At 51.1% G+C, this 70,940-nt stretch overlaps 3 protein-coding genes across 9 annotated transcripts in view; 2 read left to right on the forward strand and 1 right to left on the reverse strand.

The window, feature by feature from the left end:
• The first annotated feature begins 5,890 nt into the window (after window positions 1–5,890).
• LOC122373273 lies at window positions 5,891–31,212 on the forward strand. The gene is made up of 19 exons (XM_043351179.1): window positions 5,891–5,997; window positions 6,154–6,223; window positions 14,498–14,620; window positions 15,812–15,935; window positions 16,290–16,322; window positions 16,588–16,703; window positions 18,411–18,535; window positions 18,827–18,942; window positions 19,851–23,693; window positions 24,799–25,005; window positions 25,668–25,977; window positions 26,349–26,468; window positions 26,766–26,876; window positions 27,478–27,612; window positions 28,001–28,171; window positions 28,473–28,588; window positions 28,996–29,165; window positions 29,466–29,635; window positions 30,057–31,212. Exons 1-19 carry the CDS (start codon window positions 5,891–5,893, stop codon window positions 30,193–30,195), a joined length of 6,306 nt encoding a protein of 2,101 aa, XP_043207114.1. The 3' UTR covers window positions 30,196–31,212.
• On the reverse strand, window positions 31,103–39,023 carry LOC122373275 (28S ribosomal protein S28, mitochondrial-like). Of its 7 annotated transcripts, none has more exons than XM_043351184.1 (4): window positions 38,874–39,023; window positions 32,176–32,467; window positions 31,859–31,980; window positions 31,103–31,424 (listed from the first exon to the last, which is right to left on the reverse strand). In XM_043351184.1, exons 2-4 carry the CDS (start codon window positions 32,455–32,457, stop codon window positions 31,262–31,264), a joined length of 567 nt encoding a protein of 188 aa, XP_043207119.1. In that variant the 5' UTR covers window positions 32,458–32,467; window positions 38,874–39,023; the 3' UTR covers window positions 31,103–31,261. The 7 variants fall into 7 exon arrangements, with proteins under 7 accessions (XP_043207119.1, XP_043207118.1, XP_043207120.1 ...); XM_043351183.1 differs by having other exon boundaries at window positions 38,843–39,023; XM_043351185.1 differs by lacking the exon at window positions 38,874–39,023 and adding an exon at window positions 38,820–38,848.
• Window positions 39,024–69,149: 30,126 nt separating this feature from the next.
• LOC122373274 (proteasome subunit beta type-5-like) overlaps window positions 69,150–70,940 on the forward strand; it is a 16,120-nt gene continuing 14,329 nt past the window's right edge. Inside the window, exon 1 of the mRNA XM_043351180.1 lies at window positions 69,150–69,494. Coding sequence (XP_043207115.1) covers window positions 69,231–69,494 — 264 coding nt within the window. The 5' untranslated portion in view covers window positions 69,150–69,230. The remainder of the gene's footprint in view (window positions 69,495–70,940) is intronic.

The following is a 70,940-nucleotide window of genomic DNA, read 5'->3' on the forward strand; positions in this document are numbered from 1 at the left end:
ACTGGGACACTCCCTGGAGAGGAGCGACTCTGCAACACGGGGTGCCACATTCACACGGGACTACGCTGGTGTGCTTTCGTCATTGTCGCGGCCGGCAGAGATGGCTATGAAATCAGCAGAATAAAAAGGCAGCAGCCTGCAATAGACGGCCACTTAGGAAGAACACTGGAGGTTCGCAAAATGACGATGAAAGAAGCAACTCACCAGCCCAAAATGACGTCAGATAGGAACACGTGGCTATGGAAGAGACTGACACGGTTGAAGTGGCGCCGGCCGCACCGTTTTATGAAGCCGATTGACACGGTCGAAGTGCCCTGGGTCCCACCGTCTTATGTAGAGGCGAGTTCCCGAGCGGCCCAGAGTGGGAACAGTTTGTGTTTTGCTCCGCTGACTGCCGATGGTAGACATACGTTCCGCTGGTCAGCTGAGAAGCTCCAACAAACATATCTGGGGAACCGGGACTGCTTATCATCGAGCCCAACAGCCGCATCAAAATGACAGATGAGCGCCTTTTAAATGTGTGATTTCTGAGATGGTTCGAACATTCATTGTCCAATGACAAAGATGTTTTTGTAACGGCGCGGTGTTTGCAGTGAGTGCTTTCTTATTCCTTACGAACGTGACAACAATTCTAAGCAATCGTGTTCACTCATTTTTGGCGATTCCGTTACAAATAGACATGAAAGTACCTATAGGCTTCCTATACGTGTTGAGATGCCGGTATATTTGTAACTGCGTGAGCCAGCTATTCGGTCGAGGACTCTTGAGCACACAGAACGCAGTCGTGCAGAAACCTCAGGAATGTACGAAAGAAACTGGATAAAAAGAAACACAACAAATCTGCTGTGTCACACACGCAAGCAAAGCTAATCTATAGCTAATAAAAGGTTCCACACAATAAAGCGATAAATATGTGCTTCCGAGTTTGAGATCCATTGAAGCAGAAGCCCTCGTTGGTTCTCTCACTGCGTTCCCACTCCCGCTGTGTAGTGGATGCCATTAATCACGTCACGAATACAGCTGCTTGGCTGTCACGCTACCTAAAGTTTGGTGTTCGTTCGACTCTAGCTCGGTCTCTACTTACTTACATCAAAGCCGAACTTATACATAGCAGTGACAGCAGCAGCAGCAGCAGCAGCAGCAGATATTTAGGCAGTGGCGGTTGCGGCAGCACTATCAGAGGCGTGACGGTGTGCCGATGGCGGGGCAGCGTTCATCGAACCCAGCATCTCTGCGGTGCCGGGTCTGACCGCCGACCGACCGGCCGAGCCGCGGCCTCTATGGCGACAGATGGCTGCAGTCTCGGACTCCGACACCTGATGGCTGACCGAGACTGCCGCCGCGGACCCTGTCACCTTGGTACTGCTGCATGCACTAGCGAGCAATGGTCAGCAGGAAATACATAAACAAAGAAATGTTGATAGCCAAGGGAGAGACGAAGATGAGGGAAAGATGGACGATGGTTGCATCCATGTGACGACTAGGTATAGTTAATATTATCTATCATCTTTAATGCCACTAGAAGGTGTGCAAGGAATTCTACAGTGGTCATTGTTTAGCATGGCTGAGTGCGCTCATAGGTTTGCAAATCCGTGTAGTGAAATCATGGCTGGAATGCTCGAATCATTCCGTTGGTATGACGCACAGTGAAATTCAGGTATGCCACCTGGAATGTTTGCGAATCACAAGTTGACTCTACATGCTGTCTTTTTCGCTTTCGATAACGTTTCTCAGTATGAGTCCTGCCACTGATTCATGAACTTCCTGTGATGTAAAGCTCCATATCAATATAAGAATGCCTAGTGTGAAAATAGGGTTGGTCAATGATGTGCGCATAGGTAGGTATACATAAATATATGAGAGAAAGACCCGACAATATATTTATAATGTGCATGCCTTCTATTGTTCATGATTAACCCCAGACATGTGCATGGATCCGAGAAAATGGGTCTGGGATCTGATCCCACGGATCCTGATCTCGGATCCGTCGGGATCATAGATCCAGCTCTGTAATTTATCGAGAGATCCATAGGGATCACAGATCCGAGTCTCATTTTTTGCTTGAGATCCAGTGAGATCATAAATCCTCACTTATTTTTTGTTAACACATATATCCCAAAAACACTTGTTTCAACTCACAAACGTTCTGTTTTAGTGATTTTATGTGATCGCACGTCATAATCCATAGTTTCGTGTCACTCATTGGCATAGAAACCCTTTAAAACATGGTTTCAAATGTGGTGCATGGTGGGATCCACTCAGATCATAGATCCATGTTTTTAATTTATCGTCACATCATATGAAATCATAGATCCAAGCACAGATAACAGTAGTACTACTGTTGTGTGATCCAAGATGTATTTTTCACGCCGGATCCGGTGGGATCATAGATCCCAACCTGTACTTTGCTTCGAGATCCACTGAGATCATAGATCCATCACTCGGATCCATGCGCATGTCTGATTAACCCTCAGCCTAAGCCCAATTTGGAATACCAGAGCAACAACCAGAACAATCCCCCTTCCCGAACCATGAGTTATAATTCCGCCTCCCCCCCCCCTCAAACAGTGTGGCCAAATTGGTTTAACGTTAGGGGAGGATGTATTAAAAAGTCGTACGAGGATGTCACTATTAAAAAAAATCGTCTTCAGCCTCAATTTAGGTGCAGTTTTTACAGATAATGTGGAAAACTAACCTGACGTCAAGTTCTGGTGGAAAGTACAAAAAACTCCGATATTGTCATTAAAGATGTAAAAAAAAAACATTGCAAGCGCGACAGCACGAGTACGACGGTGCGAATCGTACATTGGAACATTTTTAGTCTTTATTCCTACACTACATAGGCATGCATGCTTTCGCGACAAAAACGTCGTGATGATGTAATTTTAAAATTTCTGAGGATGTCATTATACTTTTCATTGGGGTGACTTTCCCCGCAACATCACCAATTTGGCCACACTGCCTCAGAACCGGTACATCGGTCACCGTCACGGCACCTCCTCTGTCCGTCAGACTATACGGAGTGTCAGCTATGCGCCGGCCGGGTCGTTCATTATCCCCTCCCCGCTGTCACGGCTCGCTCCGCTGCCCCGCGACCGTACGAGTGTCGTGAGAGACACACAGGACTGACCGGATGTAACGGTAAAGGAGGAGGGGGGGGGGGGGTACGGTGGTCACTGCTGCCGATGGTGACAACTGACCAATTATGTGGTAGCTGGGCGTGAGTTGTGACTTTGATATTAGAAAACAAACACGGTGTAGATCCAGGCTTGGGACGATATCGTCTATGCAAACAAAATCGTCTACAATGGCAAGCGGCGCATGTAAATATTCTAACAACGTTATGCGACGTGTCCTTTCTGACCTTAGGAAGGTCAATGCCGTATCATGTGGTATGAAAATTAGGGAGTTGAATCACCGCGTCACGTAAAAAGTTTCAACAAAACCTCATAAAATGAGCCGGCGGAACTGAGAGGAGCCGACACATCCGCACACTGTTCCATCTTTGCTTCTGCCAGAATGTCCCACAAAGTCAACATACTCGTACCTATACCCCTTTATTTGAGCAGCGCGTTTGGAGATTTGAAAATTAAATGAATTCACGCCAACCCCCTGTTATCTGCCTTTTCGGGGTCACTGACAACCACTGCTGAATTGACATAAAGGGACATTTATTCTCTATTCTCTGGCCCTAGACTCTGGTGTAATATCGCATAGACTCTTAAAAGATTGAACGTATTTTATCAACGAAATACAATGTAAATATCGGCCATGACAAATACGCATGACAAATACGAATTACGCAAGAAAGATAAAAGCACATAACCTGAGCTAAACAAAAACTGAGGATAATAATCACATCCAATGGATTCTCGAGCTCATTAGATTAGATCTCAGTCCGATCGTAAATACGGCTAGCTCGGCTCATTAGTGTAGATAGTTACAAGGCACACAGCGCTCACTCATTGTGAGTATACCATGCTCACTCGTCTGTGAATCTCTAACTCTTAGTTCTCTCAGATTCGGACCTCTCAGCTCATTCGCCCGTGGCTCTATCAGGCCTATCGGCTATGTATCTCCCATCCCTCTCATCTACGGATCTCCTTAGCTAGACCATGCATGGCTCTTCCAGCCTGCTCAGTGCCCATGCATGGAGTCCTCTCGCCAGTAGCTTGGTCAGCCCTATCTCCCATGGCCTTCTCAGCCTAATGAAACACACAGCCCTCTCCCGGTAGCTGTCCAAGCACGCCTGCTATCCCTCTCCTCCGTAGCTCTCCCAGCCCTCCCCCGTAGCTCTCCAGCTCGCTCGTCTCCTGCGCCAACCCACGGCTCCGTTCCGCTCAGCTCCGCGCCGCTGACCGAGACGGCTGACCGGGGGAGGTCGGACTCCGCCGGCCGACGCACTGTGGTGGAACGACGACCGCTGCCGTACCGCCGCTGACGCTGACGCTGTGCTGTGCCGGCGGCAGTGGTGGCCCAGCCGCGGGCCCGGCAGGAAGTCGAGAGTGGGTGGTGAGACGGGAGTGGTACGGTGTGATAGAGGCTGGTTGAGTGACGCATGTTGCGGTGCTGAAGGTGCGTGCTGATAAATAATTTCTATTTATTTAACTGCTTTTGTGTTTCTAAATAATCTGCATCTTACTTTATTGATTCGGTTCCTAGAACCAGGGTTGTGCTCGACTCAAAAAAAAAATTCCGACTCGACTCATCATTCAACCTCAGAAAGCCCTGACTCAACTCTGACTCAACAAGGAGCTGATTTTTTCCCTTGACTCGACTCATGACTCAAGCGGCTCAATGAAAATATGAGTCGACTCAAACTTCACTCAAATTTTTTGTTGAGTCAAGTGAGTTGACTCAAAATTGACTCAGATAAAAAAAGCTCTTGAGCGGGGGGAGGGGGGTGAAAAGTCCGGCAACAGGGTCAGGGAAGCGGGGGTGGGGAATGAAAAGCTTGTTTCTGGAAAGTTGAGTCAGCTGACTCATGTTCCTAAATGTTTGACTCAACTCAATGTCAAAGTTATTTTACTGACTCAACTCTGACTCAACTCAACGCCTTAATATTTTTGTCCGACTCACTCTGACTCAACTCAAACAGCTCAAAAATTTATCCGACTCGACTCAATCTGACTCATTTGAGTCAGAGTTGAGTCAAATTTTGACTCGACTCATGAGTCAAGCAAACCCTGCCTAGAACAAACGTAATTTATGCAGTATAACACTTAAATGTTTATGGCATTTAAAGAAAGCGCTACGTAGCACAACGAATTACCTAAAATAACAATAATTAATTCTTAGCAGCATAATTCAATCACTCTCTCATTACTTAAAGTGAACGTCATCGAATCTCGTCGCTGGTTCCAGCAAACGGGAGCATCGTCAAATTATTGGCCGTCCTACAAAAATACGGAGTCGGTGATAACTTGGCCTCAGTGAAGGAAATTCAAGAGTAGCGTCACAGCATCAATACCGTCTCGTCACGTCGGAGTCACGTCACGTCAGTCACATCATGTCACGGCCGTGACCGTGAGGCCAACCGCGTCACACAGGAGCGGCTACACATCAGTCGTGCAGTCGGCGAGACTCGGGTGTGGAGCTGAAACGCCCTCGCGGCGGCCGTTGAACTGTGACTGCGCCTGTGATCAGGCCAGGGACTGCGCCTGCGACTGAGGTCAAATAGCTGCTCTAGTGACTGAGTTCAAATACTGCGCTAGTGACTGCGGATAGAATCTGCTGCGCCTGTGTGACTGAGACTGTGTCAGGGAAAGCAGCATCCGACAGTGACTGATCAGTGTCGACTGCCGAACGGTGCGGACTTGGACTGTCGTCCCCCCCGCGGCCGGTGACCTATTGACTGTCCCCGCGGCCGCTAACCCTCTCTAAGGCGGCCATGCCTCGCCGCCGCGAAGAGGTGCCCGTGGACATTCCCCCAGAGGAATCCTCAGTCACCCAGTACGACTCTCCAAGTGACAGCACCCAGTCGGACCGCAGCTCTCAGTCCGGCCACACCCCACAGCACGTCTGTCCATAGTAACCGCAGCAGGCGGCTGGCCGCGCCCGTACCGGTACACGCGCAGGGCCTGTACCGCGCCGATGGCATGGGGTACGGGATTCGGACGGTGGGGCGCCGCTGCGACGCTCCAAGCTCACGAGGTGTCAGAGACATGTACGTCCCGAGCTGCATGATGACCACCGCTGCCGCCCGGCCAGAGCCAAGGAACCCGTGAGTACCGCCAGACAAAGTGTGGGATATGGAGGGAGAATGTGCGTCTTAGATGATATTGCGACTGTTGTGTGACGTATGTGGTTTGTGGGTGAAATAATTTGGAAAGAAAACATTGCCGTTCAGTACAGCATTGCAGTCGTCGAATCGTTCTGGCGTAGGCCAGTGACCCGAGTGCTAGGAGCGAAGTCAAGAAGCACTTCCCATAAAACCTTCGGAAACCCGTCTTCTGACATGTTTTTTACTTCGCTGATCCTGCCTTATAGCAGGGATTGGCTTAACAAGCTCATCACCATACATTTCTAAAACCAGCTGACCCACGTAACCCTGTCATCCGCTCCACCAAAACTCAGCCATCACCGTTCCATGCGCCCCTAACAGGCACCTGTCTTCCCGTCCCATAAAAGGCCTTCGTCCCAGTTCCTCCCAGCTCCGCCTCCTCCCACGGCGGGCTAACGTCCGGCAGGGCACGGCTAGCCGCACCGGTCCGCGAGCCCCCGGGCTATCCCACGTGACCGCCGAGCCACCGCTCCGCCGCGCCGGCCGACACGCTTACCTGAGCACGGTCTGTGGCCGCCGACCGACCGGCCAGCCCCGCGCGGAATAAACACCACTTTAACGCACAATTAAACCGGTGTCTGTACCGGTAGGGCGCTGGTTATAGACGATAAGTACTTGCTGGTATGTGTTGAGAGGGATAAGACCTGTGGTAGCTTCAAGTAAACAGAACTGGTGGGTCTTGTTTTCGTTATCTTCTTGTAGTTAAACGTTTAACGAGTTCCTAGTTAGATGATTAGGATCTTAGTTACAACTAAATTACGTTCGACGGATCAATTACTACAAGAATGAGTTGTTTCACCCTCAACCGTTAGGTATTTAGGTGGTTCTTCATATTTATCGGCATAAAAGAAATAACAAGTAAAAAGCCTAAAAAGCATGGTATAATAAAAACATAGTTTCCTGGCTCAATACGGAAGGATGCGGCACAGATAAAAGTAATTTGTGTCATACTTCAGTGAACTAACCCTGAAAACACATCCAATAATTCACTTGCGGAGCCATCCCAAACCACAATTCAACACATTCATCCAGACAACCCCACACCTGTTGTATGTGGTAAGCCAGCCGACCAAAACAGCTAGCAAAAGTCAGATATTAGCGCACTCCTTCACCCCCCGTCGCACGCCAGGCGTGCCCATGACCGACACAGGTGACCTCGCCCTCCTAGCTGACCCAACGAGCCGAAACCAGTCGCATTAGTGCAGCCGGCCGTGTAATTTTACGACATGTCGCATGCAGGAAATACGACCGTGTTTACAGTGGTATAACTATGACTGCTCACCAGAAAGGACAAGTGTGTGCCTTTGGTAACGGAATGCAGTTGAAGACGATTGCTGGGAGGACAGAACCTTCCTTTTCCGACGCATTGGTGCGCATTATTCTACCCGTGTATTTTGACATGCCTTATTTGATACACAAATATAAATCGCATGAATGAAGTAGTTTTCGGGGAAAACAAAATCTATTAACAGTATTTTGATGAGCTGTGAGCCAACAGTCATAAGATCCTGAAGTGTACAGGGTGTCTCAGAAATATCCGGACACTTTGTTTTCCTCGCATTTCTGCTCTCTCTGTCCGTCATGGAGCTGTATGAATTTAAATGTTGGGTAAATACCAGCCTGAGACCATCGTGCGCCCCACCCGTCTGCCATTCGCCGCTGATCTTGACCCGGGCGGTCAGTAGAGGTCGGGTCACAGAACAGTTCGCTGGTGTATCTGAGCGTCAGAGGGGTATGGCGAAAAACTATACAGCACCTCGTTTCGTGGCAAAGCTGTGGGGATGGTGCATGGAGGGATGAGGCCCAAGATGGGCTGCAGGCAACTCAGCATCAGCCGAAGCCAGCTTTACCTCTGCTTAAAGAGAGAGAAGCTGGACCAGGGGCTCGCCAGTCAGCCCGGTCGTGGTCGCAAGGAGCACGCTCCATCCGGGGGTGAAGAGAGTGATCAAGATGGCAACTGGTAAACGGCATCAATCGACCCGAAAACTCCCGAGACGACGCCTCACCATGCAGGCTACAAAGGTATCCCCTGCAACAGTTCACCGCTATCTCCGCGAAAATCTAGGGATGAGGCCGCTGAAGCTGAAAAAAATCGCCAAAGCTGACTGAAAAACAGCGTGCTGACCGTCTGAAGTTCGCACGGGAGCGAAAAAAACTGGTCAGTGGAAGACTGGCAGCGGGTCCTGTGGTCGGACGAGTCGCCGTACGAGCTGTACCACCCGCCAAACCGACAAAACGACCGCGTGTGGGTGGCCAGCAGCTCAGACGTGCAGACCGTCCCCACCGTCAAGCACTCTGCGAAGGTGCATGTCTGGGGTATAATGTCCCACCGTGCGCTCTCCCAGCTGCACGTGGTGCCCCCAAATGTTGTCATCAACGGAGAGTATTACCGAGAGAACATCCTCGCCAAGGATTGTCTGGACGCCATCCACCGAACGGCTGGAACAGGCGGCGTTCTGAAGCCTCTCTGATGACGGACACAAGCCGGGCCATCTTCATGCAGGACGGCGCTCCACCGCACACGGCCCAGAAAACACAGCAGTGGTGTCGCCAGCACCTGTCCGACTTCTGGGAGCGTGGCGTATGGCCCGGTAACAGCCCCGATCTCAACCCGATCGAAAACCTCTGGGCCATCGTTCAGCAAGAGGTCGACAAGATGACACCGGCTACCAGCGCCGGCGAGCTGGCAGAGCAGCTCAAAAGGCGTGGGGCCGAATCAAGCCCGATGTGCTGGAGAACCTGGTGGCAGGGATGCCCCAGCGTATGCGTGACTGTATCGCTATGAAGGGCGGCTACATCGGAAAATAAACTGAAAATGCAATCTTCTTTTTTTTCCAAATCAGAGGGGAAAACAAAGTGTCCGGATAATTCTGATACACCCTGTAGATCCAAACAAATACAGCTGCCGAATTTGGTGTGAATAAAGTAATGAGTAAAAGCAATTAGCGCCAATCTGGACGATAACAGCGGTATCAGTCCATGCTGTGGTACTGATATCAATTCCCTGCCATGCTGCTGATCTCAGAGTCCCCTGCCATGCCGTCGTAGCCTGTCCACACTGTACCGTGCCGGCGGCTGCGGCAGGCCAGCCGGCCGTCGCCCGGGGCTATCCAGCCGCTCCTCTCCGCTTCGCTCGAGCGCACCGCGCGGTCGTTGGCACCGGTCAACGTTTCGGTCGCACAGCCACCGCCGCCGCCGCTGCCAGACCGAAGCTTCGGACCGGAAACGAGCTGTCTCAGAGACCGGATGTGCGCCGGAGGATCGCGCGATGGATCTCATGGATCGTGTGGATTGCGCGGATCGCGAGTGTAGCCGGAATGATGTGTGTGACTGTAGTGGTCCTGGATACGATGGAGCGTGAGGTAAATTGTCTAATGGACCGTTTGATTGGGATGTGAAGAGAGAGAGAGAGAGAGGAGAGAGAGAGAGAGAGGAGAGAGAGAGAGAGAGAGGAGAGAGAGAGGAGAGAGAGGAGAGAGAGGAGGAGAGAGAGAGAGAGAGAGAGAGGAGAGAGAGAGAGAGAGGAAGGAGGGAGAGAGGAGAGGAGAGGAGAGGAGAGGGGAGAGAGGGAGAGGGAGAGAGAGAGGGAGAGGGAGGGGGAGGCGAGGGAGAAGGAGGAGAGGGAGAGGGAGAGGGAGAGGGAGACGGAAGGAAGGAGAGAGAGAGAGAGGAGAGGGAGAGGAGAGAGGAGAGAGAGAGAGAGGAGAGAGAGAGAGAGAGAGAGAGGAGAGAGAGCGGAGAGAGAGAGGGAGAGAGAGGAGAGAGAGAGAGAGAGATAGGATGATAGCTCTAATTTCCTGGAACCAGCAAGAGACCGGAAGAAGGAAACTCATTAGACACGATCAGCCACCACCAAACCGCTCCGGACGTTCCAGTGAGCCAGACCATAACCTCGAGGAGGGAGGATCGACATAATGGGAGGGTCACCGAACCATCCCGAAAGCACTCAGCCTTAGAGAAACGGTACTGGACGGTCGGTGGCTGGACTGTCCGTCACACAATCCGTCACACAATTCATCACGCCGTTCATCACATTATCCGTCACACTGTCCAGCCCGTCACACCATCTCAGTCATTTCGTCCGTCAAACATGAACGTACGTACTTACGTCTGTCAGCTACCCACCGAAAAGCCATCGAGTACGTTCGTCACCTTATTCAGCAATGTAGAGGGATATTCGGGAGCGCCACATAGCCGTCCTCCGTGATTTTAGAGAAGTCACACCAGTTTGGAGCTCGATGCTGTGCAAGGCAATGCGACAAAGACCGTGTGCACGATGACCGCTGTCCACCTCAGTTATCGCCTGAGAGAGGAATCAAGGCTGCTCCCACCGTTTGTCCCCCATATGCATGCCTGCATAGAGGCGCTGCTCTACCACGGTCAACAAACAGCAGCCGACCCAAATAACAGCAACAATGATATTTTACAGCAACCAAGCTGTTGGTAATTTGCGGTTCGAGCTCATTCTACCTTCGGCGAAGTGCCGGGAGGCGACTCGTGAGGGTTATATCCGTTTTAATTAGTCACGGGTTCTGCCCCACGGGCAGCGCTGTGCGGTCACGGGCATCCACGGGTCGCACATCTCAGGGCTAGACGATTGTCTCAAACACAATGCCTATATGGTAATTGGTAGGTAATCGTTACGGTGCGTTAGCGGCTTCTGGACGGATGGCCTCCCAGTAACGCATTGGGTAGTGCACCTTGACACATTGTCATTGTAAAATTATGGTTTACAGGACGGATGGCCTCCCAGTAACGCATTGGGTAGTGCACCTTGACACATTGTCATTGTAAAATTATGGTTTACAGGGTGTCTCAAAAAAAGTGTCACGGTTTTGAGCATCTCCCATTTCCTAACTACATGACCTACATCGTTCAAATTTTCCTGAATTAGTGGCAATAGTATGACATTTTGTGTGGCAGAATTTCAAGTTCTTAGGCAAAATGGTTTTTGCACCGGAACAAAAAATAAAAAAATCTCAATTTTGGGTGCTATAGGAGATGGTACTTACGTCACTGTCTGCCGACGATTTCGGTAAGACCTCGGCTTTTGCTTGTTGCACCCAGCAACGTGCTCGTCAGTAATTATCTACAACTATAAGAAACCAAAAAACGCCATGCAAAACAGACAATGGAATCGCATTCACCCATTAGTCTCAGGACAGCGCGGTTGCCATGCCAGACTCTTCCGTCAAAAGCTGCAGTCGCTGACACCATGCAAAGGACTTGTGACACACCGTACATTGCGCACACCCAGAAGTTCTGCATGTTTGAGTAGGAACTTTAAAACTGTCCATCAGCTATCCTTTCTTCTCTTTATGTGTTTCGGAACAAAACCGAGTAGAGGATTTTGCCATCAAAGATGCCGTCGACTGTCGAAGCATGGAAACTCGCGTCGTCTGAAAATCAATCAGTGTTGATCGTTGCCCATGTTTGTGGCTGTGTTTCAGCTTGCTGCTGTGCTCCAGATGGCAGTTGTACACGGTGTTCTTACCTATAAAGGTTTCAAAAATATATTGATGAGCTTGTTTCTGGATTCATCAGGCGAAAGGGGCCCAGACTCTTCAGGATCGACGGCAGGCCGTGACGTACCATCTCCTACAGCACGACAATTGAGCTTTTTATTTATTTTTTGTTCTAGTGTAAAAACCATTCTGCCTAGGAACTCGTAATTTTACCACATAAAATGCCAAAACATTGCCACTAAATCTGGAAAATTTGAATGATGTAGGCCTTATGGTTACGAAACGGGAGATGTTCAAAACCGTGACACTTTTTTGAGACACCCTGTATATCCATAATTTTACAAGGTCCATAGCAATTTATAATAGCACTTCTTAACTCCAGTGGAGCCTATCTGCTCATGGACACTTTCTTCCTCGACATCCTCAACCAAACGCACTGTTCTAAATGCGTTACCTTATATGACATTCAGAACTGCCGAAACACGTTTCCAGCCACAAGTGACTACCTGAATCCCCACGGCAATTAACTTCCAAATCCCACTGTGCCACGGTCAAAACCCCCAGGCCACCACATTATGCAACAGAATACCACACAAGCCTCAACAATTGGACCTGGCCTCCCATCGTTCACAGTTCCCAAACGCTGCAGGTGCGGTCCGACGCGACGGTCTGACAGACTACAGCCACCCTGGGTGGGCCATTGGAGTATGATTGGACGGGCCGACGAGCTACTATTGAACGGATCGCGAGCTACTATTGTTGGTTGGAGCTCGTGAGGGGAGGAGAACGAACGTGATGATAGCAGCGGATAGGTGTCAAGGGTCAGCCGCATCCTATAGTCGGACGGAGTGAGGTCAGTTCAGGGGTGGAGTGCGGTGTGGTTGGATTGTGTGCCACAGATCCACAACCAAAGGGATCTGTCGATGAAAATGATTTGCCTTTTCTAGCTGCATTCCCAATCATCGATGAGGCTATCATCAGAGCTGAAGTGGCGAGAAAGTCATATAATCGGTCATGAATGTGGATCTGATGACACTTATTTACAAACAAAACATCACAGTGCGAAAAAGCACGTCAAAGAAGCGAATCATGTCTTCATCCTCCGTGTCCAAACCACCTCTCCGAATCCATCCCCATCACGACTGTCGGCTAGTCTGGCTCTAAGTCACGGCGGCCGGCGCGTGGGACGTGTAAAAACCGGCGGACGTGCGATCACGAAACACACGACACCCACCACCACCGCCGCCGCCTCCGCAGCTGCCACAGCCGCCTCCGCAGCCGCCGCCAGCGCCGAATAGGAGTCAGTGACCAGTGATTTGCCCCGAGGCGGTACGCCAGATGGTCAGAACAGACGAAACAGCTGTTGGAGCGTTCGCCAGCGGCCTCTGCGATACACCGTGGAGCTGAGGGTAGAACTATAGGAATGTGGGAGTAAGGAGCGAAATACTGATAATCTTCCTGGACAGTTCTAACGGTGAAATATATGTACTCAGGGCATATTTTAACAAATTTTTACTGCGTCCCAAAGTTGAGCAGAGGGCACGTCCTTCGACTAAGGGCACAAGGCAAGGAACAGAGAAGGGCACTGAGGAGGACAGAAAGTATGGCACAGCAGGTTACAGGACATGGCACAGGACATTTTAGAGGGAAGGGCACACAGCAGGACACAGGTCATTTGTTTGTTTATTGGGGCTTAAGGGCGCGCCGACTACAAGGTCATTTTGCGCCCAAATAGGACACAGGTCAGGGAACCGGACAGGGCACAGGGCAGGGACGCAGTGGGTCAAATCAGCAGGGGCTACGTCCCAAGGCGAGGGGGCTGCGTCCCAAAATGGGACGCAGTAAGTGCCTTAAAATATGCCCTGTATGTACTAGTGTTCAGATACAGAGTAGAAGAAAATAGGTACTGATGATTAACATCATGCGTGCTGCAGTAATCTGACAATCACTCGTCCGCCCTCGGTCTCTTCCGTCCCTTAGACTAAGGGGCTGAACGGTATCGGCACTGATAAGTCATATGAAAAAAATGAGATGGAATTAGTATTCCAACGGTCGTCGCGAATGTTTTTTTTTTCGGTGTTCGTAGAGACTCCCGAGCCAGAATTCAACTTCCGAGATATCTCAATCCAGCTTGCGTCCAAGCCTCGAGGTATCTCAATCTCTATCTCACTGCTCAGATAGCCGGCCGATAGAGTTGGTATCGCTGAGACTACAAACGGCTGGACCGGGATGGATTTGCGGCTGACATGTCTGAGGAACCGTTGAGATCGGCGTGGGAAACGAGATAGCGAGTCGTGAGACAGACGTCGACAGCACCTGGCGCGGGTCTGTTGTCTGAAGGCAGCGTTAGCCACTTCGACATGGGGAACGGAAACTGAAAGACAATTGGATGTAGCTGGTTCACATCAGTTTCTGCGGTGGTCTCTCTGTTCGTGAGAAACATGTTACATGGAACTATTTAACCGTGAAAAGCAGTAAGAATGGCTAAGGAAATGGGCGAGGTCATCATGGAAGAAAAGCATGGGAATTCCTCTTTTGATTTTCAAGTCGTATCCCTCCCAGGTCAGCGTTTCACGTTTGTCTCCCTGAAAGATCTGACCGCTTCCTCGCACACCACAATCTGGCTCTCTCATCGGTCACCGTATGACCTCCGCGTGCATCAGTGACCTCTGTCTTTCACCCACGTCACCATCTGACCTCTGTCTCCCTCTCAGGCCTTCATCTGACCTCCGTCTCCCTCTGTCCCCAGGTCAGCGGAGACAGCCTCTCGTACGGCTCCCAGCCGGAGTACGTGCACTACGTGAACCCGCCGCCTCTGAGCGGCATCGGCCCGTACTCATGGGCCGACTCAACGTCGGGAACATCACAGGAGGTGAGCTTTACCGAAAGAAAACACCCACAATACAATACAAAACACCCGTGCTCTGCACTGCACATGTGAGCTTTACTGCAAGAAACGGAGGGCCACACCACTTCGGGGACACACAGAAGGTGAGCTCTATCGAGAGAAGAATCTCACATCGTGAACATCAGGGGTGATATTTACCGAGAAAACAGATAAGTGGAGCCACATCACACCAGAAAAATTATACGAGTTTGAGGTGAGATTTGCGGCCAGAGAGGGTTAGGAGGATCCATACGCCGTAAAAGGGTAAAAGTAACTGCAAAAACGGTCCAAGGGCCGAGGGGCACTATGGCGGAGTTCACGATCCCATCCTGAGATATAGTCTAGGTTTTGAAAGCCGAAACAGGGCAGAGATAAAACGCTGACTATGCGGAATATACGATCGATGTCTCTGAGGAGGGTGGCTTGAGGACTGAAGAGAGACATCTTGGGCGGTAGCATTGACAGGCGTCCGAGATATTCGGTAAGGAATGCAGAGCTAGACCGGCGCCGTGGCGCGATGGAAGGCGGCTTGTGTCGGCGACTTGAACCTCTCATAAACATTCTGTGAGCAGCACTGGTCTTGTCCCTGCGTCACATTTGTGACTAGCGTAGTAAGCGATGAGTCGTAGCAAAGCGAGGGAATACACGATAGATGGGTTGTGCGAGCGACGAGCGTGCGCGCCCGCTCAGTTTACAGCCGGGTCGGCGGATTTGTCAATGTTGGCTGGGAGCCTGGAAAGCTGGGAGGGTGTTGTTTGCACCCGTGTTGTTGAGATCGGCGTGCGCCGTGTCTGTGCATACGAGGCGGGCGCACCTCGCCGTATGGAAAATAGATGCGTACTTCGGCGCTGTTTGTTCGATGGTAGACGATCGCTTGCGGTGAAGAATATTCGCTGCTGGTTCACGGTGACGGGGCATTTGTTAGGAATCTATCCTGCGTTCTGTGACGCGGATGTGATACAAAACACACAAAAGGAGCCTTGGTTGGAATCAAATTAATGGGAATGCAAACACATAGGATGTGTTCCGGTGCCGCTCAGCTTTCGGTTGACGGTCGATATTCGACTTTACTCGGGCTCATTACGATGTCGTCTCTACCGAAAAGGGACGAGAGATGGCACTCTCCTCTTTACAGCGCTCATTATTCATTAATGTCATCCCCCGGTGTGATTTCAGCTGTACTTCCGGGGCCACCGGAAGTACTTCCGGCGCTCGTTCTGCAGCGTCTGCCTCAGCGTCTCCATCGTCACCGTCATCATCGCCGTCATCGGCATCGTCGCCATCGCCGCCTACCTCGGAGGTATTGGGCAACGTTCAGACGCTGGCCGTCTCACCGGGGCACTTACTTACTGAGACACTGAAACCGCTTTGTTCCTCGATTTCCATCAGCCATTTTCGAGCGATCCTAAACATATAATTTGAACATACATATGCAACTACTTGACTGAATATGGAACATTCGTAACTGATGTTTCAATCCAAGACCGTTAAAAATCAGCGAACCGTTAGAAAGCTAGAGAAATCGCGTCATGACAAACGCCTCACGATATCATTCTCTGAAGGAATACCAATCTGTTGATGCACAAGTAAACTCGCCGATGATTTCATTTTGACGTATCATGATGATTACTGAAAAATTGTTTTCCATTTGCAGTGATGACGACAGATGACAGCGAGGCCATGAAATGTGAGTCAATCTGTGCGTGCCAGACGTGCTCGTGTGAGCACCGGTGCCTTGTTGCAATAGGCAGAAGCTGCTTAAAATGACCAGAGCACTTATCCGTTTATAAAGAGAAAATGTAAGTAATTATAAAGATGCAAGAGGCCATATTGAGTCTATTGATTTCTTTATTGTGTAGCAAAAGATGGTGAAAATAAGTCGGGTAGGTGCCATTTAAAAATAAGTTGATTTGTACCACTTATATTTTCATTTGCTTGTGTGTGCCCGTCAGATGAAATGCAATATCTCGGCAAGTTCCGCGTGGCGCGAGGTGACTTTTTCCACCCGAGCCTGGCGGACACCAGCTCTGTAGACTTCCAGGACAAGGCCGAACGCTACCAGAAAATGGTGAGTCTGCCGATAGAGCATTCTACAACACGAACGACGTACTACACAACAAAGTGTCTCATTCCATTGTTTATGATAAATAATTATCGTTCGCATTAAAATATTAATATTAGACATCAATGCAGGTGAACAAAAAATCACCATAACAGAAAACAAAAATAGCATAAGAACCATCTTCCGATGCTAATGCATCCCCCACGCGGTCTCTTTGACCGCGTTCATTCCTTGTGCCTACCCGAGAATTATCTCCACTCGTCTGGCCTCTTACCCCAGTCAAGTTCACTACCCCGTCTCCCCTCACCCCACCCGGATAAGCTCCGCCATACAGTCTCTCAGTTGGTCATCACTGATTCAGCTCAGCTGCTGGATGACCCGGCGGCGGCCGCGGCGGTGCTTCGACGGGCTCTCTGCATAGTGGGTCAGCGGTTTTTTTCTCGGCGGACAGACTGTGTGCGGCTCGCAGACGGCGCGGTGTAACGGGCAGTGCCATTTCCAAGCGGGGAGAGGAGGAAAGATGCAGGAAGCGGGTCAGGGAGATGCAAAATGATCGGGAGCTCAAATGACACAGAAAAACGGCGATGTCAGTGCGAAGTTCGTCCAATTTAATTATTACTACGCATCGGATGGCTTGTTCAGTTTAACAACCATTCTCATTAGGCATAAGATCACGGTGAACAGTTTGATTCATAAGTTCACGTTCAAAAGATTGTCATCAATTACATGTCTTGGGTCTTGACTGAGAGCAGTTACCTGCAGTCCGAGAAGAAGTATTTTCAGTCCCAGCCCATTTTCGCTACGGTTCTTCCTCCCACGTCTCTGGGGTCATCCCGGACAGCTCAGGACTGCCATCCAGGCCAGGCGCCGCGCCGCATGCTGCCTACACCACCGCGCGGCCCCAAAACGGGGTCAACCGCGTGCAAAACTGGCCGGATCCGGCACCGGGCTACCGCGCGGCCGCCGCGGCGCGGCAAAACCAACAACAGTGTGGGCTTTGTCCACGGCTCTGACAGGTCGTCGGGGCTGGGAAGTTTGGACGGGATGGGTCACCCCGCCCGCGGAGACCGTCATCGCTTTGTTGTGTAGGTAATACCGGAATACTGACCTGGGTTAATATTCCGCCCCGAAGGGCGAGGTATCGGTGGGAGGGAACTCCAAAGGACGGGGAAATCCAGGTGTGGCGGCCGTCGACCCCATTTGCTCTACAGTAATTAGTTAGAGGACGGAAGTGATCTAGCGTGGAGCGACGTCTTCACACACAGACGGTGACGCAGCAGCGTGGCCTGTTTCATGGTCCCTGGAGCTCCGGTTTTTACGCACGAATGAGTAATGCGGTAGTGGAGTGAAAGGCCATGTTCCGATTAGAAACAGGCGAAGAATGTCATTTCCCCTGTGGTTCCAATGCGAGCCCGCCACAAAATGCGGTCGGGGTCGCAGTTAAGTGGTTAGTGTAAATGAGTCTAAAAGACACTCGAACCGCTAACACTCGATGTTCCTCAGTCTCGCATGCCAGTGTTTCCAAGTCTTGGCCCTTCAAATCACCTACTACAGACGTCCTGACATTGATGCTCGGCTTTCACCCAGACAAAACCACTGCGACCATTCGTTCTTACTTTCGCACATTGTGGGAGTTCGCGTAAGCGGTTTGGTTATAAGTTTGCAAAGCGCGTGCCCGAGAGTTCAATAACTTCATGACGTTGTTTCCGTCAGATTGAGACGCTGTACGGGTACAGCTACCTGTCGGACGCTTTCCGACGAGCGTCCGTGGAGCGGTTCGGCAACGACTCCCTCACGGTCTTCTTCAGGGTGCACCTGGACCGGAGGCGGATACCCACGTGAGTAGACAATGAACGGAAGGAGAATGAAATTCAACAGAAGCGACTCCAGAAAACCAGAAACCAGAAACATGTTCTGTACCAAACAATGCCTGTCACTTTGCGTGATACTAGCCACATAAACTCAGCACCGCGTCGAACACGAAAAAGGCCATGCGTAACGTGACAGCCTTGGCCAGTTGATATTTGACCTTATGTTGGTTCTGAATATGACCGTCGCTGGTCGTATGGAACGTGACCTTTACCTGCTGACCTCTGACATGACCTTGACCCCTTGACCTTTGACCCCAGGACGGTGCTGAACACGGAGGAGGCGGTGCGGGACGTGGTGACCCAAGAGGTCATGTCGCTGGAGCCCCGGGCCTTCCGCAGCATTTCCGTCGACATCGACAGCATCGAGATCAAACGTGAGTGTTTCAGTCCACTAGTCATCATATTGACGTTAGAGCTGACAATGATGTTGGTGTGTCAACTTCTTGTTGGCTCTTGGTAGCACCTGTTATGTTGGAATACACAGATGGCTTTGAATAATTTCGACCAATTAGGTAAAGGAGAATGTGGGACGTTAAATGTGTTATCACGGTAACAAAGGAAGCATGTAGTTTATCAACATGATTTGTGAAACGAAGCACCGGCACGAAATAGGCTGCTCGCTTCGTGGCTTATCTGCCCCGTTGAGTGATCAACTGCCACTACACCTTATTTTTCTAAAGTTCGGCCGTATAGAATTATCAATAGAGCTGACTCACCGAAAGATGTGCCCACTTCAGTCTGATAGCGACACGATATAAGTTCAACGAAGCGCAAGACGTGGCGAGGCATACAGAATCACCCAGCTTTAGGGCTGCTTCCGGCTGGCTCATAACGTAACTAGGCAGGCGTAACCACTCGCGACAGTTCGTGACGACTCCGTCATGGGTTGGTGACACTTTTTATAAACGTGGTCAGCCTTGCGAAACACATTTTGTCTGAGCTTCTTGACATGGCGCTAATGAGACTGAACTTCAAGGTAACAGCTCTATTACTATTGTCCTTTTGTCGTAGGGAAGGCCATTAATATGGCACGCTTGGGCGGTATAAGCAGTGAAAGCAGAAAAAAAGCCTTGGTTAGATATTAAAGCTAAATTACATTAGTCATACACCGGAAAGCTATTGAAAACGATACTCCTCCGAGTTTATACAATAATGACATATTGTCCATTTCGGAAGATGTTTAATGCTAAAAAAAAATCGGTCTTGCCCCCCCCCCCGCGTCGTAACCTATCCCAGATGACCTTTGACCCCGCTCTAACCCTGCTGTAACCTCTGTCCACAGGGGAGCAGAAGGACGGAGCCTCGAACGCCGCCTTCATCTCACGCGGAGGTGGCGGCAGCCGACGCCAGGAGACCGGACCTACCAAGGCAGTGGACCAGGAGCAGGACGAGATGTCCCCCTCTCCGGCCTCGGCGTCTCCTGAACAACCAGACTCTGCCAGCGACTCGGGGAACGCGCCGTCCGTCCCAGACTCAGCGGTTGAGCCGGCCAGGGCACAGCCGTCCACGGAAAAGGTAGCTGATGGGAAGATGACAACGAAGGAGGAAAACGAAAATGACAGAGATCCAGCACAGATACCGGAAGAGGAGGTGGTCAAAGAACAGACGAGTTCCTCTGACGACCACAAAGAAGAGCAAGGTTCCGGGGAACCTATCCAGAGGACGAACAGCGCTGAAGGAGACGAGAAGTCAAAGATGTCTGCGGAAACTGGCAGTACGGAACCAAGCACCATCAGCAACCCGAGTGCTGAAGGCAACCAGCCGGACAGTAACATCACAGAACCAGCCAGTGCCATCACTGATCAGACACAGAGGCTGGAAGACGTGCCAGCAGCGGAGACGTCGCCTAAGAGCCCAAATGAGGGAAGCACTGAGGTGTCTGAGGCCGACACTCGTCATGAAGACAGCACTTCTCCTCCGCCGGCGCCAGTCTCCGATTCAACCGACACCCAAAGCCCTCCGGTGAACGATCCTCCTGAGGACCTCACACCGAGCGACCATGTCACGGACATCCACGCTCCCGGACACCGAACCACAGAAGACGATTCACTAAGTGGCGGTTCCACCATTGATCCATCCCTGGGTGACCGTACTCCGGCTGACCTCCAGCAAGATAAGGGCCAACCGAACTCCAATGTGGCTGCAGGAGAGACTGCATTTTACAGCGATGCTGATGACAACTACTATTATGACGACTACTACGACGTTGCGACTGAGGCTTCTGTCGAGCCTTCCGACGCTGGCGAGCTACCCGTCTCGTCGGAAGCGATCGACCCACCCAGTGCGTTCGGTCCGACTGAGCCCATCCCGCTGGAAGTGGCCACCGAATTGGCCCCGTTCCTCTCAGCCGGCGTGGCACAGGGCGTCGACAGGGTCGGGTACGTCGATCCCTCTGCGCCTGCCAACTCCCAGACGGACATCGAGACCGTCCAGCCCGCGGGCTATCCGGAGTTCGCGGATGTCCAGGTCGGCACGGCGTACTTCGGTGGTCTGGCTCCTGCCCCGACTGCGGCTCCGACTGCGGCTCCGGCTCCGGCTCCGGCTCCGGCTCCCGCCTGGCCTCAGCTGGGATCTCCGGTTTCGGCTTCGGCTCCGGCCTCGGGCAGCCAGCAGGGCAACTGGCCCCAGCTGCAGACACCAGCGCCCGCCACGAACAGCCAGGAGGAAGCCCCTGTCTACGACTACAGTCCGTGGAACCCCATCATCCCGGCATTCGTGCAGGCTGGTGGCCAGCCCGGGCGGCCCGGAAGCCTGTTTACGGACGGAGGCGGCGTTCGGAGGGGTGGGGATTATCCACCGGCGGTGACCGTCCGACCGCGACCCGTAACAGACCGGACCGGACAGGGAAACGAGCCAAGCGGCGTCGAGACAGACGTAGGAAGCACACCGGCTCCTGAGGTGACCACCAGCCGTGGGCCGTTTGTAGAGGATACACAGCAACAACAGCAAACGCAGCAGCAACAGCAACAACAACAGCAGCAGCAGCAGCAGCAGACGCAGCAGCAGCAGTCGACAGGAGCAGGCTCGGTTGCGGCTCGACCCCCATACGCATCCATTCCGATCCCAGAAAGCGTATCCATACAGCAGACTCTGCGGATTCTCCCCAGGGAGGATGACGTTGACCCTGCACCGCAGAGGCAGCCGATTTCAACGTTCGCTCGCCCTTCGTCCTCAGACTTCTTCCGGTCTGGTTCGACCCCTGGCACCTCCGAAACTACCAACCGTCCGCGTCCCTCATCTCGACCAACAGCGCGACCCACCGTCGCTAACACAGAATACCACACTGAGGTCAGCACCTCTGAGGTCAGAGAGGAGAGTCAACAGGCGCCGGGTGACGCAGCTCGACCCAGACCGATCACGGACGGATTCGACCTACTGGAGCCAGCCGGAGGCGTGGACAGACTCGGAATCGCCTTCTTCACACGTCCGCCAACCCGCCGACCGGTGCCAGCACCGACAGCCACCACCACACGGCGGGTGGTGGTGGTGAACGCGGCTCCGGTCGGAGACGAGCGTCGTCCAATCAAACCTGAGAAACTCAGACCGACGAGGCCCGAACAGCCACCAGTGACATCATTCTCCGGAGTGTACCCTCCACTTCGACCCAGGCCAGTGCCGGGAGCGAACAGACCGCCACAACTCCAGCAGCAGCCTGACCAAACTGACAGCAGACCAGCGGACCGTCCTGTCGGATCTGACATCGCCCAGCCTGTGGTGGTCTCTGCCCAACCAGACGCCGCTTCGGTTCCACCGTCCGCCAGGCCTGCGATACCCTCGGGAATGGGCGGTGTGCTGGCGGGGGCGCTGGGCGGTGCGCTCAGCGGTGCTCCGGACGGACCCAGTGCACCAGACGATGTGTCCGCACCGAGCCGAGAGCAGCTGCTCAACGTGTTCCGGCTGATCGCGCTCCGCTACCCGGCGCTGGTGGCTAACATGGACCAGCAGCAGCTGCAGCTCCTGCTGAACGACGAAGAGGCTCGCCGCAAGCTGCTGGCGCCCTTCCTGGGCACCGACAAGAGCCGCACTTCTGGCGAGCCACAGCGTACCAACACCAAGCTGCTCGAGCTGGCCAACATCTCCATCAACGGCACACAGGCGGACCGGCGGGGTGCCGAGCGCGCGCTGCGCCGCGAGGTACCCAGCGGAGCGGTCGAGAACGGAGGTCCGCCGCCGCGCCGGCCCACCTTCACCCGCCTGAGCAGCTCTGTCCTGCAGGCGCTGGCCAACTTCACCCGGGTGAAGGTGGCCGGCGGCAGCGGCCCCGTGTCCAATCCGCCGGCGACGGGTTCCTCCGGCAGTCTGTCCGACCGGCTACACAAGCTGAAGGGTTTTCCGGTACACGCCGTCCCGACTCGGACGCCTCTGCACAGAGACAACTCCACCGCGAGCGGCAGCTCGCGCGACAAGCTCTCCGACAAGCTGATGAGGTTCCACGGCGAACGGACCAACGCCGACGGAGGTGAGTATGGCAGGGCGCCGTTGTTCGCAGCGCTGCAGGGCACGACGGTGGCAACGCCACTCGGCCACCGCCGCAACCAGCGGCAGCCGACCCGACTGCCCAACAGCTCCCCAGTTCACGTGATCCACTACCGCGAGGGTGAGAGCGTGAAAGACATCCTCGACAAGATCTTCGCCCGTTTCCAGCAGAAGCCTGGGCAGAACGAGCTGCGGCTCTCTGCTGAAAAGCCTTGGGCGGGAGTGGGGGCGAGTCGACCTCTGGTCACCGCCACAAGTCAGATTGTTCCTACTACCGAACGTCCGACAGCAGCGCCATCCCGGCCTGAAGTGTCGGGGTCCGAGACAGTGTCTATCGTGGTAATGCCAGGCCGGCCCGCAACCAAGCCGCCACCTTTGACCTCGGAACCCACTGAGGTCAGGCCAGAGCAGCAGGACGTTTTGGGATTGACGGAGGCCACGGCCAGCTCGTTGGAGGTTGACTCAGGCGAGGTCGACTCGGCAGAGCTCGATTCTGCAGAAGCCAGCTCTGTGGAGGTTGGCTCTCCTGAGGTGGCGGAGGAAGCTGACAATGAGGTCGGCACGTCCCAGCTGGCTGGTCCGACCGACGGGGGCCGTCCGTCGTCCCGACCCACCCTGGTCTCCCTGCTCCGGAACAAAACCGTCGCCAGTGAGTGCCCGCTCCCACTGACACCTAACTCGTCTGTGGCTGCTAACCACTATCCGCATGGCTTCCAGACATGGTAAACGTAGTTTTTTAGACGTTCAGTATAAAAGCATGGCCTCTTCCCATATCCCATTGTCCCATATGCAGCTTAACAGTCTAGAAGAGCATGCTTTCCCTATCTCATTGCTGCTTCGTTTTTTCTTCAGTTGTTCATGCGGCTTCTTGCCCTTTAGAAGTTCGATATAGTGTCTTACTTTTTCCGCATGACCATTCCAACTTTATGCTGTGAGCCCAACGTCCTTTTCCAAACAACTCCGCGAACAACATATGCCGCCCAAAGCCTACAGGTGCTGGCTTACTGTTGAGCTTAGCTATTCCCTACATCCTCATCTACTCCCTGGCTTTGCTTCAGCGGGTCTACTCTTTCCAGACTGTTCACACCAAAGTGAACTCAAGTGGCTATGACCGATACCGGACACGCATCGCCAAGCATGACGCTTCAACGTCTCACTTGTGACTTTGACTGACGACCTCTGAACGGACAAACTCTGATGAATGGACTCTGAAAAGGGGAACGCTATATCGACAATATTCTCGAACTTCGACCACATATTCAAAGTGAAGACAAGATGGTTCTGGAGCTGACATCACTACAACAGAACAGTGACATGTTTGAAGAGGTGACGGTTGCTTCCAGATGCCTAGTGGACGAGGAATGACTGAAGACAAACTTTCGGGGTCACGGGACGGTCATTTTTCTAGCAAGCTCTAGCATATGCACTTGCTTTTGTGTAGTCAGCGCTATGGTACGATGTTTAGAGACATAGCATTTGAAATGGGTTGATTTGAGCAGGGTAATTCATGTTAGACGTTTCTTATTGTAATTATTAAGACCAACAAATGCCTTTTTAACGGTAACTTCCAAACATATGTATCTTTTAGCATTTCAATGAATATTCTCGCCTCCTTGAGTTCAACAATCAACAGTAATTAAGTATTAGCCTATATATAGCCTTGATTAGCCTCATAAAAACAGCGTATTGCACAACACTCCCCTCAAAGTAGGAAACTTACCACCCCGCCCTTCTCTCCCGTACCGACCCCACAGCCTGCACAGACCCGACCGACTTCGCCTGCCGCACTCTGGGCGGGTGTGTACCGGCCACATCGCGCTGCGATCGCCTGCTCGACTGCGCTGACGGCAGTGACGAGCGCGACTGCACGTGCGCTGACCGGCTGCGCGCCCAGGCGCTGCACGCCAAACTCTGCGACGGAGTGCTCGACTGCCACGACGCCAGCGACGAACAATTCTGCGGTGAGTGGCGAAGGGATGAGTTTGTACTTTGTGGATTATGATTTCGAAGTGTCAAAATCTAGGCCCGATAAGTTGTTTTTTTGTTCCGTCGCAGCTGCCTTATGCATTGGCACACCCGCTAATATTCGGTCTGTTGAAGCTTTGGCCACTTCGTGGCCCTGAACAAGTTTGTTTGTTTTGTTGGGTTAGGCCCTTTCGGTCGACAAGACCATTGCAGAGCCGGAAGGATGATAGGAATTAGGGGGAGACATTGGTCTGGGCAGGCACCCTAGTGAGTCGCCGGGGCTGAGCCCGTCCAGAGGACAGGCAACCCAGCCCCAAGGCACTCACTGCACCCGGCTACGGGGTGCGCTCCCTCAGGAGCAGCGGTGCCGCTCCAAGGGAGCAGCCCGCATGAGATAAAGTTGCCTGTCCAGCCCGGAGGGGGGTTGCGGCTTGGAGGAGAAGGATTTAAGTATCCTGAGGATAGAAGCACGGATAGGTGACCTGAACAAGTCCTAAAACTACAAGGCCCTTCAGGTTCCGAAGGTGCTTGCTGGAAGTACAGTGAGTCCCAACATCAAGCATCAATTACGAGACCCGCTAATGTAAGACCCTGTAACCCTGACCGCCAAACAGCTCACACATACTTTTTCCTTACGATCTTTGTCGCTATCCTACAGAGTGGTGTCGACCCGACCAGTTCATCTGTCCGGAGGCCAAGCAGTGTGTCGACCGCAGCGCCCTCTGCGACGGCCGGTTCGACTGCGCAGATGGCGCTGATGAGCGGCACTGTGTGACGCTAGCCGGCTCAGCGGCGGATGCAGCGGAGGCGGACGGGCGGTACAGCTCGGCAGGGTTACTGGTGGTGCGCCGGCGTGGCGTCTGGGGACGCCTCTGCGTGGACAGTCTGGACGGAACGGTGCGGCAGAGCCGCGGGTCCTGGGGAGCGGATGAGCTCGGCAGGGCTGTCTGCAAGGCGCTTACCTATCAGTGAGTAGGAAGGGGAGCGAGGCTACAGGGAATGCCTGCAAGGCGCTTACCTACCAGTGAGTAGGAAGGGGAGCGAGGTTAGAGGGCATGCTTGCAAGGTGCTCACCTACCAGTGAGTGAGGGGAGGGTCTTGCCTGATTGTGAATAAGGATGAGGCTGAAATGGTCTCGCCTATCCACCAACTGGTGAGGGGTAAGAAGGTCTCACCGGAAAGAGACTGCCCAGTGCCCATGATCATCGTGTGCGACGTGCGTTTCATATCACCAATCTTCAGTAAGAAACCAGCATTCAGTGTGTGCTCGTATGTCTTCTGTACACCAGCAGCACCAAATCCATGAGTCTGCGACTGACATGATTGATGTGTATTTCAGAGATGCCAAGGCGGTGAAGTCGGTAGGACCACACGTGCCCGAGTCCACGGTGGAGCCAACCGACGACCCGTTCTTCAAGCTGCTCTTTTCACCGAATACCGTTCTACCGGAGGCAGAAAAGTGAGTCCACTCTTCAGCAGTCATTCACCACGGACATTCAGTCCGCCATGTCCCAGCCAACTGTCAGGCTATGCTAGCTTGTTACGTTGATCACAGGAGGGTGAAGGCTCTCTTGGGATTACTGCCCTACAGTTTTTAGGAACAATTAGTGTCCCTCAGGCTGCCCCACACAACGACGACTCTCATTATGCGACATTGTCCCACTTGTCGACCAGCATCGTCTAACAATGTCCTCTAGTGGCTTAGAGCTCCTCTATGTCCCCGGACGCCCTCTGAACACGTCCCCCTGACCCGCAGGGCCAGCCTGGTGTTCGCTGAGGATACATGCCCCCGTGAGACGGCACTGCACGTCACCTGCGGACAGCTACAGTGCGGCCTACGACCCCGGGCCAAGCAGCGGCAGGCGAGGTCAGTACTCACTACTCAGTAGTCCGACATCACTGTCCACGGCCTGAGACCTGATACCATTGTCCAACGCACGGGGTGAGACAACTATCCAATGGACGGCGATGAATGAACCTGGCGGTGGTAATCAACGGGGAAGGCTGAAAATGAAAATGGAACAAATCATGTCCTTGATTAGATTACTGGAGTCGTTTTCGGATCAAGGAAGCTTTTGTAATCAGTCTTTGTGAAACAGAGACATGCCTGCCTTGCCTGGCCAATGATATGACGAATAACGTCGTCACGAAAAACGCCATAACTCCCGTAACCTGTAGGTACCTAGCTAGACAAGTGATGTTCTCTAGCGTGACATGTGACGTATCCTCTGTAACGTGACGAGTTCTGTGATAAGTGACCCTCCCTCTGTAACGTGACGTGTTCTGTGACAAGTGACCCTCCCTCTGTAACGTGACGAGTTCTGTGACAAGTAAACTCCCTCTGTAACGTGGCGTGTTCTGTGACAAGTGACCCTCCCTCTGTAACGTGACGTATTATGTGACAAGTAACCTCCCATTGTAATGTGACATGTTCTGTGACAAGTGACGCTCCTCCTGTAACACTACAGGATCGTGGGTGGTGGCAACTCCAGTCCGGGCGCCTGGCCGTGGCAGGCGGCAATGTATAGGGACGGGGAGTACCAGTGCGGCGCCACACTCATCTCAGATCGGTGGCTGCTCTCCGCCGGTCACTGCTATCTCAGGTGAGAGGGGTGCTAAAGATGGTGAGGGGAGTGCTACAGAGTGAGGGAGTGCTACAGAGGGTGAGAAGGGGCTACCTCAGGTGAGAGGGGTGCTACAGAGGGTGAGAGGGGTGCTACTGAGGGAGGGCAGAGTGCTAAAGAGGGTGCGATGGGTGGTACAGACTACAGAGGTTGAAGGACAACTAGAGCTCGATTCAGCTACATTTTCTAACACGAACAATTTTGTACCCATTTACGGACGATCTATCGTCAATGACTTCACAATGGTCTCGGGTATATCATTGCTAATAAATTCATCTACCTGAGAGAGATGGGAGAAAACAGCAATCGATCGCCTGAGAAACACACAGAACTTAGCCCGCAGTCAATGAATAACATCTGCCCCCAGGTCGACGACACGCTACTGGCTGGCGCGGCTGGGAGCGTACCGTCGCGGTAGCAGCCTGCTCTCGCCCTATGAGCGGCTCCACGAGGTCTCTCACGTCATCATGCACCCGGACTACCAGGATGTCGGATATGTGCACGACATCGCGCTGCTCCGACTGAGAGAGCCCGTCCAGTAAGTGACCCGGGACTCCGCATCAGGGATTGGAGGGGACAGACAAAGTATACATATGTCTATGAAGTGTAAGAACTGCTCACTCCTCAGCACTCACTTTGGTAGTTTGAGTCTTGGACCGTTACCATTCAGTCGCAGACAAGCTAGAAAAGCTATTCTATTTAGCATGATTTATCAGTCATTTTCTATTTAAAAATATGCAGTCATTGCTTGGTATTTCAATCTACCGTCAATTCATCAATACCCAAACGACTGAGCGCGACTGTAATTCCACAACGTGACGCGGTTTGAACGTTCTCAGGATGAGCGACTTTGTGCGGCCGGCGTGCCTGCCGCCGCCCCAGAGCGAGATTCAGAACGGCGCCCTCTGCACAGTGGTCGGGTGGGGACAGCTCTTCGAGTCCGGCAAAATATTCCGTGAGTACAACAGAGTAACAAGAAAATACGATATGTATGGCATGATGCATTGAGGTGATTGAATGAAAATAAACATAAGATTAGGCGCGGGAGTGGTCTGCATGCATGAATAATCATAATTCATGCATACGATAGGTATGCATGATCATAAATAATCATAATCTATAACAATAGTGCTTCACAATTCAATCTTTATTAGATGGATCTTTTGTAACAAAAAAGGAACGGCTCTGTATTCCTGAAACAGAGGACACGGAGACGAACAAAGAAACACGGGACACAGGACATAGGAACCCGCTCATGTGCCAGTTTTCTATGTTGACAGTGTAGGTATGACGCCACTGTGCACTATGCAGAGGAGCCTCACATTAGTTCATTATCTGACCGTTGGTGTCTCCACCGTGCAGCGGACACCCTACAGGAGGTGCAGGTGCCTCTCATCTCCTCCCAGGAGTGCAAGAAGCGCACAGTGTTCCTGCCCCTGTACAAGATCACTGAGAACATGTTTTGCGCGGGATACGAGCGAGGCGGCCGAGACGCCTGCCTGGGCGACAGCGGCGGCCCGCTTATGTGTCAGGTCAGTGAATGGGGAATGGAGAAGTAGAGGGTGGAGAGATGAAACCACGGCGGGACATGGCCGGGGGAAATAGAGCAGCGGTAAAGCGGCCAAACCAGTTCAGCTGCAACGGCCCTGTTGACAAAATGACGAGCGGTACAATTTGAGGTAGAAACAAGGCGTTGCTAAAGCCGTAATCCTTAAAGAAGTTACCAAATAATGGAACATGCAAAATATCAGTTACGGATAGGTGTTGATTTTTGTCAAATAAACTAAAGCGACTCCACTGACCTCCGCTGACTTTGTTTAACCCCTCCACAGGAGCCGTCCGGCGAGTGGATGCTGACCGGTATCACCAGCAACGGGTACGGCTGCGCGCGAGCCGGCCGGCCCGGCGTCTACACCAAGGTGGCCAATTATGCCAGCTGGATTGATGACGTCATTGAGGGGCCATTGCCGCCGGCGGCGCGGCATGGCTGCCGCGGTCACAGGTTAGTAGGACGAGGGGTTTGTTTGTTGATTGGGGCTTTAGGGCGCGCCGACTGCTAAGGTCATTTTGCGCCCATAACAGTAGGACGAGGGGACGGCGGACAAGAGGATGGTGCCAGGCCAATGGGATGGGGACAGGGGATAGTCAGAAAGGTTTCCGACCCACAGGACGGTCAAAAGTCAATGAGACGAGAGAAGGTCGCGCAAGTATGGAGTGACCCACGGGAGTAGGGATCTGTGCAACTTGGGCCCACTTGACCTATTTTGCTCGAATGAGTACCGGTCTCCCTAGCCCTAACTTCGAGATTTGCTGGTGCACCAGACATTAAGCCATTTTGCACCACGGTGTCTCACTACATCAAGTTCTCAATACATCAAGTGTGTGTGTGTGTGACCTAACTCTCACCCCCCCCCCCCCTTCAGGTGCCGGCTAGGCCGCTGCCTCAGCCCCTCGGAGGTGTGTGATGGCATCGTCCACTGCTCCGACGGCAGCGACGAGGATCAGTGTCCCACCAAGGCGCCGTCAACCATCACTGCCTTCGAGGGCAGTCGACGGTCATAGCGGTAGGAAGTGCTTGAGCTACCCAGTCTGGTAGTTAAGATGGGGCGAGTAAGCTCCAGCATATAGGACGGGCATTAGGAATGGACCGAGGGTGGTCCGAAAGGAAGAGAGCAAAGAGAGATGGAGAAATAAAAGAGAGGCATGCAAGACGAGCCAGTGGTCGGTAAACGGTGAAATAAACAGGACTCCCAATACAGGCGCCTGATGGCAAACAGTGTAGTGTTGAGCCATAATGCAGAAACCGACAATGAAGTGGCTGATAGGCATGGACCTCTGGTGGCCTAAACTAGAGCTGAGGCGTTGTATGTTTGGTGACTCGCGCGACACCGAGATGAGTTCGGTTTGTGAAACTCTGCACAAGTGATCCCCTGTCCCCGAGCGGTTCGGATGCAGTGTATGGGAATGGGACGAAGGTCGTTTGTTAGCCTTATGCTACCCGCACGGAGCGTCTGATCGCCTGACCTCACAGACGTCAGATCGGTGACGTGTGTGACCGTGACGAGTAGCCAGTGATGTGACCATTGTGACGTGTACAAATGACGTTCGGGGAAGGGTCTGCCGCAGAGCATGTGACGATGACAGCTTGCGGGAGCAGCCGCCAAGCCGGCCTTGTCACTTGCTCGCTAAATAGCGACGACTTATGGTAGTGTTGAGATAAGCTCAGTGGTGACACTAACAAGCGTCATATTCTCAGTATGAATGTTGCCGCACTTAAATACTTTCAAGTGATGACCAAGTTTACACATTTATGGATGTGGGATCAGTGTGGTATCGATGTATCAGAAAATCGTGAGGCTTTCTCTGCAGTTTGTTGAATTTGCATATTTATACCACTCCCGCCGGTGGGCATTGTTTTATCGTTATGTGTGTTTGAAGAGTGAGCCATGATGTCCCTGTACACAGTAACTACTTTGACAGAATGTATTGCGTTACGGGCAGGGCGCGACCGACCGTCGGTCACCCTGCTCGCTTGTTTCCGCGGCATGCATACACTGTTGAATACACTGTACAGCTCTAGTGAGCACCTCTTCACGCCAGTTCGGGCTGACCTGCGCGTGGTCCCAGCTCACGTGGCTTGCTTGGCCTTGGATCGGTACGGAGACGAGATGATACCTAGGAGGGTGGCGTCGGCTTCCAACAGGCTGAGGTCGCGCTTGGCGCCGAGGAAGAGTGACGACAGCTCGAGCTGGTGCAGACGCAAGCGCACGCGCGCTCCCAGCACGTACTCTCTGGGGGAGGGAAGGGGAAAAATTGGTCAGTGGGGGAGTGGAGCAGTCACTAGGGGTGAATGGAATGGTCACTGGGGGTGTGAGGATCAGGTTCTTTGAGGGGGAGATCAGTCAATGGATCAGCAGTCATAGGTCAGGAGGATCGTGGATCACTCACTGGAAGTACATGAATGGGTCACTGTGGGCGCCGAAGATCCGTTACCGAGTGTGTGGTGAAAGCAAGTTACAAATAGCCATAACACGCCCCAAACAAAAGATATCAACGAAAAAAGGAATAGGTTGGGTGTCTTAGAAGCAAACATCAACCCGCTTCATCAAATTGTTTTAATTACTGTCTGTTGAAGACACGGTTTTACCGAGGGTTTGTATGCCTACCTGCATAAATTCTTATGAAACTGTTTGAATGACCGATAGCGCTAGCTCCGCATCCTTACTCTGAGCGTCGCGGCGGCCGGGGGCAGACGCAGTGGAACTTGCCGCCGAAGTCGATATAGAGGTCGTCGCCCACGACGTGAAACACCTCGCCTTCGACTACCTTTCCGGTCGGGTCTCCCATCTGGCAACAGACACGGTTAGGGATCATGGTCAAATGGAGTGTCCTATCGAGACTATCTCAATAACTGCTCAAGGTAAAATAGTGCCTTGAAAGGACAATGACAATAAAGATACAGCTTCAGTCTGGTGTATGTGAACCAGTCATATACACTACAGACATAAACACTGTGTCGATGAGCTAACAACTGGTCAGTACCTTTATGAAGGGCGAGTTCCTGAGCAGCGTCAGGAACGATTCACTGCGCCGGGTCTCATCGCCTTTTGGCTGGTTCAGGCCCTCAAACTTCTTGAACGACTCGGCGAACGTGCTGGTGGCAGTGGTCGCGGTGGTTTCGTCCGCGGTGGGTCGCCCTGTCTGCGTGTCTCCGCCGCTGACCTCAGATTGTCGGGAGGCGGTCCAGCAGAGGGCACGCCGGCCCGACCGGCCCGTCCGCCCGGCCAGGCGAAACGCTGCCCCGGCCACAATACAGCCGCTCATACTGCATGCGCTGCGGGCGACAACAAACGTGCTTTATTGACCTTGTGTGTATAAAGTTTGCCGGTCCCGTAGCTCAGTCGGTAGAGCGTTGGACTCCGCGTGGTGAGAGCACGCGTTCCCGGTTAAAATAACCCGTGTTTGAAGCACGACGGGCGCTTGACGGTTACGAGCCTCCTGACTGGTATGGTTGAGGTTGGTGGCAGGCCGTAGCCAGGCTAAGTCAGTGAGGACTGAGGGGACCGGCCGTGCGCGGCTATGTGCGCACGTTAAGCTTTGGGGACTCCAAATTCTGCCATAGAACCGGAATTGCGTGATCAGAGGGTAGAGGGCAGGGTCAACGCAAAAAGCTTTGCTTAACGGGGGCTCTGTCCTTGTGAATCCTTCCCTGCAAAAGGTTCAGACTAACTTTAAAGAAAGGAAGAAAGAAAAAGTTACGCGCAACGCAACACTGCATACTCTGTTCCCATTAGTATGTTATAATGATGCCAAGACAATTGTGATCTGTGGAAAAAGATGATGAAAGAGAAGGGAAACTTGAAAAAATGGCAATGAAAAACGAGAAGAGTTCATCTAGGGAATAATCATTCACAAATTGTATCTTTTAATCACTAATGCTGGTTTTCAATACTGTAGCAAAAACACCTAGATTTATTTTCTTCAGGACAGGCTGGAGAGGATTCCCAGCCTGGTGACAGACCTTTGACCCAATTGATTTGACTCCTAGTTTTGAACATGACCCAAATCAAGCCAGTTGGGGAAACTACGAGGCGAAGATAAAAAATTGATTGGTCAATAAATAGACTTTTGATCAGTGGCGTATCTAGGATTTCTCTCAGGGGGGGGGGGGGGGGTCCGCAGTCAAAAGGGCCCTTGACTGACTGGGTTGAAAGGGCCCTTAAGTGGCAAAAGGGCCCTTGAAGCCTGAGTTGAAAGGGCGTTAGCCCGCGCCCCGCAAGGGGGGGGGGCGAAACGGCCCCCTGTCCTCTTCCGTAGCTATCTCCTAAATGACTGCAGATATCGCCACCAAACTTTCAGGACCTCTCCGGGCATCCATTTTACACATTGTGACCTTTTCCAGAGGCTTTGATAGGTTGGCCGCAAATACGTCAGAATGACGTCATGTTCTGCCATTTTCGACCCAAAAAAGGTTTCGCAGGAAGAGCTATCAGGCCTACAGAGCTGTAGGAACATGAAAATGTTCCGATATAAAAAGTGTACAATTAACAGGCTTAGGTCAAATCTGAGCACAGTTTAGAGAAAGTGCGTTAAAAGAGCTTTGTTTGTTTTGTTGGGTTGGACCCAGGCCCTTTCGGCTTTCGGTCTGACAGGCCATTTCAGGGCCGGAGGGATGATAGGAATTGAGGGTGACATTGGTCTGGGCGGGCACCTTGGTGACTCACTGGGGCTGAGCCTGTCCAACAGGACAGGCCGACCAGCCTCCCAAGTGCTCACTGCACCCGGTTATGAGTGTGCTTCCTTAGGAGCTGCAGTGCGCTCCAATGGGAGCCGCCCGCATGGAATAAAGTTGCCCGTCCAGGTCCAGCCCGGATCAGGGGTTGCGGCATGGAGGAGAAGGATTTGAATGTCCTGAGGATGGAAAAGGCGAAAGGGGTGTTAAAAGAGCTATTAACTACGCTTTTCCTCGGTACTGTAGCTCTATTCATTTCCGAATCATGCGATGGTTTGTTGAAAATTGTCGAAATTGGACCTGAAAATTGGCGAAATTTAAACTTGGATGACCTATGTGAACTGAATTTTGAACTGATCTAAAAAGTGACAGGCGTAATTTCGTCATTATTGTTTGCTTGCGTCCCTTCGAACACTGCCTTAGGCGTGTTGGTACGTGGCTCAGAAGCCGAGTTATAGATGCAGGGGTGCGGAGTCGGAGCTGGAGCCGGAGGAGCCGCCGGTGCCGGCATATTTTGCCTGGAGCCGGAGCCGGAGCCGGAGCCGTGAAACAATATAGCCCGGAGCCGGAGCCGGAGCGGTAAAAAAGGCGGCGACTCCGGCTGTTTTTTTTTCTTCTTTTTTTTTTTTTTGAAGAGGAAAACATTGACCTAGTTCGGTTTCACAGTGCCTGCAAGGCAGTAAAATATGTGGTATTCAAAATAGCCTTGTTATGCAAATACAGAAACAACGTGAACCAATCCTTCATCTTTTCTTTTCCACCCGTATTTATTGGTATAAAGGATGAACTGGATGAGATGAACTGAGTCGAAGCCGGAGCCGGAGCCGGAGCCGAAGCCGATTTTTTTTCTCCGGAGCCGGAGCCGGAGCCGTCTGAAATTTCCACGCCTCCGCATCCCTGGTTAGAAGGACCCTGGCCGGGCGGGGGGGGGGGGGGTGCCACCACATGTTTTTTTTTTTTGCGACAGCTGGGAACACGTCGGCAGGCAACAGAGAGCCAAAACTGGGCATAGCTACCTGACCTTTGATGCAAACCGGGCCTTGTGACGCCCGCATTTTCACGGAGGGCCTCTGGTCGTCTTAAGGACCCTCTGTTACCCTCAGAGGGACCCTCTGATGGCCTCTGAAGACCATCACTGGCCTCAAAGGGTTCTCTAGTGGCCTCCATGGACCTTCTGGGTACCTGACAGGTCCCTCTGTTTTCTCTCCAGGGGCCCTTTTTACCTCAAAAGGTTCTCTTTTACTTCAAATGACCGTATGTTGGTCTAATACATGAGGCCCCTAGTGGCCTAAAATAGCCCTCATATCATCTAAGGTGACCCCCTGTTTGCCTTAGAAAAGAGGTCCCTCCGGGTGCCTGAGAGGCCCTGTTTGTGTCCCAAAGGGTCCTTTGCTGGCCTCATTAGGCCCCTAGTTGACCTAAAAAGTCCTCTGATTGTCCAAGGGCCCTCTGTTCGCCTCAGAGCTTTTTCCTCAGAGTGCCTGATGACCTCATAGAGCCCATAGTGGCCTGACATAGCCTTCATATCACCTCAGAGGGCCCTCTGTTGTAAGGCTCAAGTGGCCTTCTCAGAGGGCTCCGACTGCCCTGTGACTGACAATTGTCCACTCTTATCCCTCTTTTGGGTGACCTTTTCCCCCTCTGACACCCAAGCCAAAATACGATTTTGGGACACTGACTCCGAGGGCCAGTTGATTTTCAGAGGGCCCTCTTTGAGGTGGATGTTAGGGCCCTCTGTTCGCCTCAGAGGGCCCTCTGGTGGATTTAGACTTCAGAGGACCCTATTTTGGCATCAGAGGGCGCCTCTCTGTGGCATCAGAGGGCCCTCGGAGGCCTCAAATGGCCCTATTACATCTCAGAGAGCTGTCTATGACCTCAGAGGGATCTTTTTTACTTCTTTGTGGTGTCTAAGGGGGCCCTCTGGCCTTTGTTCGCCTCAATGAGCCTTAAGGGGTACTCCGATGACTTCCAAGGACCCTCTTTGATCTCAGAGGGCCTAAACCTCATAGGGCTCATGGTGGTCTGACATAGCCTCATATCACCTCAGAAGGCCCTCCAGTGGCCTCAGAGGGCACTTTGTGACCTTTGAAGGCCCTCCATTCGCCTTAGAGGGCCCTCTTTGATCTCTTTGATCTCTTCGATCTCAGAGGGCCCTTTGTTCACCTCAGAGGGCCCTTTGGTGACCTCCAGGGACCATCTTTGATCTAAGAGGGCCGTCTGGTGGCCTCATAGGGTACCTTGTGGCCTGACATTGACCCTCGTACCTCAGAGGACCTTCTGTTCGTCTTAAGGGGCCCTCTGCTGGTCTTAGAGGGCCCTTTGTGTGCTTGGGAGGCCCCCCTGAGTACCTGAGAGGGCCCTCTGTGTGTTTGAGAGGGCCCTCTGTGTGCCTGAAAGGGTCCTCTGTGTACCTGAGACGGCCCTCTGTTCGCCTGAAAGGGTCCTCTGTGTGCCTGAAAGGGTCCTCTGTGTGCCTGAAAGGGCCCTCTGTGTACCTGAGAGGGCCCTCTGTTTGCCTGCGAGGGCCCTCTGTGTGCCTGAGAGGGCCCTATGTGTGCCTGAGAGGGCCCTATGTGTGCCTGGCTGAGAGGGCCCTCTGTGTACCTGAGAGGGCCCTCTGTGTGCCTGAGAGGGCCCTCTGTGTGCCTGAGAGGGCCCTCTGTGTGCCTGAAAGGGCCCTCTGTGTACCTGAGAGGGCCCTCTGTTTGCCTGAGAGGGCCCTCTGTGTGTCTAAGAGGACCCTCTGTGTACCTGAGAGCGCCCTCTATGTGCCTGAAAGGGCCCTCTGTGTACCTGAGAGGGCCATCTGTTTGCCTGAGAGGGCCCTCTGTGTGCCTGAGAAGGCCCTATGTGTGCCTGAGAGGGCCCTCTGTGAGCCCTAGAGGGCCCTCTGTGTGCATGAGAGGACCCTCTGTGTGCCTGAGAGGACCCTCTGTGTGCCTGAGAGGACCCTCTGTGAGCCTGAGAGGGCCCTCTGTGTGCCTGAGAGGGACCTCTATGTACCTGAGAGGGCCCTCTGTGTGCCTGAGAGGGCCCTCTGTGTGCCTGAGAGGGCCCTATGTGAGCCTGAGAGGGCCCTCTGTGTACCTGAGAGGGCCCTCTGCGTGCCCGAGAGGGCTCTCTGTGTACCTGAGAGGGCCCTCTGTGTGCCCGAGAGGGCTCTCTGTGTGCCTGAGAGGGCCCTCTGTATCCTTCACAAGGTCCCTCATTGGCCTAAATGTGTCCTCTAATAATCCTCAAAAGAGTTCTACAATACTTTTTCTTTTAGCGAATAACATGGGAAGTGGTCAAAAGGGCCCTTGAAGTCATTTCAATTTTTTCCGTGTTATAAAAAAACTTTTTTTCTAGGCTCCAGGGGGATCCTAGGACCCCCAGGGTCCCCCTTGGATACGCCACTGCTTTTGATGACCATATACAGGGTGATCGAAAAAAAGTGTCACCCCTAATTTAAAAGCCATATAACTCGCGATTGGTTGGTCGTGCGACCTTGCGCCAGGCAGCATAAGAAAGAGCATACAATTTCCTTTCGAATGGATGTAAATATGCATGGTTTATGCCGCAAACGAAGATGTAGCTATTCAAAAAGTATGTTAAGGACGCAATTTGGCGTGTTCAAAAGTTTGGTTGTGCGAATTTGTACTTTTGACAGAGTTTTTGATCTGACAGCTCACGTGACAGCTCACGTGAGCATTTTTCTTAACTGTTCCATGGTTACCGCTGCATAAAATTGATAATCCGGTAGTGCAGGTTGTCGCAATGTTTCGCTAGTTACCGGCGAATTTGTGAATAATGAGGCCGCATGTTTGCAAGGAAGATCTGATAAAGTCTGCCTTGCCTAAGGTCAGCTGAGAAACGAGTCTAAGGTCAGCTGAGAAACAGTCTGCAGTGAACAACATACATACACTCCATGTGTAATGTGTAAGGTGTGTGTCATGTTGAGTTACGATACTCATTGTTCTCGTTCAGCGGTGTCCGTTCCCGTTCGGTGAATTTCGTTTCACGTGAAAGCCGCACATTGACTGGTTTTTGAGCCCATGGGGACATGATTTGGAATAGAAAACAATCATGAATACATTCAATTGAAAAAAATTACCTGCTCTTTCTGATGCTGCCTGGCGCGAAGTCATCCGACCTACCAGTCGCGAGTTATGTAGATTTTAAGTTAGGGGTGACACTTTTTTTTCGATCACCCTGTAGTTAGGGCATAAATGCGACTCTCTCGCGTCCACTTATCAGAGAGAAAAGGCTTCCATTTTCCACTACGAATTAACGAGATTCGATTAAACTCAGCGAATTCACTCAAAAATGGTGATAGGAAAACGGCTTTTCTGCATGTTCCGGGCGTCACAATGAACAATCAGCTGGCCATTCCATAAATGGATTGGTGTTTTGAAAGAAAATTGTTTACCTAAAGATTTAATTTTATTTTAATAAATATTTTAATTTTAAAATAATACCTAATTTAACCAAAATTGGAAAACCAAAAACAAAATAATAAAAATAATGACATTTTCAAACCAAGGTGCTGCTTACATTTTTTGCCGCGTCTGTTTCAATTCGCCACATTTGCCAATCACTGTTTGACCTTGTATTGTAACTCTGCGATTTAGCCGCCAGTGCATTATGCACCGAGTGATTGTAGGCCTTGCAAGTTGTGTGGTTAAAGAAACATTCTTATGCCTTATTTTTTCATTTGAATGCTAGGATACATGGAAAAGATGAGGTTGTCTGATTTTATGACCATATATGGTAATCGCCCCGCCCACTCCAGCCGTTGATTGGCTGATCCAATTTTTGTTTGGCTCCAACAGACACATGTATTGTATAGGTACATATTCACTCTGCTCAATTCACCGAAAGACGCACTTGCCCAGACAGCTAGTTTGATTCAGCTCCCACTATCCTGCACAGTGTACTTTTGCTATTAATCTCTAAGTCCTAACCAAGTCCTAACCTTGGTCCTAACCACTCCCTCACCTTTGCGTCGGTAGCGTGCGTAGATACATACGTGATCCATGTCGCCAGAACGTACTGCTCGAAGATCTTATCCCAGTCTCCGTGTGAGCGCTGACAGCAAAAATAAGCAAATTGTTGCGCGGAATCACCCAATCAAATCGAGCAATTTAAGGCCCACAGTCTTCCTGAACATACTCGAAATGTAAAATAACTGCAGCATGCGCGCTGTTTATGCCGCAAGATTTGCTTCCAAATCCGGAAAAGACTTCAGGCTTTCTTTTCATTTTGTGTTGGACACTTCGTTTATCCCATTTATCGCATATTATTTATCTACCAATATTACTCAATACTCAATTACTCAATATATATTTCGGGAGAGAAGGCTTAGTTGTCGCCTATTGATCCCGCTCAAACACGTTATGACGTTACAATGTACATACAGTGCACAACATACATACTAGTGGTGTCAATCGGTTACCGAAAATTTCGGTTACCGAAAAGATATGCTGACCGATTCGGTAATCGGTCGGTCAGGCCCCCTAAAAATCGGACACTTTCGGTCACCCTGCCAGTGAAACCATTTTCAAAAAGAGAGAGTATTCCATTTTTGCCTAGTTACTGAAATTTATTGGGATGTTAATGATAAAGGTTGCAAAATTTCCCCCAAAGGCTACAAGAGATGCCACATTTTGGCAACTTCAGAAGCCATCCCACTAAGCAGGCAGCAGCCACCCATTGTCCAACCACAACTACAAGCAGGCTGATTTTGACTCAGTTGGCCCCACATTACATAGACCATGGTAGATTCTTGACAATTCTAATTAACCAAATATGTGAAATGCTGAGATCCATGTGTACACTTTGCAATGTAACTTCCTGTGGTAACTTCTACCACAAAATGTATTTTGCAGTGGCTAAGAATTGACTGAACATGGACTGAAATGCCATTTCCCATTATTTTCCACTAGAATGTACCAAATAACTTAATTTTTGGGTAAAGTAATAGCAAATAGAACTTCGGTCAAATTTCGGTCAAATTTTGGCTTGGGATGTTATCGGTCGGTATTCGGTCGGAAATTTTTCCCAAATTTCGGTTTCGGTCGGTATCGGTCAGACATTTTTGGGAAAATGACACCACTAATACATACAGTACGTTTTGCTCAAAACACGTTACAATGTACAGTGTGTCTAAAAAGAATGTACCGTCGCCACTACGTGGCGCTGGTGTCGCGAGCCGGTAGTTGGCTGAATCCGCACCAGACCACACATTCCCAGGCGCTAGGTGACAGCTGCGCAGCGGCCGGTAGTAGCGTAAGCCCGAACCAGTGGCGCGGGAACCGGGGGGGCTAGGGGGGGCTGAGCCCCCCCAGATTTTCGGCTGGGGGGGCTCGTAATGTATTTGAGCCCCCCCCCCCCCAGCTGGAGGAATCGAAATCGGAAATCTACCAACATAATTTCATAGATTCATACATAGGCGTGGGAACCGGGGGAGGGGGCAGTGGGGGAAGCTTGCCCCCACAACTCTGCGGCCGTGGGGGCGGTGCCCCACAACGTTTCATGAGGCCAGGAACCGTTGGGCAGCTTGTCCTCCCCAAATTAGGGGTTGTGGGTCACAAAGGAAGAAAGCATGTAAGTGAAAAATCCACCTATTTCACTGGCTCGGCAACTCATTTGGCAGATTAAAACCTTTACTCCAGGTTGCCAAAACAGTAGTTTCTTCACTCAGCTCAGCTGAGACGGAATACCTCACTTTTTGAAAATATTTTCGTTTTTTTTTTTGTTGTTGTTGAAAAGGCCAAGGTCTGAAAAATAAGTGGCCTAAAACCGGTGAGAAAACTAGATTTGGGGGTACCCTAGGTTGATTTCTATTATGGTTCAGCCCCCCCAGTCTGGAAGAAGTTCCCGCGCCACTGGCCCGAACCTTCGTGACACGACCCCGGGGGGGGGGAGGGAGGGGAGCGGGCGGGGCAGCGCGTGTAGGGATGGGTGCTCCAGCAAGCTGGCAGTTGTCGCGGCCAAAGGTCAAGGGGTCACACACCAAGCGAACGGACGCTGATGTGGGTTCGTGGGGATCATGAACTTGTGTGTGGTAGGTGCGTCTTGCGATGCACGGGTGATACGCCAGGTCTAAGTCAAGGATTCAGGGGAGAGCTGAAGAAAACACCTGGTCAACTACGGCGAATAATAGTGCTGAAAAATGGAAAGTATGGGTCAATGCAAGCCTTCATGACTATAAACAACTTTCTGAGGACGCAAAGGCCAGCATTGAATAACGATATCCGGATCGAAGTTAGCAATGATTTATAATTAAATGCCGAACTAATAGCGCTGCAAAACCCTCCTAGTAAATTGTCAAGTCGGATTATACCCACTTGAATTAAACTATCCTAAATAAAATTGTTAATTAACTTTCTAACACTGACGTTCTTTATCATACGATAAGTATGGGGTTAACCAAGATTCAGCATCTTCCGCGTTCAAACAATCACCTGTAAGGTTAGAACATTAATGGCCAGGTAAAAACATGGTCGGGATTTGATTAACCGGATTATAAGTCGATTTTTTTAGTCGGGATTTGATAAGTCGGATTTTTTTACGTCAACCGCATTTTTAAGTCAAGTCAGGTCACTGATCTATGACGTCATAAATGAGCAGTCCTAAAATGAACTGTGTGAAACTGTCCTAAACTGTCCTCAACATTTTAGGACTGTGTGCAGTGTGCACTGTGCACACTCCTAAAATGTTCCAACTTCGCAACACCCTCAGTGCAGAGCTTTCATAGGGAGATGAAACTTACAGGATCTTATAGTATGATCGAGAGTCTCACAACTTGTATAAATGTATATCTCGGATTTTCTGAAGGGTCGCCAGAGATCAGGTCAGTCTCTCACCATTAAAAGTCAGGGGAATATGGAAAGTGCTAGTTTGGTCCGGAAATATATACAACTATCTCAAATTCTCAAGCACACGGAATCGTGATTTCATGCGCTCCTTGCAAGGTCTGATGCTTTAATTTTGCTTTGTTGATCTTGCGTGACGTCATTTATCACGTAACCAAGGGTATCAGTTTTTCGTCAATAACTCCCGATCAACTAAAGCTACCGAGTCGATAAAGCCACTAATGGACATGAAAAGACCTGCCGAATCGATTGATATGCAATATGACCTCCTTTGACCAGCTTCGTGACCTGACGGGCTGTGACCTGACCTTGACCCGAGGTTAACACCTTAACTCTCGCCCGCATTGGTGTTTTTCCAGCCGCAAACGTATAAGGAAGGGGGGGGGGGGTCCGTTGGACCCTCCCTTACCGTTTCGCCCCTGGTCGAGCTAGAGCTTCACGGAAAAAACGAGCGTGTTGGCCGTGACGAGAGGAAGTCGATGATACCCAATTTTAAGGTCCTAGGTCATCGGTTGACTTTCCAGGTCAGGTCAATGACCCAAAAGTCGGGAAAATCGGGCCTGTTGGAAAGTCGTAAAGCGTGGCTGCTATGGGGTTTTCGGGGTGCTGATCACGAATATCATGTTAGTTTTGATCACAGATGATGTCTTCATGCATTTAGGCCAGGTCGGGTCAGGTCAGGTCAGGTCAACCAGTAAGGGTATTCGTAGTAGGTGGCAACCGCCTCTGACAGCTTCGCAACATGTTACGAGGGCACCAAAACTACTTCGTAAATGTTCATATGGCTGCTAAATTCGAATTCAGCTCCTAAAACTGGCCTAGAAACATGTTAAACTCGAAAAAGTGAACCGAGGTCATCAAAGGTCAATGACCTGACCTGACTTTCCGGTGACCTTGACACCCACCCTAATGCATGGAAGCAACATCATATCCCATGTTTGAACGCTTAAAACCACGAAAAGACTGCAAACGCGCCGCTAATGCGAGCCGACATACGCCGAATCGCGATTCCGGCCAAACATGGTCTCGAAAAGTAGGTCGCAGGTCAAAGGTCATTAAGGTCAGGGTCATGACAATTTCAGGGTGGGTGTAAAATTGATTAACGTGAGGGTAACAAAAGTTTCGTCGCGATCGGCCGCTTTTTACGCGAGTTATTCGCGAAAAACCGAGGGAGGGGGGTCCGTTCGACCCCCCCCCCCCTCTATACGGGCGAGGGTTAAGTTGATCTCACCCGAAGAAAAAGTATACCATTCGACACGCCTGAGCTAGACAAACACGATGCTGCTAAAATCGCGGATCTGCGATCATTTTTAGCGAAGTTATTTACCAAAAACCGAACCTGTGCCTTGGACCACTTGACCTGACCTCCGAAGTCATCGTCTGACCCTGGTCCTTAAATCGGAGACCAATCGCTGCATTTCGTAACGACGCACACGATCGTTTCTTTCGTGAGGCTCTAGCTCAATTAGGGGCGAATCGGCGAAGGGGGGTTGGAAGTGTTTCCTCACTTCCAACCCCCAACGTCCCCTCGGTATTAAGAAAACCTGAAGGTCCGGTGAGGGTTAAAACGTTTCTCCTGAACGAGGAAGAAATGTAAAAGTCAAAGCTCTATAGACGTCCTGTAAAAGTGGCCATAATAATAAATTCGTTAGAAATAAGATGATTTTTAAACGACTTCCTCATATAAAATCGGGTGCTGGGAACAATCTTATAAACGCTGTAGAATGGACAGGGCGTCACTGGCTAAAGTTTGGGTGCAGAAAACGGCTATTACCTAAATGCAAAATGGTTTTCATGCATTTCAGTCAATTGTATATTGTAGGTCCCAGTTGCCGAGCTAAAAAAAAAAATCGGTAGTGTTTTGCATCTTTTACGCCCTAAGAAACTACACCATCTATCGAAGTGGGCGGGCTTATTTGAATGGGAGGGCGCATTATGCACGAATCGAGTGCTTTCGTTTATTTTGGACTGTATTTTACCACATCCACTGCTGGTATCACTATTCATATTATCTAATGCCGTGAATACGACAGCATTCCATTTATAAGATTGGGCCAATGGAGTGGCGCCCCGCGAGCTCGGTTTTCCGCTGGGCCGCTACAGGCCAGGAAGTCGGGCTTCGCCTGAGGGCAGGACAAAGGTCAGTGAGGGAGCGCGGGGTCAGCCAGGTATCGCCAAGTGCCGAGCGGATGCCGCTCCCTCCCCTCTCTTCCCCTCTTCTCCCCTCCCCACCTCGGTATAGATGGGGAGGGACCGAACTGCCAATGACATGCGAGCGGTCAAGGCCGCTCGCGCGGCAGCGACCCTGGCGGCCGGGTGCCGCAACTGGGATTCAGCCAAGTTACCGATTCGCCTCCTGTGGGAGAGCTAAACCAGGGGACATACTTTTTAGATATACTGTACATACATTCCCGGGTCTCCCCTATTGGTCATTTGGGTCATGACATGACCTGAAAAACAAGGTCATATCTAAAAAAAAACACACACACAGAAACTTGAAATTTTCAGTGGACGCTGAGAAAGAATAGAGAGGCAGCTATGTCGGCAGCTAGGTATACGAAAAATCAGGCTCATCAATCAGGCAAATCAGCTTTAAAAATGCTTAGTGCAGAGCAGAAAAACTACCTGGGGGTGGCACCCCCCACATGAACGGGCGAGGGTTAACCCTCGCCGGCCGAGGGGGGGGGGGGCGGGTGCCGCCCCCCCCCCATAGGGTTTTTTCGCGATAGCTCCGAACACGCTGGCGATAGACAGCTGAAACCTGGCATACCTGACCTTTGATCCAAGCCGCATCTTTTGACACCAACCGCATTTTTGGGTCAGGTCAGGTCACTGACCTATGACGTCATAAGTGAACCTCTGCACGGTCTTCAGATGTCGCAACTTCGCAACGCCCTCACTGCCAGAGGAGATGTCACAGGGAAATGAAACTTGCAGGATCTAGTATCCATTATGAGTCTCACAACTTGTATATCTCGGATTTTTCCTAAAGGTCATATGAGGTCAGGTCATTTTCGTGACCTCACCATTATAAGTCAATGGGGAAAAATTCAAACTGCTATTCTGGCGCCGGGAACGATCTCCAACTATCTCAAGCACACAGAATCGTGATTTGATGCACTCCTTGCAAGGTTAGATGCGTCACTTTTGCAATGTTGACCTTGCGTGACGTCATTTATGACGTCATCAAGGTCATATTGGTTTTTCGTCAATAACTCTTGATCAAATTGAGCTAGCGAGTCGGGAAAGCCACCAATGGACTCAGGAAGACCTGCCGAATCGAATGATATGCGACATGACCCCTTTCGACCAACTTCGTGACCTTAGGGTGCTGACCTGACCTTGACCTGAGGTCAATACCCCAAGTTGACCTGACCTGAACAAAAAGTATATCATTCGACGCGCCTGAGCGAGGCGAACACGATGCTGCCAAAATCGCGGCTCTGCGGCCGTTTTTTGCGAAGTTATCCCGCGCACCGACGGGGGTCTGCGCCAACTTAGTACCGACGGGGGGGGGGGGGCGGATGACCGCCCCCCCCCCTGAGATCTCGAGAACGAAGCAAGATAGCGACAAGCGGTAAACGGCATCGGCTACGCACGGACAAGGTCTACAATTTTTACTAAGGTCATTTTCAGGTCAGGTCAAAGATGACGTCACAGGGGTCGAAAAAGTCAAAATGGCGGCGCTAGATATGGAGAGGGTTTTTCTCGAATAACTTTCGAAGTAGTCAATATAGGAACAAACTAAGGGCATCAACGTGATCCTCTCGTCAATCCGCATCGAATGATATATATGTTGACCTCGAAAGGTCAAGGTCAAAGGTTGACCTCAGGTCACGTGACCTCGAGGTCATCATGTATATCATTCGATGCATCTTGACGAGCTGAACACAATGAGATCATCCGCGCGGCTGTATCTTGTTCCTGTAAGGAGTTATTGGCAAAAAACCTTTGGTGACCTTTGATGACGTCACATGACCTTACAGCTGCCCAACAGCAAAACAGACCTCAAGGTAGTGAAGGTTGATCGTATGTGAAGTCATGTATGGTATATGGGGCCATTCCGACCCGTTTTAGTGGTAAAAACAGGGAGCTGATTTTTCCCCCATTGACTTATAATGGGGAGGTCGCGAAATTGACCTGACCTTAGGTCACCGACATCAAAATTCCGAGATATACAAATTGTAGCTACTAATGACCTAATAACATCCTGCGACTTTCAAAGGCCTCCGACATTCTAATGTAGCTCTGGCACGGTGACAAAGTTGCAAAAAAGTGACTTGAGGTTGGGTCATTCAAAGTGACCTGGTGACCTGACCTTAAAAGTTAGGAGGTTCAAACTTGCACACCATGTGTAAAATTGATGAGAGAATAGTCATACCAAATTTCGCGGCGCTACGCGCCGCGGTTTTCCCGCTATCCGCGAAAAACCTCAGGGGGGGCGGATATCCGCCCCCCCGTCGGTGCGCGGGTTATTCACCAAAAACTGAACCGTACCTTGGGGCACTTGACCTGACCTCAGAGGTCACCGGTTGACCTAGGACCTTAAAATCGGGTACCAATCTCTGCGTCTCGTAACGGCGCACACGCTCGTTTTTTCCGCGACGCGCTAGCTCCACCAGGGGCGAAACGGCGAGGGGGGGTCGTACCCGCCCCCCCCCCCCTCGGCCGGCGCGTATGTAGAAAACCAATTGGTCCGGCGAGGGTTAAACCCTCCTCACTCAGCTAAAATGTTAATGTATCGTTTCGCGAATCTCAATCACTTAACCCTCCTCGGATCCACTTGAAGCAGTGCCGGGGATCTCCCGTAGTTTTCCTACGAGTTAGTGCCTTCACGACTATCTTATCTGAACCCTTGTTCACCGCGCCACTTCTGACTTCAGTGTCTCGGCGGAGGCCGGGGAGGTGCGCCTGCAGCCGGGCAGGAATCGGCCGTCGGGGGCCATTATGGCTTACACCACTTCTTCTCCGCATCTGCGGCCGCCGCTGCAGCTGATGCCGCTTCTGCTGCTGATGTTCCTGTCGTGAGAGCGGAGAGCTGTGAAAAGTGAGCGCCCGACCCGGTCGCCCATGGGTGTGAAAAGTGAGCGCCCGACCCGGTCGCTCATGGATGTGAGAAGTGCGCGCCCGGCCCGGTCGCCCATGGGTGTGAGAAGTGAGCGCCCGGCCCGGTCGCCCATGGGGGGCGTCAGCCGGCTGCCAATAGCACTACTGCTGTTGGTGGTGATACCAACGCTTCTTTTCCTGACTGTGACTGCGGCGCCGGTATCCCGTACTGGCCTATATCGGGCCTGCGCCCTGAACTGCTGCGCACTGGAGCCCAACTGCTCGGCCGCTCGCAGCGTCACCTGCCGATGCCCCAGGAAGGTAGGTTGGAATAAGATGCAATCGTAATTGTGCACCTGCAGCCAAAGGACGCGATGTGATGCGCTTCGTTTTCCAATGGCGAGTTTTGATCTGCGTAAACCGTTGCCCTTACTATAATTATAACGGAGCGAGCGAAGCGAGCGAGACTTACGTGTCAGTTTTGTCATTTTTAAGAGGTGTCAGTTTTGTAATCGTTGCAATATCTCTCGGTAACTGCTGGGCCGATTGCGCTGAAAGTTGGCATGTATGTAGGTAGGCACCCACTAGGCAATGCATATCCATCATCCATGTGCCAGATTTGGAATGCTGCTGCACGTGCGCATACAGGGGTCGATTCCAGATCTCGAGAACGGCTGGACCGATTGCGCTCAAATTTGGTACGCGGTTAGGGAGCAGTTAGTAGGGTGCCGTGCATAAGTCAGTTGGGACCCATTTTGCACGTGCGCACGTGTAGGGTGCCGCTTCCAGATCTCGAAAACGGCTGGGCCGATTGTACTCAAATTTGGCACATCGCTAGAGACCGGTTAGTAGGGTGCCGTGGACAAGTTGGAGGTACCCCCTCGAAATTTCGCACGTGCAAGGCTCACCCCCTCGCTCGCTCCGTTAGTCGCCCCAAATGGCGTTATACCTACTGGTTGTAGCGCATTTCAAGCTTATGTCACCAATCTAACTACCGAAATCTTGTTTCAGATTATCTTGAATGAAGGATTCGTCCCAAAAACGGTGCAGGAAATCGTCGTCAAGGACACACCGCATGTGATCTTCGAGAAATCATTTTTAGATGACTCCACACATCCAATTGCTTTGAAAATATCGGTGCAGAACGTCCGGCGTCTTCAACTGCAGGAAAGAAGCCTTCGGCTGCAGAGCAGTCCTGTCGAATTCGCCGTCGAAGATGTAGACAAAGTTCAGATACGTGGGTCAGCCTTCTCTGGCTTCTGGAATCGCGTCGCCAAACTAAAGTTCAGATCTATCAAACTTTTGCAGATTCACGAAAATGGTTTTAGCTTCACATCAAGGCCTGGTCCGAAATTGACCTTAGAGAACATAAATGAGCTGGCCCTTAACAGAAACTCCTTTAAAGCCACAATAAGGCACCTCGTCGTCTATAATGTCAGCAGATTTCGCTGCGAGCAAGATAGTTTTGGGAAACACATTGGTCGAATTGAAATGGATGGTGTCAAAATACAGCGTCTCGGCACTGGGTGTCTAACGAGCGATGGAGCTTTGAAGGAATTAGTCTTCAAGAACTGCAGCATCGAACAACTTCACACTCAAGGCATTCACGGCACTATTGGTGAATTGACCCTGCAAGATACCGAGGTTCAGGAGACGAAGAAAAATGGTCTAAATGTCTCGGTTGATCACCTACATGTAGCCGACTCCCGGTTCGGAGAGCTGCCGTCCAGTGCGCTGAACGTAGTTTCACGCGGAACCATTCAGTGGGAGCGTGTGACAATTGGAAGGCTCCAGAGTGGCGCGTTTGTCAACATGAGAGTCGGCGGGGATCAGAAGAAGTCGAGCAGCAGTTTCGTCTTCCGTGAGCTGACTGTTGAGCATGCCGAAAATGGATCATTGGCGTTCGGAGACGGGGGCGATTTCAGCATGACTGAGCTGAATATCACTCCTCCTGAGCAGCTCGTCTGCAGACTGAAGCACTGGTTCCGTGCGCTCATCGGAAAAGAAGAGTCTAGCTCACTCACTGAAATGGAGGAGTTAGTTGTGCGGCAGCTCAATGAAAAAGGGTACTGTCCCACACCAAAGCTAGCACGCATTACAACTACAACTACAACTGGCGCAGCTGAGACCACCACTGAGCGGGCTGGTGTCCGTGCCAGTCCTCCCGACAGGAGTGACGCTGGGTCGGAGGTCATCGCTGGCCACCCGCGACCGGAGCCCGCCGACACCGCCGCCCAGCTGGATGTGTCGCGCCTGACCCTGTTCCTAGTAGTGGGCATCGCCGCCGTTCTGGCCGTCTCCGCCGGGCTGGCCGTGTGGCTACTGGTGTGCTCCAAAAAGGGTGGTGACCCTCGAAACCGGCGGATTTAGTGTACCATCGGGGCCCAAGCAATTGTGCATGAAAAAAATATATTTTAGTTTTAACGTGTGGATTCACTCTGAGATACGGGGGTCGGAGAGCTTTGCTGTGCAACGTGCATTTTTATCAACATCCTGTAGCGGGGTTTCGCCGTTGCGGGGCTAACCGGGCATTGTCTTTCGATAGTGAGATATGAGAGCCCCATCGGTGCGCTCCCAGAAGCCCTTCTCTGTATCCTGCCCCTCGTGAACCCGTTCCGACTCTGACTCTATCTTTCCGGGGCGATCAATCATCGGAAACACATAGGCCAGGGTTAGGGAATGGGATGATAATAAATGATAACATAATAACCTTGATCACAATGAAATAAGAACTCAACTCTACATAACCCAAGGTCCCACTCTCAGACAACAGCACCCGTCCTAGCTGAGGGCTATCTCCCACCGGATATACACGACAATCACACTTTCACTTGTCCATCCCCTCTCACTCCTGTCATACGTCCAGTCATACCTCAAAATAATCAGAGGTAGCCGTCTCCGATCCCTCCCTCTTTTTCCTAACTTCCCCCGGTGGTGCTAGGGCGCACGCAAAGTCGTTATCGAGTTATTGGCCTTAAATTTCATTTAACCGTCATCCCTTCATAACCACAATGCTCCGTACATCAGACAAACGCTTCATAATGCTCACGCTACACAATTAGAGATACGACCCACCACAGATTTCGGCACTCGACCCTCGCGTTACGTGACTTATTGCGGTCCATCCCATCACCATGTCGAACTACCTACACAAAAACATAAATGTCCTTCGGCCAGCGGTTCCGAGACTACGGCTCGCAGGACACTGTGTAGTCCGGTTTCCGCGGGGGACTTATCTGAAATTTGAGACCGGGGCTGGGTAACTAAGGTCCGTCCGGGCTGCCTGCGTCGTCTCCGTATAGCCGCGGTTTTCGGGCCAGCCCCCGGCGACCGAAAGGGATTAGTCGTTCGTCGGCTTTACACGAATCCATGACTACCAGTTATGCCAAATTGCCTATAAGAAAACGAAAACTAAGCGTACCACGGCCCGCGGTGGGCTTATCTAAACTTTGAAACCGGGCTGGGTAACTAGGTCCGTCCGGGCTGCCTGCATCGTCTCCGTATAGCCACGGCTTTTAAAACAGCACCGGCGACCGAACGGGTTAGCCTCTGTTGGCTTCACACAATCCACGACTACCAGCGTTATAGGTGCCCGAAGCCCTATCTATCCGTTGCTGGTAGTTAAGCTGTCGTCACAGACCTAACCGAAATGACCGCTGCACGGCCGGAGTAAATCGACTGACAGCGGGGTGGCCAGTACCGACTTACCGCGATCACCCGACTCGCATGCTTTGGTATTTAATGTTCACCCCCGCCCTGCAGCATCACACGTTTCTTCGCGGGACATTACTTAACCGGCGGCATACGTCTCCTCGCTGGGACGCCTGGGGTCCTAACCATCTCCGAAACTACCTACGTCGCTTATCGAATGTCATCCTGCGCTGATCACTCAATGGACCGATAGCGGACCTAACCTATCTTTTAAAACCGGGCGGGGTCACTAGGTCCCTCCGGGCTGCCTGCATCGTCTCCGTATAGCCACGGCTTTATGGGGCCCGCGCCGGCAACCGAACGGATTAGCCTTCGTCGGCTATGCACTCATCCTCAATAATCGATCCTTAACTCGCTCTCACCCTTTCTCTTCACTTCGCGACTTATTGCACGTATCCAGGGCTTACCCAAGCGAGGCCTACTATCAAGTGGGGTCTATCCGGGCTGAACTTCATTCAGTAAATCCGATTCCTCTACGTGTACAGTCTTCTTCCATTTCACTCGCTTCTCATCTCCCTCCTAACCCGTAGCCGCGTCGGTGGACTTTCCACGCACAGGGGCGTGACGTGCATCATCTATCTCCCCGGTTCCGCAATCCCTATTCATCAGATGATTACGCCAATTGGACAGGTGCGACTTTGTATATGCGTGGTGCTTGTGTGCGGGACATTGGTGAATTGCTTAGGAGGTAGTACCAGGAATCCACTGGCACGGGTTATGTCAAGGACACTTGGGATATGGTAAGGTAGGAAATGGGTTAGCCGCCTCAGCAGCACATGGAATTCAACCAGTGGAACCCACCAGTGTACAATGCGTTCGGTTAGGTCCAATGTGCGTGCACAGTCCTTGTATTCGAACCGTTGGATAATTTGATGAGGAAATAGTACCAGGAATCCACTGGTACGGGCTATGTCAAGGAATTTTGGAATATTGTGACGTAGGAAATAGGTTAGCCGCCTCAGCAGCACTTGGAAATCAACCAGTGGAACCCACCAGTAATAAAACGAATTCGGTTAGGTCCAGTATGCTTGCAGAATCTTTGTATTCGAACTGTTGAATGATTTTTTGAGGAATTAGTACCAGGAATCCACTGGTACGGGCTATGTCAAGGAATTTTGGAATATTGTGACGTAGGAAATAGGTTAGCCGCCTCAGCAGCACTTGGAAGCAACCAGTGGAACCCACCAGTGTGAAATACGTTCGGTTAGGTTCAGTGTGCGTGTAGAATCCTTGTAATTGGCCGTTTGATAATTTGATAAGGAAATAGTACCAGGAATCCACTGGTACGAGCCATGTCAAGGAACTTGGGATGTGGTATAGCAGGAAGTAGGTCAGCCGCCTTAGCAGCCCTCGGAAATCAACCAGTGGAACCCACCAGTATGAGACAAGTTGGGTTAGGTCCAGTGTGCGTACATAATCCCTTTGTGTACTGTGTAAAATAAGCAGATAAAGAAAACTGATCGTCGTAAATTACTGTGACGAGCCAGGCACCTTGAAAACGACCGCTTTCCCGACTGTGTGGCTGGCATATGGCCTGTTATGTTATATCCTCCGGTCCCTGCCCTTCATCACTTATCACACTCGTATTACGATATTTACAAGTCCCATTTATTTACATTCTCCCTGACACAACGCTTTTCATTCCTTTACATGCCAAATTTTACGAAAAATTCTGGGACCAGGCCGTCCAGCAATTGGAACTCACACGCCGCGCGGTGCGGTACAAAGTCGCGTCGTCCCTTTCCCGACTCCCCACGGAGCATAATCCCCTCCATCCGTCTTAATCACCACAAGGCGCCGGACGAGGGTCCACTCCACGTCGGCACGCGTCTCGCACCACGCCCACAGTTAAATAACTGACCGAAATCGGATTGTTAATTTAAGCTACCTAGACTGAAGGTTCCCAAAATAAATTGAACTACCTAAACTGAATGGCCTAAATTATTGCGCAACGACACCTAAAAAGGGGAATATAATGTGGCTCACATAGCAGTAACGAGGGGGGGGGGGGGGTACTTGAAGGATTTAGGGACTAGGTGCGCACCCGTGTTCACCGCGTGACCTTACTTGAGATGGAGTCGCTGACATGATGGCCGTGTCCGTCCAGCGCCCGGCCCGGCGGCTAGAGCCGCCGCCGGCGCCGTGATGCCAGCCGCTGGTGTCTCGTGGGCTGTCCGCGATGCGAGAGGCCGAATGCGTCGTCCGAGAGAGGGCCCGAGAGAGCGTTCCAGTTCCGTTTCATCAACTTATACTTTTGATGACGTCATACTTCAGAGGGCCGGGCAGCATCTCCTTGTCCAATCTTCGTCCTCCATTCTCAGAAAGTGCGTTTGGCTCCGCCTTCAAACGTTCGTGATTTGCTGAAGTTCGGCACCCCCGGCCATGCAGTCGCACCCTTTCACGTAGCGATCGGGTGGAATTCGCCGCCGGCGCTCACGGCGCCTGAGGTGCCAGGTGGCGGGCCTGGCCCTCCGCTCCCCCTTGTTTTGAAGTCAGCTCCGGCCAGATGTCCTATATTTTGTCGTTGGCGACCGAGTTCCATTTCATCCTGTTTTCGTACAAACCGGGTCAGTCCCCGCTCCCCTTTCTTGTTTTGGTTCAAATCAGGGCCGATCTGCACTCCCCTCTCCTTGTTCTCTGGCGGGGTGCCGAGCGTGGGACAGAGTCTTGTTTTCCAAAGGCTAAACTGATTAATGGCTCGAGGCTGGCAGAATGGCGCGTTTCGGTATGCTATTTGTTGGCTTCAGATCCGGGTTCTCATGAAGTGGGGTGGTCATCTATAGAGGACCCCTGTTTGTCAGAGCCTACTGCGCCGTCTGTGTGGACGCCAGCTGGGACGGAGAGAGGGTATCACAGCCGATTTAGCCGGCTGACCGTGTCTGTGCGGTGCTCGCAGATGGCCGTGTTTCAGCTTGTGGCACAGCTTGCAGTTCAGCATGAAAGATGAAAAAAATGTAACGCATCTGCGTTACATTTTCAGACCTCTTTTTATAGTCGCGCCCCGCGACTAAACGTTTGAGAGCCCGCTTCTGCCGTGCTATTTGGTGCCGTTTCGTCGTGTTTCTTGGTGACTTCTGTGACGAGAGCGGGTGGCCGTCTTCTAAAGGATTGGTAGCTATTTCAACAGGAGTGTTCGGTATGGGAGGATGGTATAATACGAGCTTGGATGATTGGGACATAAGGATTGCGGGTTTTTGCGTCATTGCACAGTATTTCAGGCCATTCTTACATATCCAGAACTAAAACATTCACGTACTATCCCGTAAAACACCACCAACTACACATAAACTAATTAGCACGCAAAACTATGGAAATTGAATTAAACCATTGAAATAATCGACACATGACAATACAAAAATAACATTGCTACTTTTGGTTACTATAATTCAGATCAAGTTAGCGATAACATACCGGTGCAGATTGTGGTATGCCAAAGAAGTGAGCCCGGCACCTGATGGTGGCTCCATGAGCCACGACAGCTCCGGTCCGGGATGGCCGCGATGACGGACTGGCGGTCGTCCGCGATTTGGTCTCGAACCGGCCGGCTGCTGCTGTAGTCGTGTCCCAGTTCCGGATTTCCCCAGTCTCGTAGTTGTAGTCGTAGTCCTCGCCGACCATCGATGTCGTACGCAGCTGCCCTGGTGAGCTGTCAGGGCTGGCTATGATCGGCCCAGAACTCGTCGTCTGCGGCTGAGCCTGGTTGAACGTGGCTTCCAAGCTGTTTCTGCTGGTCTGGTGGCCGCAGAGGCTGCGCTCTGGTGTAGACTGCCGATGATGGTTTGGCTGTCACATCTGGCGGCAGGTGTGGTTCCACTGCAGCCTGCTCCATGATTACTTGGCTGTGACGTTGAGAACATCGCTCCGGCCTGCTGCAGATCACATGATCGGTCTCGAAGTTTGGGAAATGGGAGTCACCTGCAATTGATGAACGGCGGATCACCGCCTGCCAGTGCGGCGGGCGGTCCAGAAATCGGCCCGCAGACTGGCCCGGTCCATTACAGCTGTCCATTTTGGTTGAAACAGGCAGCAGTCAGATCTGTACGAATTGTCTTATCTAATGACGCTCTATAGTTGTGGTAGTCGTCACCGTCACCCCAGTTGCTGCCTGATTTTGTTGACATAACTTGGTTATCAGTTTCTCCTCCTCCTACTTCCGGTCTCCGTTGTCATTTGTTCAGGTGTTGCCTTCATTTTGAGTTCCATTGGGCACTGGCTGTCAGTCAGTCGCTGTTGATGACTACCTTTTTTCTGTTCTTCTGTCGGCGTCTCTTCTTCTCTGTGCTGCACGTTTGCTCTTCCAAATGGCTTCGTGATGTTACAGTTCTTCAATCATTTGCATTTTACTCTTCTCAGCTGTCGTTTCCTTTCTGTGATTGCATGTATCCATTGCCATTTAGTATCAACGTCGTTTCTATCGGTATACTACTTCAATGTCTTCTTTCTCGCCGTCACTCGGCTGTGTGTTGTCCTTCTTGTTCTTATCGCAATTCAGCTTTCCATACTGCTTCTAAAACGTGCCTCAATCATTTACAATCTGCGCTGTCACCTTCATTTCAGTATGCTGCGTCCTATTGGTGACTTTTGCGTTCTTCAATCCTGATTTTCATTTCAGCACATTCAATTTCTTCATAGCGTCGTGCTCAGTCGTATTTTTAGTACGTTCATTGGGTTCGGCAACATACATGACTGCCTGTTCTGTAACGGGGGTTTCCGTCACGGAGAACGGCTCGTGGACGGTTGCCGGTCTCCTGTCAGTTCTCTCCAGAGGCGGGTCAGTCCACGGGTCACACATAGGTCACTGCACCTTTTTGGTATAGGATGGGTACAATCTCTTAAAAATTGGGTTAAAATGGCATCCTCGGTGTGATTACTCTAACTTTGGATCACGGGATTTCACTCAAGGTTAGGGTTCGCTAGATGTGAGTCACATAATTTTAGTTAGCGATACCTGTAGCCGAAAAAAAATATACCAAGCCCGCTCGCCCGTCACTTAAAATTGATCCTCGATTTACCCTTATCACTTCATGATATATACACCCTCCAGCAATCCACGCTTTCTGATTTCAATCAAATCAATTTAACCCGAGTAACGCTGCACTGAGTGACCAGCTCCCACTGCATCTAGCTCAGACATAATACGTTTTCTCACTCACGCTCGCATTTCCTCTGAAATTTTAGCTTTGGGTTCGGCAATGCACGTCCGTCCACCGACTTCATGTTTCCTTTGATTGATCCTACCCCACGTTGGGTGCGCCAAATCTGTAGCGGGGTTTCGCCGTTGCGGGGCTAACCGGGCATTGTCTTTCGATAGTGAGATATGAGAGCCCCATCGGTGCGCTCCCAGAAGCCCTTCTCTGTATCCTGCCCCTCGTGAACCCGTTCCGACTCTGACTCTATCTTTCCGGGGCGATCAATCATCGGAAACACATAGGCCAGGGTTAGGGAATGGGATGATAATAAATGATAACATAATAACCTTGATCACAATGAAATAAGAACTCAACTCTACATAACCCAAGGTCCCACTCTCAGACAACAGCACCCGTCCTAGCTGAGGGCTATCTCCCACCGGATATACACGACAATCACACTTTCACTTGTCCATCCCCTCTCACTCCTGTCATACGTCCAGTCATACCTCAAAATAATCAGAGGTAGCCGTCTCCGATCCCTCCCTCTTTTTCCTAACTTCCCCCGGTGGTGCTAGGGCGCACGCAAAGTCGTTATCGAGTTATTGGCCTTAAATTTCATTTAACCGTCATCCCTTCATAACCACAATGCTCCGTACATCAGACAAACGCTTCATAATGCTCACGCTACACAATTAGAGATACGACCCACCACAGATTTCGGCACTCGACCCTCGCGTTACGTGACTTATTGCGGTCCATCCCATCACCATGTCGAACTACCTACACAAAAACATAAATGTCCTTCGGCCAGCGGTTCCGAGACTACGGCTCGCAGGACACTGTGTAGTCCGGTTTCCGCGGGGGACTTATCTGAAATTTGAGACCGGGGCTGGGTAACTAAGGTCCGTCCGGGCTGCCTGCGTCGTCTCCGTATAGCCGCGGTTTTCGGGCCAGCCCCCGGCGACCGAAAGGGATTAGTCGTTCGTCGGCTTTACACGAATCCATGACTACCAGTTATGCCAAATTGCCTATAAGAAAACGAAAACTAAGCGTACCACGGCCCGCGGTGGGCTTATCTAAACTTTGAAACCGGGCTGGGTAACTAGGTCCGTCCGGGCTGCCTGCATCGTCTCCGTATAGCCACGGCTTTTAAAACAGCACCGGCGACCGAACGGGTTAGCCTCTGTTGGCTTCACACAATCCACGACTACCAGCGTTATAGGTGCCCGAAGCCCTATCTATCCGTTGCTGGTAGTTAAGCTGTCGTCACAGACCTAACCGAAATGACCGCTGCACGGCCGGAGTAAATCGACTGACAGCGGGGTGGCCAGTACCGACTTACCGCGATCACCCGACTCGCATGCTTTGGTATTTAATGTTCACCCCCGCCCTGCAGCATCACACGTTTCTTCGCGGGACATTACTTAACCGGCGGCATACGTCTCCTCGCTGGGACGCCTGGGGTCCTAACCATCTCCGAAACTACCTACGTCGCTTATCGAATGTCATCCTGCGCTGATCACTCAATGGACCGATAGCGGACCTAACCTATCTTTTAAAACCGGGCGGGGTCACTAGGTCCCTCCGGGCTGCCTGCATCGTCTCCGTATAGCCACGGCTTTATGGGGCCCGCGCCGGCAACCGAACGGATTAGCCTTCGTCGGCTATGCACTCATCCTCAATAATCGATCCTTAACTCGCTCTCACCCTTTCTCTTCACTTCGCGACTTATTGCACGTATCCAGGGCTTACCCAAGCGAGGCCTACTATCAAGTGGGGTCTATCCGGGCTGAACTTCATTCAGTAAATCCGATTCCTCTACGTGTACAGTCTTCTTCCATTTCACTCGCTTCTCATCTCCCTCCTAACCCGTAGCCGCGTCGGTGGACTTTCCACGCACAGGGGCGTGACGTGCATCATCTATCTCCCCGGTTCCGCAATCCCTATTCATCAGATGATTACGCCAATTGGACAGGTGCGACTTTGTATATGCGTGGTGCTTGTGTGCGGGACATTGGTGAATTGCTTAGGAGGTAGTACCAGGAATCCACTGGCACGGGTTATGTCAAGGACACTTGGGATATGGTAAGGTAGGAAATGGGTTAGCCGCCTCAGCAGCACATGGAATTCAACCAGTGGAACCCACCAGTGTACAATGCGTTCGGTTAGGTCCAATGTGCGTGCACAGTCCTTGTATTCGAACCGTTGGATAATTTGATGAGGAAATAGTACCAGGAATCCACTGGTACGGGCTATGTCAAGGAATTTTGGAATATTGTGACGTAGGAAATAGGTTAGCCGCCTCAGCAGCACTTGGAAATCAACCAGTGGAACCCACCAGTAATAAAACGAATTCGGTTAGGTCCAGTATGCTTGCAGAATCTTTGTATTCGAACTGTTGAATGATTTTTTGAGGAATTAGTACCAGGAATCCACTGGTACGGGCTATGTCAAGGAATTTTGGAATATTGTGACGTAGGAAATAGGTTAGCCGCCTCAGCAGCACTTGGAAGCAACCAGTGGAACCCACCAGTGTGAAATACGTTCGGTTAGGTTCAGTGTGCGTGTAGAATCCTTGTAATTGGCCGTTTGATAATTTGATAAGGAAATAGTACCAGGAATCCACTGGTACGAGCCATGTCAAGGAACTTGGGATGTGGTATAGCAGGAAGTAGGTCAGCCGCCTTAGCAGCCCTCGGAAATCAACCAGTGGAACCCACCAGTATGAGACAAGTTGGGTTAGGTCCAGTGTGCGTACATAATCCCTTTGTGTACTGTGTAAAATAAGCAGATAAAGAAAACTGATCGTCGTAAATTACTGTGACGAGCCAGGCACCTTGAAAACGACCGCTTTCCCGACTGTGTGGCTGGCATATGGCCTGTTATGTTATATCCTCCGGTCCCTGCCCTTCATCACTTATCACACTCGTATTACGATATTTACAAGTCCCATTTATTTACATTCTCCCTGACACAACGCTTTTCATTCCTTTACATGCCAAATTTTACGAAAAATTCTGGGACCAGGCCGTCCAGCAATTGGAACTCACACGCCGCGCGGTGCGGTACAAAGTCGCGTCGTCCCTTTCCCGACTCCCCACGGAGCATAATCCCCTCCATCCGTCTTAATCACCACAAGGCGCCGGACGAGGGTCCACTCCACGTCGGCACGCGTCTCGCACCACGCCCACAGTTAAATAATTGACCGAAATCGGATTGTTAATTTAAGCTACCTAGACTGAAGGTTCCCAAAATAAATTGAACTACCTAAACTGAATGGCCTAAATTATTGCGCAACGACACCTAAAAAGGGGAATATAATGTGGCTCACATAGCAGTAACGAGGGGGGGGGGGGGTACTTGAAGGATTTAGGGACTAGGTGCGCACCCGTGTTCACCGCGTGACCTTACTTGAGATGGAGTCGCTGACATGATGGCCGTGTCCGTCCAGCGCCCGGCCCGGCGGCTAGAGCCGCCGCCGGCGCCGTGATGCCAGCCGCTGGTGTCTCGTGGGCTGTCCGCGATGCGAGAGGCCGAATGCGTCGTCCGAGAGAGGGCCCGAGAGAGCGTTCCAGTTCCGTTTCATCAACTTATACTTTTGATGACGTCATACTTCAGAGGGCCGGGCAGCATCTCCTTGTCCAATCTTCGTCCTCCATTCTCAGAAAGTGCGTTTGGCTCCGCCTTCAAACGTTCGTGATTTGCTGAAGTTCGGCACCCCCGGCCATGCAGTCGCACCCTTTCACGTAGCGATCGGGTGGAATTCGCCGCCGGCGCTCACGGCGCCTGAGGTGCCAGGTGGCGGGCCTGGCCCTCCGCTCCCCCTTGTTTTGAAGTCAGCTCCGGCCAGATGTCCTATATTTTGTCGTTGGCGACCGAGTTCCATTTCATCCTGTTTTCGTACAAACCGGGTCAGTCCCCGCTCCCCTTTCTTGTTTTGGTTCAAATCAGGGCCGATCTGCACTCCCCTCTCCTTGTTCTCTGGCGGGGTGCCGAGCGTGGGACAGAGTCTTGTTTTCCAAAGGCTAAACTGATTAATGGCTCGAGGCTGGCAGAATGGCGCGTTTCGGTATGCTATTTGTTGGCTTCAGATCCGGGTTCTCATGAAGTGGGGTGGTCATCTATAGAGGACCCCTGTTTGTCAGAGCCTACTGCGCCGTCTGTGTGGACGCCAGCTGGGACGGAGAGAGGGTATCACAGCCGATTTAGCCGGCTGACCGTGTCTGTGCGGTGCTCGCAGATGGCCGTGTTTCAGCTTGTGGCACAGCTTGCAGTTCAGCATGAAAGATGAAAAAAATGTAACGCATCTGCGTTACAATCCTCTTCATAATTTCCATGGTAATAAATTTTTACCGTTTTTTCTTTCCGTAGATTGAGGTCGTATTCGTTATATAACAAAAATTATTATGGTTAACGGCGTGGACGTTAACCATAACGTCCATCAAGCCAAAAAACGAGTGAGCGGCATTATTTCATTATATATTTTAGTTTAAAGCTTACAGACGACACTGTGCCGTGTGCCATATTGTTGACGCTGTTTTTGTCGTAGTGACGTTGTATGAGATTATTTCGTACTTCGAGAATAAAGGTGATTTCTTATTTAGTCCGAAAGGGTGAATGGGAGGCCTTGGTCCCAGGTTCGAGAGACACACTTATTAACCTAAGCAGTGGTCGCTGCGATGGAAACCACGACCCACTACCCGACCTGTCCCGCGCCCGGTTCACCGGCGATAATTTTAATTGAAATTCAACGTATCGCAGTTGGATGGCTGCAGTCCAACGACAATTGCTGAAATGGGTCACATTTATCATTGTTTACGTCTGTAAACTGTATAGACCAAACGGTTGACTTGAGTTCAAGTTTATAGGCATACTTACGGGAAGGCTTTTAATGGTAAAAATCTTTAGGCACATCACGACCTATAGGCGTCGGACATTGTCACGTCTGTCGAGAAAATGCACCCTTATATATGATCTTTAGTGACACTGGGGTCTCGACCGAGCGAAATCTGGCAAATAGCTCCGTAAAAAAAAAGCATTCGGGAGCCATCTAACTAACGTTTTTTGCGCTCTTCTTTTTCTCTGATCTTTGAGATACGTACTCGTCGTGGCCATTTTACACCCTCTTCATCAACTGCCTAAGTTGTCTTCTAAGACCCCCACCAAGTAAAAGGTAAAATCAATATATACATGAATCATGAATGCACCACCTAATCACTCGCCGGAATACGGACAAAGCAAGATAAGCACTTATCAATCATAATGATGACTCACCGCAGCAAACAACGGATGCGTACGTACACATCACTTCTATGTGAGCTGTTCAAGAGATGGTTTTTATCTCATCCAACGAGTTGTTTGTTATGAGGTTGGAACTACATAAGAAGTAGGTATATCAGGGGTGGATAACTGGATAGTGTGGTATCCTGAGCCGTCCCCCTCCGACCGCGGCTGGGACCGCCCGTGGCTAGGCCGGTGCGGCGGCCCGAGACGCGCATGCGTGGGCCGGCGCGGCGGCCGGAAGTGTGGGCAGTCCGGCCCATGTCACTCCACTTTTGATGACATCATATGGGGGCCTCAGGACAATAATGGCGCGGCGCGCCACAATCGTTTCAAAGCTACTTGCCAACAGTTGCCATTTTTGAAAATATTATTTTGAAATAAAGTTCCAAGAAATAAAAATATTGTAATAAAGTTGTTGAATAAATCGATACCATATCTAAAAACTTACTGAAAAATGATTTATTCATAGTAAAAATATAAGCCCGATGCGTTTTAACGTTGCTTTCCTGCAACTGCAGAGGGTTTTTAAATCGTCTATATCTTCAAAACCGGCCATTTCTTAGCATATTGCTGCTCTTTTTTTTTCGCTAGAAAATTAGTTGGACTTTCCAATGACATCAATGGTTGAGCGATGTGTGTAGAGTGTCACCAACAATCTTCAAATGAAGTTAGTCATTTTTACGTTGTAAAGGAATGGAGTACCCCTTTCGAGCATCAGGGGTGACGTCACTCAGGATCTGTCTCTGATTGGTCGGCGGGGGAGTGACTGTAGCTTCTATAGATGGCCTTGGGGCAGTCGCCGCTGAGCCCTGGCCGCGTGGGCATGTGTCTGGACGGGGAGCCGGCACGGGGGAGTCCTGTGCCGGGTGTGTCGGACTAATACAGAAGTGTGCCATTCCGTACTGCTCTCTGGTCGACGCGAGGCGAGGACAGAACCACAACAGAACAGATAGCATCCCTGTCGCCGCAATGTCGTGGCTGCAATTTCGTTTACATACGCCAGTGACAGTTGACACTAAAGTGTTTTGATAGGACTGACCAAAATCAAATGAGCATGAAAACAGATAAGTATGGTGAGGAAGGAGCCAGCCACTGACCGGACCGAATAAGATTCAAATGAGGTGTTGAGGGAGTATCACGGGCGTCACTTTCCGAAATTTATTGGTAGGGCTCTAATGGTTAATTTTGGGATACAAAAGCCATCCTTATTTCTTACCATGCAACGTCATATGGATAATGTTAACCCTCGCCGGCACAGGCCATTTTGAGTCCTTCGACGGCACAAGGGGGGGGGGGGTTGGTACGACCCCCCTCGCGTTTGGCCCCTGATCGAGCTAGAGCTTCGCGGAAAAAAACGAGCGTGTTGCCCGTCACGAGAGGAAGCCGATGATACCCAATTTTAAGGTCCTAGGTCATCGGGTGACCTTCCAGGTCAGGTCAATGACCCGAAAACCGGGAAAATCGGGACCTGTTAGAAAGTCGTAAAGTGTGGCTGCTATGTGATTTTCCGGGATGCTGATCACGAATATCGTGTTAGTTTTGATCAGAGATGATGTCTTTAAGCATTTAGACCAGGTCTGGTCAGGTCAGGTCAGGTCAACCGGTAGGGGTTGTGACTTACTCTTACTCTTACTCCTCGGCGGCAGCTTCACTGGCGGAGCGGGACCCGAAGATACGAGTCCATGCCGCCTCTGCGCCTCCCACCGACTGCACGTCGGCCAGTGTCCTGCGAGAGATGGTGCCGCAGGCCAGCTGACAGGCGAGTCTACCCACGGCGCCACGACGATGCGACTTGGCGACCCATCCTCGACGAAGGCCGCGCTCGACCATCCTCTCGACCTCCCGGCTTCCTCGATGCAGTGCTTCTTGCGCTTCCGCTTCTCTTTGGTAGTCGTTAGTGACGGGTATTCGTAATACGTGTCAACCGCCTCGGACAGCTTCGTAACATGTTACGAAGGCACCAAAACTACTTCGTAAATGTTCAAATGGTTGCTAAATTCGAATTTAGCTCCAAAAACTAGTCTAGAAACATGTAAAACTCGAAAAAGTGAACCGAGGTCACCCGAGGTCACCAAAGGTCAATGACCTGACCTGACCTTCAGGTGACCTTGACTTCCACCCTAATGCATGGGAGCAACATCAAATCACATGCTTGAACGTTTGAAACCACGAAAAGCTTGCAAACGCGCGGCTAATGCGAGCCGACATGCGCCGAACCGCGATTTCGGCCAAACATGGTCACAGAAAAGAGGTCACAGGTCAAAGGTCATTGGGGTCAGGGTCATGAAGTTTTCAGTGTAGGTGTAAAATTGATCAATGCGAGGGTACTGAAAGTTTCGTCGCGATCGGCCGCTTTTTACGCGAGTTATTAGCGAAAAACCTTAGGGGGGTTGCATCAACTCCCCCCCCCCCTGTGCCGGCGAGGGTTAAAATTCTGAAACATTGGTAGGGCTCGGGCCCTACCAAGCCTATACAAAACGACACCCATGGGGAGTATAAGTACACACGGAAGCTGGTGGTGCCTTTCAGTCGTCACATAGTGAACAGGGACCCATGCCAATGAATGACTTAATATCTTGGGCTTTGTCTATTAACCCTCGCCCGCACATGCCATTTTCCCATCCTAGAACGCACATGGGGGGGGGGTGGTTGCCACCCCCCCCCCCCCCCCCCGCGCCATTTCGTTCCTGTCCCAGTAAACATGACTACGTCGGCCCAACGTCGGTTCAACCTCGGCCCGACATCGGCTGGACGTCGGATATGCCCGCATGTTCCGACGTCCAGCCGAAGTCCAGCCGACGTCGAGCCGACGTCGGGCCGAGATCGTTTGCCGAGGTTGACGAGATCGTTCGTCGTTGGACCGACGGGGCCGACGTCGGCATGTTTATTGGGACAACGCACCAAAGATATCAACCGGCGGCGGGATTCGAGCCTCCCAGTCGCCGACGTCGGCATGTTTACTGGGACAACACGCCAAAAGCATCATCCGGCGATGGGATTCGAACCCCGTGTCATTCGTACGCGAGGTTAGTGCGCTAACCACTACACCACGCAGCCAGATAACGAATTTGGTTTGTTTTGTTGGGTTATGCATTTTCGGTCTGACAAGACCATTTCAGAGCCGGAAGGATCATAGGATGGAGACATTGGTCTTCTTGGCGACCACCCTGGGTCCAGTTCATATAGTCCCTGGTCCCATTGCTGTTACGTGACACTTATTAGAAAGGGCGACCCCACAATGGATTCATACAGCCACTCTTACACACCTGCACCAACGATTCCCAAAGTGTCCCTTTGATAAGTGGCACTTTGGCAAAGTGACACTAGGCCGAGCAGCCCCCAAGCACTCACCGCACCCGGCTACGGGCGAGCTCGGCTTACGGGCAATCCAAAATGGGATAAAGTTTCCCGTCCAGTCCGGATCAGGGGGTTGCGGCGTGGAGGAAAATTTGAGTTTCCTGAGGATATTTTGAATACAGAAGCTCTTTATGAAACATGAAACATGTATTTTATATTATTTTAACGGTCAAAACAGCGGCCGATGTCGGTCCGACGTCGGCCCGACGTCGGCTGGACCTCAGCAATTGATCTCGGTCCGACGTCGGCCCGACGTCGGCTGGACCTCGGCTGGACGTCGGAACATGCGGGCATATCCGACATCCAGCCGACGTCGTGCCGAGGTTGGACCGACGTCGGGCCGACGTCGGCATGTTTACTGGGGTTGGAGATAGAGCTTAGCGGTAAAGACCAAAAAGATTCTTTGGGAAGAGACGAATCCAATGATACCCAGTTTTACCTTCTCAGGTCAGTCATTGACCTTCCAGGTCAGGTCAAACTAAAAAAAATATTGCTGTTTTGGGTCACCGTTGGATATCAAGTGCGCTGCTTATCAAATACCGATGACGATGCTGTTTTCTGGTGCCAAGCTAGCTAGAACCTCTTTGTCACACTACCCAACTAGAATTTTGCTGCTGAGGTCATTTCAGGTCAAGTTAGGTCAATGTCAATTATATGTGTTTGTATGTCTGTGTGTGTCTGTGTGTATACTGATGTGTGCACCGATTGTTTTTTGGTCCATGCAGTCAAAAAACTTCACAAAAAGTAAATTCAGCTTGCCTAAAACGCAATTATCTTAGATGACCTAGGTTGACCTTGACCCTGACCTTGACCCCTGTACATCGTCGAACAACATGTTCCATGATAGGTGGGAGGTAAGACTGGCAAAAAAGGCCGAAATCAGGGTGTCAAAAGCTCACAAGGCCCATGGCAAGCGCAAGATGCTGAGAATTGGCCATTTGGGTCATGACATGACCTGAAAAACAAGGTCATCTCTCCGAAACCAAAAATCACAGAAACTTGAAATTTTCAGTGGACATCAAGAAAGGATAGAGGAGCAGCTATACGAAAAATCAGCCTTCTAGCTCTAAAAATGTTGAGTGCAGAGCAGAAAGACTACCTGGGGGGGGGGGGGGGGGTGGCAACCACCCCCACCCCATGTGCGGGCGAGGGTTAAACGACAGAGTCTCTACAGTTCTGTTGAAGCCTGCATAAGGCACTGATACAGACCGATTTTCTTCGGAAAAGCACCAGTGAACTCAGCACGTCAAGGCGCGTCGAATAATATACTTTTTAGCTCGCTTAAGTGTACTTAAAGTTTTTCTTAATTTTTAAGTAAACTTTAATTAATTAATTAAGTTCAAGTTAACCAAATTGCATCATATCGCATATCATTCGATTCGGCTGATCACCAGGAACACAATGACACCATTTTTTAAGCTCTAGCGTCATTTTGTGCCAAGTTATTGGCAAAAACGTCATTTGACCTCAGTTGACCTCATTTGACCTGACCCATGGATAAGTACACCAAACAAAGAAGCACCAAGTGACCTGCTGTTAAGTACTGTGGTTTCAAAGCACAAAAGTGATAGAACGAAGCGGATATCTCCAGTATTTTCCGAATTTAGTATTTTCCATAGGCTTAACATTACGACGTAAGGACCTCTAACTGACCTCAGGTCAGTGACCTAAAAAAAAACGAACTATATGTTATACAACTCGGTGAACTTAGCACATACTGAAAGTTTGAAGGAAATCAGTCCAAAACTGTGAGTTGGACAGGTGCAAAAAGAAAATTGAAATTTGACCATGACCTTGTACCGGTTTTTCTGACCTGGTGACCTGACCCAAGGTCACCCGGACCTGAAATTTTTAGTTCATATGTGAAAAGGCTGCCCCATAGGCTGTTATAAATTTGACGGTGCTGCGCGCCGCCGTTTTTACACTATCTTTGAAAAACCTTAGGGGGGGTCGCATCGACCCCTCCCCCCTGCCAGGGCGAGGGTTAACAGAGCGGAACAGCGACTGATCGAGAGAGTGCAGCGCAGGGCAACCCGACTGGTTGAGAACATCCGTCACGAACCCTACGTGCATGGCGGCTCCGAATGCTGAAGATGCTCTCACTCTACTACAGGCGACGTATAGAGGAGACATGATTTTCATGTACCAGCTGTTTCACGGGGGGCTAGTCGATACCGACCCTGAAACGTTCTTCACGTTGGCCGATGGAGTTACTCGTGGGCATCCATACAAAGTCAGGAAATGTCCGGCAACCTCGAGAGTGCGACGATCCTCGTTCGCTCTACGAGTCGTGAACGACTCGTACTCGACTGGTCGCGAGTGTTGCTGTCCGTGTCGGACCAGAGGCCACAGCCGTGCACCATTGCCACCAGGTGCTGGTCCAGGTTTGACGCGGACGAGGCCAATCGCCAGCTGACGGAGGTGGACTGGACTCCAGTGTATGCGAGTGACAGCCCGGAGGAGCAGTGGGACTACCTGCTCGCCGTGACACGACCCATTCTGGACAGACTGCTCCCGGAGAGACGTGTCAGGGTGCGGAACCCGGTCGCCCCGCCAGTCACTGATGCCACCAAGGAGCTCATGGCACAGCGGCGGGCTGCACTCCGAGACGGTCACATCGACACCTACAAGCAGCTGAACCGCCAGGTCCGGTCGGCGATACGGCGCGACACGCGCGAGGAGCTGCAGAGCGGCGCGTGGACCGGGCCGGGCCGAGCGGTTTGTGGCGCAGCGTGCAGCCCATAGTGGCTCCGAAGCGGAGCGACAGATCCACCCCCGCCGCCGACGCCGACGAACTAAACCGGTTCTTTGTGGAGGTGGGCCCGAGGACCGCTCGACAGGTGACAGCGGCCGGCCCGGAGCTGCCGACCCGCCTGCCGCGCGTCTCCACTGGGGCTTTCCAGGTCACCCCGATATGCCCGGACGACCTGCGCCGAGTGGTGGGGAGAATGCGGAGCAGTAAGGTGTGCGGTGCTGACGGACTTTGCGTGCATTTTATAAAACAGTGTCTGCCGTCGCTGTGCCATATTTTAACGCACATTGTCAACTCGAGCCTCGTGTCACATCATGTTCCTCGCGCTTGGAAACTGACGCTCGTACATCCGATTCAGAAATCGACTAAATCCACCGACATTTCAAACTACCGACCGATTTCTATTTTACCGACTATCGCCAAGATCACCGAACGTGTTGTGTACGGACAGCTTTTTTACTACTTCTCATCACATCACCTGTTTTCTTCTAGTCAGCATGGTTTTAGGCCGAACCATAGTACAGATACCGCGCTTCTTACCGTCACCGACTCAGTTTTTACCGCGATGGATCATGGCAAAGTTGTTCTTATCTCATTACTCGACCTGTCAAAGTGCTTCGATGTTATTCCGCATGACCGTCTGCTGAACAAGTTGTGTTTATACGGCGTTGACACACGGTGGTTCGAGAGCTATTTAAGCGACCACTACCAGCAGGTCTGTGTGCAGATGTCCGTCGGCTCTCGGTGCACCTCTCGACCGCTCCCCAATGCCATCGGTACCTACCAGGGGTCAGCGCTTGGGCCACTGATGTACTCCGTGTATGCAAATGACTTGCCTCTTTACGCTGACAACGACGCGGATATTGTGCAATACGCCGATGACACTCAGATTCTGGTCACTGGGGGGCCCGGCGACATTGGCTCCTTAGTAGTCACTATGGAGAACGTTCTTGTTAAACTAGGTCATTGGTTCAGCAAAAATAGTTTGAAAGTCAACGCAGAAAAAACTCAGCTCATCTTAACCGGATCCAGGCAAAACATTAAGCGGCTTCCACCTGTCAACATCAGTTTCATGGGCGCCACTGTCGCCGGCTCCCCCACTGTGCGGAACCTGGGTGTCGTGTTTGATCAGAGCCTGACGTTCTCGGCCCACATTGATGACGTTGTACGCCGCTGCACCGGCACACTGTGTGGCCTCGCTCACAGCCGGCACTGCCTGCCACAGTCCTGCATGGTCCGACTGGTCGAGGGACTCGTTGTCTCGCTGATACGCTACTGTATTACTGTGTATGGGTCTGCGAACAAGACTCAGCTTGGCCGCCTTCAGCGAGTCCTCAACTTCTGTGCGCGTGTTATCTCCGGCCGGAGGAAATTCGACCACATTAGCGACGTGTTGCGACAGCTGGAATGGTTTACCGCTGATAACTTGTATCTGTACCATGGCTTGACGCTGCTAAACAAGATCCTGCGCACATCCGAGCCAGAGGCACTCTCGAGTGGTCTCATCACTCGACAGGATGTCACCCGCCGATCCACGCGACAGTCAGACCATCTCGTGACGCCCAAGATTTTATCAGAGTCTGGGAGGCGGAGGTTTTTATACTCTCACGTGACAGCGTTCAATAGACTCCCACCAGCGATGCGTGATATGCAGCACTCTCTTTTTAAGAAAGAGCTGCGTGAGTGGCTTCTGAGGAGTCAGAATGACGGCTGATCAGACTCGCTGACGTTATTTTATATTATATCTGACGCCGTTCACTCACTCGTATGTATGCATGTGCGTTTTTATGTACCCACCTATTGCACCTGCACCGACTGTACCTTCTTGACTCGAGGCTATGAATAGCCATTGTATGATGGAATGCCTCACGACGTGAAATAAATAAATAAATAAATAAATAGACTGGAAACGACTCCCGTCTGAGGTGGTCTGCGCCCCATCGCTCAACTGCTTCAAGGCGAGGCTGGATGCACACTGGTCCCACTTACGATACACCATTCCCTATTCCGATTGATCCTCGACAAGCCAAATACCAGGAGCTCGATGAGATCGGGTACGACAGGCTCTAAGCCTAAAAATCCCGATACCTACCTACCGTAAGGTAAGGTAAGGTATCTTTTGTTGGATGCTTTTTAGGGTCGCTATTACTAACGCTACCAAGTAGTAGCCTTCTGAATTGGCTTGAAACATGCTTCATTGATATAAGATAAACTCTTCGTCTCGGGTTATGTCGAAGTCTCATAGGATGAGGGGCACGGCTGATGGCTGTAGAATTGTCAGCAAAATAGTACCGCCCCTTTTATTTACGCCCAAGCTTGACTGCAAGTCATTCGACAGATTCGGTTCGAACATGGCGCTACAGGCTGTGTGCCGTGTGCCGGTAAAGGCTCATACAAAGCTAGATTTAGCCGAAGATGAAACACTGGAAGATCTGAAGAGTGTATCTTCCATTTTAAATGACCACTGTAGCCTGCAGATCCCTCGGATTAATGTGAGTCTTCGTTATAACATGTTTTTTGTTCGCGCCGCAATTGTCTCATTGTACCGTTCACTTGGTTGTGCTGTAGTTAATGGTATTGTATGCTTTTTATGTTGAATTCAGAAGGATTTTTATGTCAGCTTTCAGAAATGCTCATTATAGAAGCCATAATCTGACAAACCTAAAAAAAGAATGGAGGCAAAGCACCTCGAAGCACTTCACACGTTCATTGGACACTGGAGATGTAGCCTAGGTTTAGGTTTAGGTTTAGATTAATGGACTGTCATTAGACTAGGTCTATTCTTGCGTCCATTTCATTGTCTTGTATCAAGTCTTCATCTTGGGTCTTCAATGACTCGAGCATATGCAGACGAGAGGGAGCGTGGGATACTAAGCACTAAGCCAGGGTATAGAATGCTTGTTTGCGCAGGGGTGTGGGAGCCGGTTTTCTAGCATCTATGTACTTTTCACATTACACATTTAACGTCATATAATTAGCAATCTTGATGATGACCAGATCATGACCATTGACCAGTATTAGTAGCATGGGGGAGTCTCAGAGGCAAAAAGGTGATCTAGCTGATTTTTAAACAAGTTTGTTGATGCAGCTTTGACTGTTTCTTCTGGCAAGCCATTCCAAACATTCACTACTCTGTTGCTGAAAAATTTGGTCCTGAACAAGCGTGCTGACCTCCTCTTCTTCAATTTGAAGCAATGACCCCTCGTTCTATCTTGAGTAGCAACTTCAAAGAACTGGTCTGGATCTACATCTGCTTTTCCCGTCAGGATTTTGAAAGTTTCTATAAGATCACCCCTCAGCATCCTTTCTTTAAAACTTGGAATCTTAAGCTTCTTCAGACGTTCTGAGTATGGCATGGTATTAACTCCTCTGACAAGTTTTGTTGCCCGACGTTGTACTTTCTCAAGTGTTTCAATGTCTTTGGCTGTGTATGGTCCTGCAGCTTGAATGCAATATTCCAAATGTGGTCGGATATACGTTGTGTACAGTATCTTGAAATTGGTTACATCAATTCTGTCAAATGTCATCTTCAGCAGCCTAAGAGCCATCATCCCCTTGTTTGCTGCTTTTTGGCAATGCAATGAGGGCTTTAAACTGTCACTTATGTATACTCCCAAATCCCTCTCTATGCTTGTTTTTTCAATGTCCTTCCTTTCTCCATTCTTTTCTTCCATAAAGTATTTTGTTTTTGTGTTCCTAGATCCACAGTGCATTACCTTGCATTTTGAGAGGTTGAAGGAGAGAAGCCACTCTCTGGACCATTCATTAATGGTTGTTATATCACTCTGAAGAGTTACTGAATCAGTTTTTCCTGTTATCTTCTTGAAAATCTTAGTGTCATCTGCAAACATTTTTATCTCGCTTGACACCAGATTCGGTAGTTCATTCACATATAATATGAACAGAACTGGCCCCAAAACTGAACCCTGGGGTACTCC

This window comes from Amphibalanus amphitrite, unplaced genomic scaffold (assembly GCF_019059575.1).
Source record: "Amphibalanus amphitrite isolate SeventyFive unplaced genomic scaffold, NRLGWU_Aamphi_draft 001471F_arrow, whole genome shotgun sequence".
NCBI lineage: Eukaryota > Metazoa > Arthropoda > Thecostraca > Balanomorpha > Balanidae > Amphibalanus > Amphibalanus amphitrite.

What these genes read in the sequence shown, in the direction of transcription:
- LOC122373273 (XM_043351179.1), top strand. Translation starts at nt 5,891, where the DNA reads ATGCCTCGCCGCCGCGAAGAGGTGCCCGTGGACATTCCCCCAGAGGAA. An exon ending in GACCGGAGGCGGATACCCAC is followed by an intron (nt 18,536 to 18,826) that starts GTGAGTAGACAA and finishes CTTTGACCCCAG; the next exon opens with GACGGTGCTGAACACGGAGG. An exon ending in TGCAAGGCGCTTACCTATCA is followed by an intron (nt 25,978 to 26,348) that starts GTGAGTAGGAAG and finishes TGTGTATTTCAG; the next exon opens with AGATGCCAAGGCGGTGAAGT.
- LOC122373275 (XM_043351181.1), bottom strand. Translation starts at nt 38,487, where the DNA reads ATGCACTGGCGGCTAAATCGCAGAGTTACAATACAAGGTCAAACAGTG. An exon ending in AAACAGACGCGGCAAAAAAT is followed by an intron (nt 32,468 to 38,398) that starts GTAAGCAGCACC and finishes TGTCGCCCGCAG; the next exon opens with CGCATGCAGTATGAGCGGCT. An exon ending in GGAACTCGCCCTTCATAAAG is followed by an intron (nt 31,981 to 32,175) that starts GTACTGACCAGT and finishes GTCTGTTGCCAG; the next exon opens with ATGGGAGACCCGACCGGAAA.